Raw genomic sequence first — 51,919 nt, 5'->3', positions numbered from 1 at the left:
TTTTGTTTCGATTGAATATTGAGATATATTAATTTAAATATATCAAACTCAAAACTAGCTAATAATAATAATAATAATAATAATAATAATAATACATTAACTAGTTTGGATCCCTAGTAATTATTTTTATGAATTTGATTTTGTATTCATTCAATGGACCTTGTATTTTTAACAAGAATCAATTTGCTAAATTAAAACTTGGAAAATATAAGCTATGAGCATAGGATTTTGACTAACACTAAATTTATTTATTTTTATGTTAAAAAAAAAAGAGGACTCATCAAAGAGTCTTATGTCATATTCACCTACTCTCTTATAAAAACCCCTAAAATTTTAGACATGGGGAAAAAAAAAATAGAAAGAGGAGAATTTGTGAATCATTTGGTTTGATTACTTTATAATTTTTTCAAAATAATTTCGTGTTAAGTTTTTTTTTACCCGGTAAGTTTTAGACTTTGTTTGTTTTTGCGTTTTAAAAATGCTTTTAAAAAAATTTAATTTTTATTTAATTTTTTTATTTGTTTTAAATTAATATTTTTTAGTGTTTTCAGATCATTTTGATGTGCTGATGTCAAAAAATAATTTTTTTTTTAAATATATATATATATATATATATATATATATATATATCATTTTAATATATTTCCAAATAAAAAAATATTTTAAAAAACAACCGTAACTATATTCACAAACAAGCTGTCAGTGATTCCTGTCAGCAATTGTTGAGGATCAAATTTGCAAAATTATTCACATAGCGTTCGATTACACAATATGAGGTTTTGCTAAGAAAGTCCTTAAACTAAACACAATTTTACATAGAAGGACTCCATCATGTTATGTTGTGATTGAGATGGAAGTTTGTGGTAAACTATTAAGTTGTCGTTTTGGCTATAAGAAATGAAGGTTTTAGAATAAAAATAGAAGAATTGAAATGAAATTAATAGAAACCACTAATAGAAAGAGAATTTTAAAATTTTTAATATCTAGCAAAAATTTGAAAATAAATTATGATTAAAAAGATGATTTCATAAATAATAATAATAATAATAAAGTGATAAAAGTGATTGTGGTAAAATGCAGTAATAATGGTAATGATGATGATTTATTTAAAAAAATTAAATTACTAGGTTCTATCATATACAAGTTGACAAAACATTTTTTAGTTAATATATAGTTTATAGGGTGGTTTTACTATGTGACTCTAATCAATAAATCTTTGAATTACAAAAAATCTAAATTATAAGAAATTATTTGTTATTATTATTAATTCTAGCCTAATAAGTTAATTTTGAAATCTCTCAATTCAATTTTTTATCTAACTTGGATTTATAATTAAATATGTGAGAGTTTTCCTAATATAACTTTGTTGATTTGACAATTTTTTATATAGATTAACTCTAATCAACATGTCAAACCCATGATTCAAATTATAGGCTTTACTAATTTGAGTTAGTTTTTATTTTATTTTATTTTACCATATGATAGAAAATACAAAATCGATTTATCATTAATCAAATAATAAATGATAAAATTAAATAAAAATCTCATATTAAATGATGGAATTGAACAAAAAAAGAATAAAAAAGGTGAACAACCCAAAGGGTGGAATTTAAAAAAAAAAATCAAAGGATAAAAAAGAGTTAAAACAACATAAAGGCCCAATGATAACAATATCTATGAGCTTGTTATAAAAAACTCAAGCAAGTGACCCTGAGTCTTTTTTTTTTTTTTTATAAGGGATAAACTTCGTACCTTCATATATTCTTTTTTTTTTTAAATAATTATGAGAAATGACATGTTGTCTGTCACTTTGCAATAAACATTACCTGGCGTAACTCTCGGACTCACAACCTTAGTTTAACATGACACACCAACCACTCATGCTATAACACGACATTGGTATCTAAACAATTTAAAAAGCATATTAACATGTTTCATTATTTATATAAAAAATAAAACTAACTTTTTTATTTGTTTTAGTATAACTAGATCACTCAACCATGCTACATAGTAGGTCAGTTTATATTTTTTAACAAAAATAAATTCAAGCATTTATAACATGTTTTCTAGTGGGAAAAAAAATGAGATAATTACAAAAAACCTTTTCTAGTTTGATCATTTTCACTTTGCTTTTATATTTTTTAAAATTATACTTTACATCCTAGAATTTATATGTTAATAACATCTTACATCCTCAAGCTAGTGCGCTATAAAAATTATTAAAAAAAAATATACAATTATTTATAGGATTCTGATTATATTTAATTGAATGATTAAAGAGCCTTTGGTACTTCAAAATAACAAAATAATTATTCATGGTTCATAATAACAATAATGTTATCAAAACATGTTTTTAACAAAAATCATTCCTCTTTCAACACCATTTCTAGCCATAATTAACCCAAAATTTCCAGCAAACTTTTCATCTAAATTTTCGGTAAACAAACTCTAGAATTACCATTAAACACACTCTTTTTTTATTTAAGAAAATACACATCCAAAATTTAAGAAAAAACACATCTAAAATCCAAGAAAAAAAATCCAAAATTCTACATAAAAAACACATCCAAAATTAAACAAATTAAACAATATTTTTTTCAAATATTATTCTTAGGGTTCATAAGTTTAAACAAATTTTATTTTTAGGGTTTAGTTTTCATAAGAGGAGAATGTTTCAAAACATTCTTATGGGTAAATAGATCTATCCCACAAGTCTCCATGTAGTTTTTCAAACTTCTCATGTGTTATGGTGCTTCTAGAAGATCAAAATCATTTTCAACCTGTTTATTAAACTCATTAGCAAAGAACTTAACCAACCTCGATTCCATATTGTAACCTCTAAGTTTCTAGTCCCATTTGACATCCTTAACTTGGAAATAGATCAAATAGTAACAAGATTGCTAGCAATAATGAACAAGGCATCCATATGCACAATAAATTGTATATAATAAGGATGAAAATGAAAAAAATCCATACCTATGTTATGATATAATAAAGGTTACTATAAGATAATAACAACAAGCATCTAACACATGTTATGATTCATATCAAAATAAGTAACAACAACCTTAAACTATGAAGAATGATCACAATGCAACATTTTAATAATATATTTCTTTTTAGTATCAACTTTCCGGTTCCTTTTTTTTGGATATCCATGCCTAATTTGTATTGAAGATGGGACCATAAATACATTCAATGATGATGTTAACCTAGAGGAGGGTGTTGAAGATTCTAAGAAATATAGGATACTAAACTTTGCTGAGGATGTCAGCAATGTGATTGCTGGTGTCAACGTAAGTGTTAGTACTAGCAATCCTAGTAGTAGTTGTAAGAAAAAAGGCCCTCAACATTGTTGTTACCCATCTTTGGGTTCTCACACAAAAAATGAGAAAATACAATATATATATATATATATATATCAAAACATATACGGAAGAAATCCAAAAAATAATAGGAGCTATAAAAAGATGCTGAAATGCCCATAAAATGGCTAGAAATTGGTTGAGCAGATTTAAAAATTCAATAATTAAAATTTAATAGTATACTTTTTTTACTGATGAGAGTCCTATTAACAAGAAAAATTCAATTTTGGGGACTAAAAAATATAAATTGCATGTTGATTCTTAGAATCATGCAATTTTTTTTTTTTTTGCATATATTGTATTGATTTGTTTATTTATTTGCTACATGATTTATATACATAATATTATTTTTATTTGCATTTTATATGCATACCTAACATTCTGTTAAGTTTTGCTTTTGCTATATAACTGATTTTTAGTGCGTTAACTTTTTTTTTCAATTTTTTTTCCTTTTGTTTTTGTTGAATTTATATGATAGACACGTTAACACATCACTGTCATTGCAGATGGTGAACTGTTAATGCTATTGTCTTTTGTATTTTTTTTTCATTGCATGATTAAGTTGCTGCTGTTGTGGAGTTTTTGACTAGCAAAAATTATGAAGGTTGTGTGTTTGCTAGCAATTAAAATAATCAAATCAATTGATCTAGAATTTTTGACTACATTACAGGAAATCACTATGAACCCGAGATATATGCAACATTTTAAGGTAACATTGAGACTATCAGTGGTTGAATATATTTGGCGTTCCAATTTCATTACACATTTGGTAGTTAATTTACAATAACTAATTTATATATTTTTTTAGAATTGTATAGAGCAATTGATGACACACATATACGTGCTTGTGTGTCACAAGAAAATCAAATACCATTTTTTGAAAGAAAATGAGTATCAACACAGAACATCATGTCAACACGTAGTTTTGACATGCAATTTACTTTTGTTTGGGCTGGATGAGAAGGTAGCACACATGACACAAGAAGTTTTCTTGAGGCCATTGATAATCCAAATATCAATTTTTCTAAGTCACTAGAGGGTATTTTGGATTGAACTATAAGACTCGTACAAAGTTTAATTTAATTAATTTTTGGTCGTGTGGTTGAAAATAAATTAGTTTTTAAATTTGTTTTGTGAATGTAGGAAAGTATTATGTTGTTGACTCGAGTTATCCAAATGAATATAGATTTTTGGGTCCATACAGAGGTTAAAGATATTATCTTCTAGAAATTCATCTTCGAGGCCAGTTAAGAAGTTGAGAGGAGTTATTCAACCAGGTTCATTTCTTAGTTCGATGTGTAATAGAGCGAACTTTTAGGGTGTTGAAAAAAATGGAGAATTTTTGCAGAACATGCTAGTGTTTCCATATAAGATACATGTTCAAATTGTTGTTGCATCAATGACTATGTATAATTACATTAGAAGGAAGTTTGAACAAGATGTTGCTTTTAATGAGTTCGAACATCTTCCTAATTTTGTTCCTTAGGTTTTTTTAATGTGATGATGTTCCAAGATTACAAATATATGGAGGTAACAGGACTTTGCATATAGAATTGCTTCAAGTTTGATGGAAGAATTGTAGAATTTTTAAATTTACAAGTAATTAATCTTAAATATGTATTAATTCTTCAATGTCATGTATGGTAGAAGTTAATGTCATATTTAGTTATTTCATGTTCAACCACAATCTCAACCAAACACCAATCACATACTTTTGATGAAGAAGCAATATTAACCATAATTTTTACCAAACACACGATTCAAGTTTACCAACCACACAAAAAAGTTATTAAAAGAAAAAAAATTAACCACAACTACAAAAGCAACCACAATATCAAACATAATCTATGGGATCCATCTATACAATTTTTTTTCTAAAGCTTAATAACTCGAAATTATTCAAAATTTAAATCTAGTTTTTATTATTGTTATTATTTTTAATTTGAGGATCTCAAATTGTTTTTTTTTATTAAAAAAATAGGCTTTTTATTCGAGTTTTCATGTTATATCCGTTATAACATGTCATGGTACTAGATCATCATATATATGGTTAAAATTAACGAAAAGCTCTATTTTTTATCAAAAAAAATAACTCGAGGTATATTTTTTTGTTACAAAAAAATTCTATGGGCCAAGTTCGGTTTAACAGTTTTAAGTCATTTAACCTCAACAAATTATGCATGCTCCACAAAATCGAAGATAAGATCAACAAAATCAAAATACACATCAATAAAAAAATTAAACACATACAGAAAAGTTTTTACCTCAGTATTATATCCCGTATTGATCCTGAATATATATATATATATATATATATATATATATGATTAACAGGTGTTAACAATAGTAAAGCATGCATAATCCCTCTTGAAGAAGCAGCTGCAAGCAGGCAAGAAAACTATAGCATATAGGCATAGAGTTAAAAATAAAGAATATATGGATATAGTATTTAGTACAACCACAGTCCCCATAGCATGTTCTAGCAAATCTTCTAATTGTCGTAGAAGAAAGATTTTAGTGCAGATGTAGAATATCTATCCAGAAATTTTCGCAACTCAAATCATTCTCAATCATGTATGTCGCCACGCGCGAGCTTGTTCCAATCACAAGATCTTAGATCAAATAATTATATCAATATTATCTTATGTTAATTCGAGTCCACATTGTAGTAATATACTACTCATACTAGGCGCCAACGTACTTTTTTTCAGTCACCAAAAATCCCTGCAAGTGCAGGATCCATCCTTGAAATGATGAAATCTATTAACATCACGCACAACAAAATCTCTCTCTACAATCTTACTGATCAACTTGAAAGCCTCATGACAGTCACTGCAAATCCTCAAGTTCTTCATCACTCTAATGGTGACTCCTTTAGGTATGCTTATCAATCCAAAGGCCAAGGCCAATCTCTCACTGTGCAGGCCTACTATTTTCTCCTTGACCTCCTGCTCCACATCAACAAATACTAGCCCCGTACTCCCTCCAACACAACCCCTTTCCATCATTCTCCTCTCCAACTCCCTCAGCAGGCTAATGACCTCATCCCCTCTTTCACACGATAAGTCTCCAGCATAGAACACGTAAATTGAGTCCTTTATCTCAATCCAGCTGCACCCAGGTTCCTTGTGAATTCCAACGAGTTCCATTTCAGTACGAAGACTATGAGCATTTTCCCATTCCCCAGCCAATGTGTAAGTGTTTGATAATGTGACGTAAGCACCTGCAACTTGTTGATTATATTCAATCAGCCACTTACTTGCTTCAACAGCAATATCCACTCGCCCATGAAGCCTACTAGAAGAAAGAAGTGTGCCCCACAAAAGGGCCCCTTCGTTGGGGTTCACCCTAATAGATTTTGCTAATCTGTAAGCCTCATCTAGACGGCCAACTCGACTGAGCATGTCGACAACGCAAGTGTAATGCCTTACATCAGGCATCACTCCATGTTTCTCATGCATAGAATTCAGGAGTCCAAGGCCTTCATCAACGAGCCCTGAATGGCTGCATGCATGTAAAATCCCAACAAAGGTGACATCATTAGGCATGACTTTTCTATCAGTCATCTCTTCAAAGAGTTTGAGCGATAGCTTCCCAAGTCCATATTTTGCAGCACTCACAATCATTGAAGTATATGGGATGACCGAAGGATTTCGAATCCTCCTAAAAACCTTCTCTGAGTAAAGAAAACTCCCGCATTTGGCATACATGTCCACAAGCGCACTCGCAACCACATCATTCAACTCATACCCACCACGTATCACAGCCCCGTGCGTGACTTTCCCTGAAACCAGCCTCCCCAAGCTAGCACAAGCATTGATCACACTGGCCAACATAAAATGATTGGGACGTTCCATCATGTAACTACTGAACTCTCTAAAAACTTCAAGTGCTTCATAGCCTTTTCCATTCTGTGCATAACCAGCAATCATCGCGGTCCAAGAAACAACATTCCTACAACTCATCGAATCAAAAACCATCCTAGCTCCATCGACATCATTGCATTTCCCATACATATCAACCAACGAAGAACGCACCACAAGGTTGCCTTGAAGCCCCAGAATCTGAACATGGGCATGGACCATCTTGCCAGTTTTGAGATCAGCAAGAATTGAACACGAATTGATCACTGTCGCAAGGGTGAAACCATTGGGACTAGCTTCACTCTCGGACATCTTTGTATAGAGCCAGAGAGCAGATTGGGGTCGGCCCATGTTGACATAACCTGACATGAGCGAGGTCCATGAGACCACATTTGGTTCATGCATTTCATCGAACAGATGGTGTGCATACTGAATCCTTCGGAGTCTCAAGTACGAATTGAGCAGATGATTAGTGGTGATGGTATCATTTAAAAGGCCAGATTTGAACAGATTTGCATGTGTTGAGATTGCAAAAATGAAATCCTTACAGTTTTTAAGCTGTTGAATGATATGAACTGCTCTTGCTTGATGATAACATGGCATTTATTTAATGGTGCCTAATGCAATGCCGTCCCTCTTCCATACCTTTGCTCCCACGTATAATGCTGCTGCTGCTGGAGTTCTAACTCGTGGCTTTTAGAATTTTTTTTGTTGACGAGAACGACACCGTTCTGCCTTTTTTCCCCAAACTTTCTTAGGTCCATTCACTAGTTAGAGCAGCTTCAATTTTGAATAGTCAAATTGATAAAATAGTTTTTAAATAATCTAAATATATTGTTTTTTTTTATGTGCATTTTAATAATAAAAAACTATTTAAAAAAATTAATTATATTTTAATATGTTTTATATTAAACTAGTTATAATATAATTATATAACCAATGTAATTATTTTTTATATAATATAATCATGTTATTAATTATACATATACTTTTTTGTCTTCATAAAAGAATAGAATATGCTCCACTATAACATGTATTTCATATTATACGTGCTTACAACTATTATAGGAATAAAGAATGAATCCCTGCTTTTTTATTATATAGGTCCTGGAGATCATATCTAAGATCTCAAAATCTTAGAACAACTCCAATCCACGAGTTAAATGAAAAGGCAAATGTACTTTAGCTTTTATTTTCTCACTTTTTTCATTCCAACGGAGCACCTAAACAAATAACCATTTTGGCTATTTGTTTGCTTGGCAACTATTTCTACATTTCACTGTAGAAATGATCAAAATAATAACTGTTGGCTGATTAGTATTTAAAAGTGCATATTTATCAAGGTTTTATACCATCATTTTGCACTTAAAGTATCAATAACTCCTTAACTAAAGCATGTTTTATAATAACAAGTCTAATACTATAAAATGCCTTAATATATGATAAATGTTTATCTTAAATGCAGGCCTATAACATAAATCAAAGGATTGATTGATGAATTCAACTACTAAAATTTGTGAAGATAAAGAGAGGGTGAAACTTAGAAAAGAGATGTTGGTGCAGTCCAAACTAGAACACTATTCGATAATTGGATCATATCTCGAGTTCTAAATGTCCAAATGACCTCCATTTTTTACACAGATTCAGTAAGACATAGGCCTACAACTTTCATGTTTTCATCAAGATCTAAGAATGCCGTTTTCAAGTCCAAATTATAGCAACAACGGAGAAGTCCGAATCTGTCCTACAGCCCAAACACTGTTCAGTGTTTGGCCCATATCTGGAGCTCTAGAAGTCCAAATGACCTCCATTTTTTTTTTCTTGGAAAGCTGAATCAATTTCCTACAACTTCCATGTTTTCCAGTGGACCCAGTTTGGATGATAGCATTTTTGTTTTATTCAGACAAGATAGACCAATCGGTCAGAAGGCTGCAAATGAACAACTTAAACATAGACAAGGAAAAGATAAAGCTGGGGATGTAACTGTAACGAATCTCTTACAACAATTCAGGGATACTCTAGTTGAAATTGAGGATCAGAAGAAATAAGACAAGAAAATTATGTTAAAGCAACAAGCCATGATGATTCAACAAAGTCAAGAGAAACAAGAATTGGACAGGATTGAGAAAGAAAAACAAATTATGAAAATGGATATTTCTAATTTAGATCTAATTTCTGCAGCGTATTTTCAAAATAGAAAGTTAGAAATTATGCAAAAGAGGGGTTTTAATTTTTAATTAACTTTGATTGATTTATTGTAATGTAATGTATTTTTAATTAAATATTTAGAAAATTCTTGGTTATTTTAAATATATTGTTATGAAATTAATATCAATTCATAATACTTTTTTGAAGTTACTCTAACACTTAACAATAATAAGTAGGATTAATTAATTTAAAAGATAACAACCATAATGAAAAAAAAAACATAAAAAACTTGAAAATTATGATAACATAAGAAGTTCAAATCTAAAGATTCTACTTATTGCCATATTGTTCCCACAAATGTTCAATCAAATCTTCTTATAGTTGAGAGCTAATTGCTCTATCTCTAATTCGATTATGAGTTTGAAGAACATCATGTAGTTCTGGTATTTCACCATATGACATTGATTCAAAGGAATTGACTTCATGTTCATGGTCAAATCTAAGGTTCATTGCTCCTTCATCCTCAATAATCATATTATGTATTATTATGCAAGCTTTCATAATATATGCAAGCGTTTCTTCATCCCAGTATCGAATAGGTCCACGTACAATTGCAAAACAAGATTAGAGCACCCCAAATGCCCGCTCCACATCTTTTCTTGCAGACTCTTGCTTGCTTGCAAAATATTTTCTCTTTACTCCTAATAGTCTTGGGATTGTCTTAACAAAGGTTGACCAATTAGGATAAATCTCATATGCTAAATAGTATCCCATTGTATATTCATGCTCATTAATTGTATAATTAACAGGAGCAGTACGACTTTCAGCAGGTGCAGCAAAGATAGGTGATCGATCAAGAACATGAATATCATTTAATGATCCAGGCATTCCAAAAAAGGCATGCCATATTCAAAGATCTTGTGAAGCCACCGCCTCTAGAATTATAGTTGGTTCACGACAATGATCAGTATACATCTCATGCCATGCAATTGGGCATTTCTCCTATTTCCAATGCATACAGTCAATGCTCCCTAACATCCTTGAAAATCCACGCTGCTCTCCAATTGATAATAATCGACAAATATCAGCCTCGTTTGGTGCCCTTAGATACCAATCACCAAAAACTTCTATGATTGCTTTGACAAAAGCTCTAAGACTTTCTATCGTAGTGGTTTCTCCAATTCAAAGATATTCATCAGTAAGATATGTAGGAATACCATATGCAAGTATTTTGTGAGCTGCAGTTACCTTTTGAAGGTAAGATAAACCAAGAACACCAAGAGCATCTGTTCTTTGTTTGAAATATGGATTATGAGCTTCCACTGCATTTGCGATCCGAAGAAAAAGACGACGACTCATCCTAAATCTTCTTTGAAATTGACTTTCAGTGAATTTAGGATTTTCTGCAAGATAATCATTATATAACCTTAATGCACCTTCCTTTCTATTACGATTGACAATATTGTGACCAGGAATAGAGCCACAATACCCTGTTCTCCGCCCTTGATTATTCGATTCTTCTTTAGCAACCACAACAATAGCAACTTGAAAAGCAAACAAAGGAGTGTCATCATCAAAATCAAAAGCATCATAAAAATTAAAATTAAAATGATTCATGATGAATTTTAATGAAATATAACAAAGATTGGAGAGAAGAAAATGATGAGAAAAAATGTTAAGGTATATGAGAATATTTATAGATGGATTATTTTTTCGAATTGTAAAATCTTAGAATGTTGGCAGTAATTTTTTTTAAAATTTAAAATTTTGGCGGTTATTTTTTTAAAATTTAAAATGTTGGCGGTTATGTTAAGCAGTCATTTTTTTCAAAGTTTGAATTTGAATTTACTTTTAAAAAATTAAATTTTTAACAATAACATATAAAACTTAAAATTAAAAATATTCATATAAATAAATTTTAAATTTAATTTTAAATTATATCTTTTAACTTTCATATTACTTCATTAATTTTATATTACTTTTATAAATTACTCATATTAATTATATAATTAATAACATCATAATTATATTATATATATCATAATTATATTATATATAAAATATCTAAATTAGTTATATAATTATATTAAAATTAATTTAACATGAAATATATTAAAATATAATTGACTTTTCTAAATAGCTTTTTACTATTGGAATACACATAATCAAAAAAGCTATATTTACACTATTCAAAAAAGCCATTTTCTCCATTTGGCTCTTCATTATAGCATTTTTCATTGGAGATGCTCTTACCATTTGTGACTTTTGACTATATGATGAGGTGATGTATAAATTATCGCTACTTTATGAGTATATCCCATGGTCATGGAATGATTCGACTTAAAGGAATACTCTTAGAAAAGTGAGTTAATTCATATATAATTGATATGAATGCGAAAGAAAAGTAATTTTAGTTCTACACCTGTTACTTGTATTTATCGGCCGGGATTATATCACTTGAATAGATTTAATATGATTTAGAATACTTGTGATTGTAAGGATGGATTGAGTATGAAATTTTTGAGGGATTGAATTATATTTAGTCATGTGTAACTAAAAATGCTTAGGGGTATATTAGTACACTTCAAGAAATAATTAATTATGAGGTTGATGTCTCCTATATGACCTGTATTAGGTTTATATATTAGAGCTTCTTTCACTGTGTGCTTCAAGTCGTACATTCCATTTGACAAGTATGAAATTCTTGTGAAAGTTTGAAATATAATGTATTATATAAATTCAGTCCTTCATGGGCGAGTGGGAGATGTTGGTTTTTGGGTTGGACCTGGTTCGTCCATGAGAAATGAGCATGGTTCAAGTATTTAGAAGAGTTACTAAAGGAAATAACCGCTTCCTCTACTTATATAAATAAAGACATAACCCATATAAAAAGATACATTTTTTATTTGGTTAAAAGAACAAAGTTTTCTCTTTCTTTTCTCTCATCTTGGATTCTCTGCATTAACTTGATAAGATTTATAAAGATGTTTGTACCGTGGAATATCATTTTGGTTTTAGTAATTAAAATGACACTAAAGTAATTGATCTAAGGACAAGAAAGCAAATTCTCACAAATAAATTTTCCTTTCCAATCAACAAAGCGCATAGTTAGTCCATCATAGGTTCAGCATAGTGGACATTACATTAAACAATGTGCTCTCTCCTTCTAAAAATGCAGAGTTGTCTAACCTTGAAGCTACCAAGTAAAACAATCTTCCTTAGCTTTCACTAAAAATCTGACATATTTCCGAATCTTGTTTCAATGGCTCCAATTAAGGCTGGTTGGTCATTTTGATGATGTTCAAGAGCTTAGAAAGGACAGGCCAACAACATGACAGAAAGACCAGCACCAGCCACAGGTCTACCATCTCTCAGTACCATTCCCACCATTGATTTCAAGATAAATACAAAAGTGAAATGTTGGAGCTGACAAGAGCGTGCGAGGAGTGGGGATTTTTTTCAGGTACAAGTTGATATGTTTCTTCTTGCCCTTTTCTTTGTTAGTGCAGGATAAGATGAACGTGAAAGGGTGTCTTTAAGATGTTTTATCAGGTGATTAACCATGGGGATTGATCTGAGCTTGCTGGAGAGCACAGAGAACGTGGCCATGGATTTCTTCATGCTGCCTTCAGGGGAGAAGCAGAAGTATCCGATGTTGCCAGGGACTATTCAGGGATATGGGCAGGCCTTCGTGTTCTCTGAGGACCAAAAGCTGGACTGGGTCAATATGATTGCTCTTGGGCTTGAGCCCCCCTCTACTGAAATACAGAGGCATGACACTAAACATGAGAGCAGATGTTTTTGAAGAGATGAAGTTGAAAATTAAAAAATAAATCTAAAAAATATTATTTTGATTAAAAAATTCTTTGATAAAATCATCGTACATCACATTATCGGTTTGGATTGGGATCATAACATGAACCTTGTCAGCTTTTATTCTCACTGAGATTCTAGGCACTCTGACTTGCCAGGCAATGAAAAGCAAGCATTGGTTCAAAGAACATGCAATTCAAGTCCTTTATGGCCGTAGAAAGCTAGCTTACTGAGCCCTCTGTCTGTAGCGAATGCTCATTGTTCAGATTACTCAGGAATGGAGGGTGCAGTGCAGTTTATTCATCAGAAAAACAAACGGAAAAGCCTCTGGTAACTCTAGAATGGAAATGATGTTTCTTTCCGGGCACCAGAAAACGCAAGAGCAAGTAGTTGCTCCGGGCTCAATCACATCAGATAGAAGTGGAAGGATGTATATATGGAACAACAGCATTTCATAGTTCAGCAAGAAAAGATCCAGCAGAAAGTTTCTTATGCTAGCTAGAAGAAATTATCTACATCAGAAAAAGAGAGAAGAAGTCTTCCATGATGACATTTGACAACCAACTATGGAAGAGTAAAAGGGTGAAAGTTTCTTTTTTATCTTTTAATCACATTTAAAATATGAAAAAAATACTATTTTGATATTTTATTTTAACAAACGAAAAGGATTCAATGAACAAGGAAGACATCAATGAATTTTAGAAAAATATCTTAACAAAAGCTCTAGCCATAATTTTATAACTCCTTAATTGTCTATCATTACAAAGGTATTACAAATCTTTAAATATGTCTAAACCCTTGTGACCAAGGAAAATCAGCATTCTTAAATATATAGGAGAAATATAAATAAAATTCAAAATTGAGGCTAAAAATCCAAAATTAAATAGAAAAAATAAACTGATAAAAAACAACATTTTCTAAGCCTAATTTGAAGGACTTTTCTAACCTTGATTGGTTATAATGAGTCAAATTATTATAAAATTGGACCAGTAGAATCTCCTAGAAAAAATTGAGCTCATCCAATAAACAAATATACTTGTTTTTATAAAATAAATTACTCAGCATGACCAAGCCTTTTCATGAACTTTATATATATATATATATATATGTTAAGCTTTAATCGTATTAATCAAAACCTCATGCATCACCTCCTCTTTCTTTCTTTCTTTCAGGATCTCTTTTGCATTAGAGTGATCTCAGCAAAATGGGTCCAAAAGGCATGCGGAAATTCAGTAGCCGCAATAATGATTAGTAGAATGGTGAACGCAAGACTAGATGCCGAAAAGAAGAGAGAGTAGGGCACCGGCAATTCATGGATGGACGCGACTGCTTCCTCATGATTGCTTCTCGATTTGGGAAAGAAAGCAAAGAGAACCGTCGGTTTTGCTCCATTGATGCCATCCTTGGACGACCCTGTTGCAGCTTTTTGTCCAGATTCCAAATCTATGTTTGCTTCACGCACATTCATCGCCTCTCCTTGCAACACATCATCTGTGATGAATTTTCTTGTCTCACAAGCTCAACTTAACTGAGAAAAATCCCCATTCTCCTCTAGATAATTTCAAGCCTCGGACATCTGCCTGCAGGCTACAGCTCCGGCTCTCAGCTGAATGCTTATGGGGGTGACAGCAAGCTTGCTTCTTCATGCACTCTTCTGGCAAATTCGTCTTCTATGAAGGATCAAACAATCTCCCAAGCAGTCCAAGCATAACTGAGATTTAGAGCAAATGGTAAGTCGATCACTTTTCTGGGACATATTTGGCTGGTTTCGTGATTGCCCACCGAGGTCAGGAAGAAATTTGTCTTATGTTTGATCACATAAAACAAGTCTTTGCCATTTCAAATCAAACCAGTGAAAACGTCATTTCATTTCTCACCATGACATCAAAACCACAAACCTTTCACGTTATTATAACAGATCTTTGTTGAAAACAACTTCCATCTTTGCCATTAGAGCGTGCAAGATAGACTGCTTAAGACTGGTTGAACTAGAAAATCCTTTTTAGAAACTAGACTGGAGCGTGCACAACTCCAAACTGCTCCGAAGAGCCTACCATGTTGCTTCATGAAAACTCATTCTCTGATTGGATAAACTCTTGCTGAAGACCTCCAGGGCAGAACTGATGCAACACCAACCATAGATTCGCCCATCTACAGTTGAGTGCAATGGTTAAACGGATCCTTGCGCTCTTATGTTTGACAAAAACATGCCATTTCATGCTGGCTCAATCCAAAAATTGATTATAAAATTCAAAGACTTGCTGTTTATAAAGACCCAAAAACTAAATTTCTGAAGCTCTTTGTTATTTAAAAAACATCACAACAATCCGATGCTGTGAAGCTGTCCTATACTCTAGCAATCTGGTCTCCAATGAGATGTATGGTATAGAAATTGCATCATGGGCAGTAACCTTTGACAGAGAGACATCAACATGTAGTGGAATATGATGCTTATGGTTTGCTGCTCTAGTAAAATGATCTTTCGGATACCAATAGAAAAAATAAACCTTCAATAAAATGGGAAAAAGTTATGCCCCCGTCAATAAAATGACGTGACTTAAAGCAATTCCAAGTTTGATAAAAGTTTAAACAATCTAAAATTGTCGATAACCAACACATCCATCACATAAAATAATGGAAACTCAGAGTTGCTCTTACAGATAATATAAAGAAAAGCATAAAATGGCACAGGAAATGTTCACATTCAAAGACAAACCATTCACCTGATAGTTTCTAGATCTGCCATACAAAATGTCTCGTAAATAGAACTAAAATACATTTTTTCCCCTTCCATTGGAAAAGCAAAGCACAATTAACAAACAACCAAGTCATGCAGTGGACTCAATGTAACAGGGTAAAGCTACACGATGGTCCCATTGGCGCATTGGACCTCATTAGGGAAACAGTTACAATTCTCCAACATGGGATCACAATCTATAGAAGTTGTCCATACCTGGCTCTAGAGGCAAAATATACAAGTGTTCTGGCTCCTGCTTCCAATCAATCACCGAAGAGGCACTCATTAGTTGCATTTATACACACCCGTGCTACTTCAACCTTGTACAGTTGCTCTTTGGTGTGATTTGCAGCAACAAAAGTCACCACTTCATTATTAATGAATGATCAAGCATGCCGCTTTATGCCAAGTATCTGAACAAGTTCGGGTTTTCTTTGTCCCTTTCAAGATAATCTCGAGTAATCAGATCTTCAATCCGTTTTTTAATTGCCTTGAAATCAGGCTGCAAATCCACATTTCAATTTAACCATTAAGTTCAGAGGAATAAAAAGGAATACAGATCATGAAGAGTAAACTAAATGTCAATATAAACCTTGAACATGCGGCCCAACTGCTCAACACACTCCATAACCAATTGCTGGTGACCCAAAACTTTGCGACTCTTCATGATGCGCACAATTGAGGCATCAATAGCATACCTTCTATCCTTATCAACATCTTCAATTACTTTCTTCTTTTCATCTACAGGAGGCAGAGGAATCTGCAAGTTGAGCAGAGATGAAGGTTCATTAGCATTCACATAAAACAGAACAGGAACAAGACATTGTGGAAGCTCTCAGCACCTTGATCCTCCTCATTTTGTCAGTAAATTTGGAGTTGAATTCAAAGTGATCAGTAGGAGATATTATTTTTGTATTTGGCTCTTTGTTTAGAATCTTATACTTCGCGCATGACAACGAGTGGAGCAGTCTAACAACATCATCATCGGTCAAGTTCAATTGCGTCATGATCTCGGAATAACTTAATCTATCTGAGGAGTTAAAAAGTAACAGTGCAGATGCCTATTAAGGGGGGAAAAAAAACCAATATTAGAAATAAAGAAACTTATGGAGAACCTGCACTTCCACCCTGCAATCAGAATAAATAATAAGGAAATATGCAGCTAAATTCATTAACATAATACCTGGTAGGTTGTCACAATCAACTCCATGGTTTTTTGTTCAAATTTTCCGATAAGATTACAAGTACCCAAAGAATATATCCAGGTAAGTTTCCTGTGCTTTGTTTTTATTTGATAAAATTCCCTAAAAACTTCAACACACTTGACCTAAAGCAGCAGCAACAGAAAAAGGTGTGCATTAGTGACTTTGCGAAGATGCTAACCTTGGAAAACCACATATCAACCAAAATGCAATGAACAGTTAAACTAAGGCATAAATCAATGAGTATACCATCTCTGCTGGAAGGTTCAGATCAAAAGACTTGTAACTAGGCCAGAAGCCAGTTGTCAAAACAGTAACTGTCAAGTCAATCCCAGGATTTGCATTTGGGTTATTGCTTAGATACTCCTCAAAACTGGTTTGGTTTTCACGTGCTAATGTCAAATCCGTAACCTGGAAAACAAAATCCAATTAACAAGAAAGAAAAACAGTTTGCATCCCAATCTTACATGTATGCATAGCAATATAAACTTCTGACTAGAAGAGATTATTCAAGGCAACTGACCATCCCCTCCATCTTTGAGGTGAATTGCCCACCGCATTGCTGTTTCAGCTTTGTCAAAATGCTTCTCTCATGGTCGTCATTTGCACTCTTATCAAAAAGAAGCCGCCGAGCAAGCTTTTTCCTGCCAGAAACCATGCAGCAAAAATAATCCTGAGTTAAAAACTCTTTTATATAATGTCAATTAAAGAAGCTATACACCAGAAGATGACATTACTCACCTATAAAATTCAGCAAACAGGTCCTTGTCACTAATATAAGCAAGCAGCTTGACCACCTATGAATCAAGTAAATTCAATTATGAAGTTACATAATAACATGAGCAACACAACCAGGCAATAAAAGCACAACAGACCTTCTCCAGTGTTTCCTCAATGGCCTCATCACTCAGTTTCTCACTCCCACCTTTCTTAAGAATGTTATCGCAAAAGGTTGCTAGTAATTCTGCACTTGAACTTCCAGCAACACCCTTGTTGCAAAAGACCTCAAAAGCTTCCTTGAGGGCCTAAAAGAAGGACAAGATTCAGACACAAAAGACCAAGAAGGATATGTTTGACCTTAGAATGTCCGAAATAAATGTTCTGCACAAACCTTGTGGAAGAGAGTGTGGTTCTGGAAACAATCATTGACATATGCCAGATATTTGTCATGCAGCTCAATCACCTTCCTGACAAAAACCTGAAGGCCAATAAAATCAGCTTCAATCCATTTCAGCATTGCAGTCAACATTTGGATTTAGAATTGGAAATCTCACCTGTTCTTGCAAACCAACCACATCCTTTTTATCTGCCTGTTAAAAAAAATAGCAGAAAGCTGGCATGAGAATTACATGGAAAAAAAAAAAGATGAGCATTCCCAAAATACCATTCATGTTTGTGAGAGTAATGTGGCATGCAACCAATTTTGTAAAAAGCTCATTGATATTGCAAAATTTGTGTTCTGCTGTTTGAAAATGATCCGATAATCTTAACTTACCAAAACAGACCTGAACCACATGCTTGACTGATTTCTTAGCCTAAAATAAACTCATAAAGACCCTTTAACTCCCAGGTAGTAGGAACTAAAAAATAGCTGCATTAATCAACACCTGCTGTCTCGGAGGCAAGTAGGACAAATTCAGGCTATCTCTAAGTGAAGAATAAAATTTGTGTTGTTTTCAAGATAGAGCACAGACCATCACATTAACCTTAGGCAAGTTCAGAAACCATGATGCCAGGTTTTTAACCCGGAAGAATTCATCTATGGTGCACCAGAGAGCACTTGTCCTCAAAATTGCTTTGCATCAAAGTAGTTAGGTGAAAGGCAGTGGATACATGGTCTCCATGTTTACTAAGGGTAAAAAGGGATAGAAAGTGGCCTCAAACACTTGTGTCCCCAAAAAGATCCATAAAATTAACTGAGGGTCCCAGCAACAACAACTTTGATTAATCTATAAGCTTTGGGCTACCATCTTCAGGACTATTCAGCAATGTTCAATGGCAGAGATATTGTCTTCGGTCTGATAGATCATTCATTTCAGTTTTGATGGTCTGTCTTCCTACTTTCTGGCATATTGTAAAGAAAAGAAGAACCAGCAATGATTCAAGATTAGCACGCACTCATTCAAGGATAATATTCCAGGGTAATCAGATACCCAACAAGTATCCTAGGAACTATGGCTAGGGTATGTAATTAAAGATGCAGAGCAGAAGAAACTTTAGATCCTTAAAGCTTGCCAAGGTTATTTGGCTAGCCTTGCTCTTTTTCTAAAGAATGATATCATTGCTATGAATAGTGAGCAAAATATTTTGAAATTGACAATGTTTCTAATTCTTAGCAAAATACAATGGTGCAAAAGCAAGCACCAGTTTGTCTTGGAGGCTGATGAGTTAGGGCCAGTGGGTGGCAGGGTTGGATGATGTGATAGAATTGGATTCTGATATCAATAAGACTTTCACCAATTTTTGGAACTTGAATTTGCTTTTCTTTATAAATGCCACAGCAAAGTGTCATATTCGCATTAGAAAAGCCAGGACAGCTGATTTTCAAATTCAATTTAAAAGCAAAGCAGAGCAAAAAAGGGGTAGCTAATTATTGACAACTGCATTAGGCAAAACCAGCACATATTGTATGTCTTACCATCCTCATTATAACCATTATTATAGAAAAAAAATACTCACCGAATGAAATCTAAAGTTCACCTAAAATCACTAGACTACTAGTAAGAGATTTATGCAAGCTGTTCAAAGTTTATTTAAAGAGCATAACAAACAATCTTAGACACCAAACTGCACAGATTGTGTACTAAGAGAAAAACTGGATTTTTATCTCTAATTTTTATTGGGTGGGAGGGGCAATAAAATACAGATAAGAGAAGAATTTCACCAGAAGCCATATTAAGTAATTTGCAAATGTAAGAATAGTCATTAAAAGACCTACCTTCTTATTGCTTGCTGCATCTTCAGCCTGTTTGACCAAAGCTGTACCTTCAGCAGTGACATGCTGCATTATGAAACGGAAACCATCTTAGAGCAGAGGGAAAAAGAAAGGGAGGAAAAAAAAAAAAAGACAGGATCAACAAATGCTTATTTCAGATTGCCCAAGGAAAAGAAATATTAATGCACGCCTACCAACCTGCTTAAATATACCAGAAACAGGATCTAAGCCTCGAGGTATTTTAGAAAAGAGCCTGAACATTCTTGATAAATCCTCCACCTAAAACAGCATGAAACAAAGAAGAAAGCAGCAACTTTTAATTAATTTTGGAATTTCTCTAAGGAGAAAAACAGTTAAACAATTGTGTTCAGAATACCTTGTCATCTCTAAGCAAAGCATGGCATCCAGAGTGCTCTTTTTCAAGCAGTTGGGTGGCATATACAGACAACAACTCATGTTGAACTTTCTGCGGAGAAGAACATACATCTTCTAATACAGCAATAAGATTTAAAAAAGAATAAAAACAAGAGCAGCACTTTAAGTTGGGCCTAAAACCATGCAACACAGCTGCTTGCACCCCTGAACTGAAATCCCATTTTAGAAGGTTTTCTAGTATTTCGTGTGACAATACCATCACTAATAAGCAACTAACTACCAAAAACATAAATTCACAACATGCAATCAACTACAAACCTCGAGCAATTTTGGCTCACTACTGGAATGCAAGTAATGAGAAACCCTATCTTTCTCCCGTTTTAGACACTCCTCAGCCTGAAATCACCAACAAGATGCATAAGATACTATTTGCACAAGACCATTTCATTGGGGGGGGGGGGGGGTTTCTTTTTTACTCATTAACAGCATACATATCCTGTTTACCTTTAGCATGTAATCTGGACATGAATCATCAAGGATCCAGTTTGATGCCTTCCGAGAATAATAAGCAGCTGTATCTTTAAGCATTGCTGCTTCGAAGTCATTTTCATAGTAATCCATCTGTCCCATTCCAATTTCAACAAATATATCTAAAACATTCTTCAATAAAGCTCGGTCAATCTGCTCTCCTTCACGCTCTTGATCAATCTGATTAGGAAAATCATGCTAGCTAACTTGTCCATGGTTAAAAAAACAAAAGCAAACCATACATTTAGGAGAAACAATATGACCCTACCAGAGAAATTACAGCATCCCTCACTTTCCCATTCAGTTCCTGGTACACCTGGAGTCAAAAGACATGATCCATAAAGTTACATTATGATGTATCTTTTTGAAAGGGGATCATCAAGTTAGCAAACAGAATAAAATGTAGTTTCAATTGGGACAATGGCTCAAGAATCAATGGAAAGAAAAAATTTCCTTTGTCAACACAGAATACAGAAAAAAACATACAATAGCACTCAGCCATGACATACCAGATCACGGAAGCAAGTAAGTCCAACTTCATTAAGTGGTGGAAGTGACCTCCGGGCAATGAAATAGCGGTCAAGGTAATGGAAGAAACGAGAAAGCCACCTAACCATGACTTTATGGTTTGCCCACCTTTTAACTAGCTCTCTTAACATAAATTCATCATGCTTCTCCCTCAGCGATGGCAATACCTGAACCAGAAAAAAGATAATTAATTGGTGAAAGATTGAGAGGAACTCATTAGCAAAAACACAGCAGATTATTACATCTTTAATATAATCAAATGAAAAATAAGACCAATCCATTATACATCTACATGTATTGTGTTGACGTAAACAATAACCAGTGGTGGTAACGGAGGTTGAAAAGGTATTATCTTCGGGTAAAGGAAGGTTCCATCAACATTTTAGTAATCCATATGGAGGAATCTTAGGTTTGAAACAGAAGAAGACCAAAAGAATAGAAGGGGGACATCATTATGGTGTTCAAAATGTGCATAAGAAGATTTCTCACTCTCCCAACCTACCTACCTAATGTACATAACACATCATTATCCCCTTTTGAAAAGGGAGGTTATTTTGCTAGAGTATCAAGAGATGGAAATGCGTAATATGTGTTTTTGGAAAGGGATAGAAAGTTCAGATGACCTTCTCAAAGTAAGGGTATTACATCAACCTGGCTCACTTTTGAATCAAATCCAAAACTGATTCCCATGAACGCATGAGACCCACCCAACCCCACAACTAGCCAGGGGAATTGAATTTAAGATGCCTGATTTCTGAGCCACTGCCTCACCTGTGTTTTTCTAGTCCATGATCATGAAAAATATCACAGTTTCAAGAAGCAGTTATGTTTTCCAACCATGTCATTCAGCATGACATGACACAAAAGACACGGTTGATTCACCAATATAATTCAACTCCAGCAATAGGAGATGCTATCAATAATTGGTAGACTACACTAGCATTTAAAAATAAATATTTCCTTAAAAAACATCCATTAAAAACCATAAATAGCAACTTCTCAACCCCCAGGCCATATGGTATTTGACATCGAGCGAACAGAGTTTTCAAATCTGTAAAAACTAGACTTGTAGTTTCTTGGTCAAGAGGCAGACAACAGAAACAAGTTGACATTTCTTCTTGGTGAGAATTAAGTTTGATTCTAAACATGAAGAACAAATTTATGAACGGACATAATTCTGCAATTTTAATTATACGCTCCTCACCGTTGAAGTGATGTATTCTTCAAAAGACTCCCGGTATTTGTCGTATAGCTGCTGGGAATAATCATGAGGGGGCTTCTGCGTACACATGTTGTAAATGGTTCTGCAAACAAAATGAACGAACAACATCATCATCATCATCAAAAAAAAAAAAAAAAAAACCAAGTCAAAACACACGCTAATTCACACAGGTAAACATCAGCAAAAACAAAATGTAGCATAAAAGCGTTTACGTGTATAGCATCATGTAGTCCTCGGAGCTGAACTGCGGCTCTTGCAACCCTTCTAGGATGTTCTTCAGCTTAGTAATTCCCTTTTGCATAAACTCCCATCCTTGTTCAAGATCAATAGTCTTCCGCTCATTTATCGCCATACTTCCAAAACCTCAATTCCAAAATCCGAATACCAATACCTGCAGAATTACAACAAACAAATCATATATCTCATTTCACATCTTAACACAAAACCACAGTATATTCTACGAACAACAACGAAACATAAAACACTTAGCAAGCAATTAAATTCACCCAAGTTTATAAGCAAATAGTCAATATCCAGCCACAACAAGCTGGAAATCAATCTCATCAGGAATGAAAATAAAAACCCTAATTTTATTTTCAACAAACAAGAAATCCCACAAAAAAATTTCACAACCCCTGAACCAAAATGTCAGTAAAAAAATCCCCCTTTTGACGCAAAACCCTAATTCTCCAGAGCAAGACCAAAAACAAACTAACTATAAAACTAAAACCCAGTTCGATTCACGATCAGAGAAACTACCCTAACACTAAAAGTCTTAATTTTTCACACATTTCAAGCGAATCCTAAGAATTCCAAAATCAGAGCCTTCAAACATAAACTATCAACAAAATTGATTAGAGGGGAAAAAAGGCAATCCATTTAACGTACAGTAACGATCAAAGAAAAGAGATCGAGAGAATTAATCCCAAATCGATCGATTGAAAGAGAAGAAAAGGACCTGATTTTAATTTATTTTTTCAATTTTTTGAACGAAGTCATAGAAGAAAAAGAAAATCGTGGACAGAAGAGGAAGAGGGAGAGGTCGGATTCCGACAGGGCATTGATTCAAGGAAAGGTTGGTGAGAGAGATATATTATTATGTGTTGTGTGTGGTGGCCTTGTTTTGTTCCATTCAGTTCTTGGATCCTCCTATTTTCTTCTCTAATTATTCACTCAGACCTTGTTTGTTTGGCGGAGTTGATTATTTTCCAAAGAAATGCTTGGTAGTGTCATTTTAGATGAAAAAAATACCTTGTAGTTATATCATGAATTGAAAATTATTTACTAATGATTTACTTTTTAAGTTTATTAAAAGAATAAGTGTAATAAATAAATAAAAAATTAAAGATGGATGAAATTAAAAAGCATATATTTTATAAATTATTTCAAATAATAAAAAAAAAAAAAATAAAAAAACAAATTAAAAAAACTATTTTAAAAAATTTGAATTGATTAAAAAGGAAAGATAAAATAAAATAAAAAAAAATTGTCAATGTCATACCAAAAATTAATACTTAACATTCACCATCCATGGAGGGAGGTGTCGCTCAGATTATTATAATCAAATCAAAGAATGAAACCTTTAAATATAATACACAATCTTATGTATTGGTGTGTCTAATGCATGTGTAAATTACTTTTTATTTTTAAATTATATTTTATATTTATAGAAATACTAGATTTTTCTCTCAGTCAACTTGATTATTATGATAAAGCCCTTGAACCCTAATTTAACAAATTTTTATTTTAAAAATAATTTAGTTATCTTACTTTATTTTATTTTTTTTGTTAAAGATCTAAAAAGTGTTTTTTGTTTTCCGAAGTTGAAAGAAGGAAAATAATTTCTTTTAAAAAGACTTATGTTTTGTTTTAATTAAAAATTACTTTTTATTGATCAACTTTTTTAAAATAAAACAAACATAAAAAAATAAAAAATAATTTACAAAAGTGTTTTACATGAAACAAATGCTCAATTGGTAAGTATTACATCCAATGTGGCATAAGGTATGGTTAATGGATTGGTTAAATTAATCCAAAAAAATTAAAACATCATTTTTAAAAATAAAAATTATTGTTTTTAATCAAGTTGATTAAAACCCGAGTTAATCCATTAATTTAAACTAGGTCAACTCTTGAATATATTTTTTATGCAAGAAGGTTAGGTTTCAAGTCAACCAACATGAGTGATTCGATGAGTCCTTTTTTGAAGAAAAAAAAAAAGAGGTATGAGTTTGTTTGTGTGAAATTAAAGCCCACTTGTGTCAATGTGCTTTTGATTTTTGTGTGATAAAACAAGTTGTAAGATTAAGTTTTTATTTGATATTATAATAATAATTGTTTTCAACTTATTTATGGACTTGAAAATATATTAAAATATTTTTTTTATTTTTAAAAATTTATTTTTGATATTAGCATATTAAAATGATACAAGATATCAAAAAATAATTTTAAATAAAAAACTTAATTAAAAGAAAAACATTGTTTCCACTGTAAAAATAAGCATACCAACAAGACATGCAAGATAAAAAAAAAAAATTAAAAAACCAAATCAAACCAAACCAATCATTTATTTTCCTTTCTTGCTATTCTTTAAAGAAAGCAAAAATAGTCTCAAAATTCCACCAATTAAAATTTGTATTCACTCATGTTATTGATGTTTAATGGTCGAGATTTTTTACATATTTAGTAATTATGTTTTGTATATATGAATAATTTGCCGAAAGATGTGTGTTTTTTTAATATAGTTATTGTCAAACATATATATCTAAAAAATGAAACTAAAATGTATGTGTATTTGTGAAAATCATTCCAACTTATGTTATTTTTTTCTAAGATATAATTTTCTAATAACATTGATACCTTATGTTATTGCCAAAAGATGTGCTCTTGTTTCTTGTTTTTTTTTTTTTTTTAAATTCAAGTGTGTTTACTTTTATTTCTTGTATTTGATTATTTGAACTTTATTTTTTTTCATAATAAAATGGTTTCTTTATATATATATATATATATATATATATATATATATATATATATATATATATTGATATGATCGCGAAAATGACTCATAATATGTTGATGTCTAGGACAATCATGCTTGAACTTTCTCTCTTTATTCTATTTTGAGTGTTTTTTTTTATTATTATTATTAAGTTTGTGTGCTTTATTCTCAACTAAAAGAGTGTATGTAATTTTATCAATTGATTGTTTTTAATTTTTAAAATTGTCAAATAAATTCATCATATCACATAATTGTATTCTAAGAAAATTTTAAAAAATAAAAACAATAAATAATGATTTATTCACATTAAAAATATAAAAATAAAGGGATAATTTCCCAAAAACAAACGTGTGGTCTATGATTGACTTGCTAAGAAAATAAAAATTCAAAAGAAATAACAAAAACGCAGGATTTCAAAAGTGTGTGTGCAAACTTGGACAACTTCGTAAAGTACCTTCTCTCCAATCAATTATCTTTTTACAAGAAATGAAAAGGGATGCAAAGAAATGAAAAGGGATGCATGGACCTTGCCAATCACGCTAAAGCAGTTTTAAAGAGTTCTTTAATTTTTTTTTTCTTTTTAATGCAATTATGATCAACTTCCACCACAACATTGTTTAAAATATAAATTTTATTTATTTATTTTCTAATTAGTAATGCAATATTTATGTAAGAGTATTTTTCAATTAAAATAATATATATTTTTTAATATCAACATATCATAAATATTAAAAATTACTTAAAAAATCATTAATTCGATTTCTTTAAGATATTATTCATGATATATTTATGACCTGTTTTTTGCTGCATTTTAAAAATACTTCTGATAATTTTTTTTTAATTTTTATCTTTACTTTAAATTAATATTTTTTATGTTTTCAGATCATTTTGATGTACTGATATCAAAATAATTGTTTTTAAAAAAAAAACATTAGTGGAAATATATTAAAATAAGATATTTTTTAAAAAATTATTTTAATATATTTCCACTCAAAAAATATTTTTAAAATTAACTACTATTACACTCCCAAATACTTATTCCATGCATTGTCAATATTGCTTTGATCGAAAGTTCACTCGTGGAAAAAAGTAACAATTTTGCAATGATGTTCAATTTATCAAACAAACAAGGACTTTCTCAGGAGTAATGTTTGAGATAGGTAGAGAAATATTTCGGGTATATTTGGAAAAACAGTTGAAATCATGTTTTTTAAAATTTTAAATTTTTTTATGCTAAAAATTATTATTATTTTATTTTTTCAAATTGTTTTGATGTGATGATCTTAAAAATAATTTTTTTTAAAAATAAAACAATATCATTTTAATATATTTATAAACAAAAAATATTTTGAACTACAACCGTTATTACAACCCCAATCAACTAATAAATTGTGAAATATGGTTCTGTGCTATGAAAGATGATTAGTCTCTTTCCTCCATGGTATAATCATGATTAACTTTTTTCCATCTTATATTTATGAGTAATTCTATGTCCCATTTAAAAAGTTTGAAAACCATTCAAAAAGCTATGAAATTATTATATCCAAACAAATGAATTATCAATTTTTAGATTGAAAATTATTTATTGTTTGTTTAGTATTGCAATATAGAGTATTTTTTATAAAATTAATTTTCAAATAAAAATAAATTAAAATAATATATTTTTTAAAATTTTTATTTTGACATCAACATATCAAAACCATTAAATTTAAAAATAATCAATTTAATAATTTTTTAGATGAAAATTAGTTTGAAAAATTAGGTATTTATAAGTTTACATAACACAAGTAATATTGTTATGTGTCATATCAAAATTGTTAAAATAATTTTAAAAAATCAATTTATTAATTTTTTATTTAAAAAAAATAATATTAACATGTTATAATAAGTTTATATGACACATAAGAGTTGTGTGTGAATTAGGTATTAATATTGAATCTATGATCTCAAAACCATTGAAAAAATCTATATTCATTTCATAATAACATGACTAGGGATGCAAATTTAATTCGAACTGAATGGATATTGATCCAATCTGATCTGAATGAATGAGTATTCTTTAAAATAGTTATTAAAACAAAATTCATTGCTGAGTTGTATGCACAAACTAAGATGACTCTCAAAGTGACATCAACTTCGGATGCAAGCGGGGCATGAGAGCTCACTCCAAAGCTGAAACCACAAGTAACTCCACTACAAAAATCAAGTGGGGTGCATGGAATTTTCTTCAGCATTTAAGACGACTTTAACAATTCACCTATAGAAACTTTTCCATGTCAATCATTAAGCAAGGCTTCTAGTTTTGGCACCATGTTAGTGATGATGATCAAGACTACATCTTTGAAAGATTAAATGACTAACTTGACAAAATGTGTCAAGGGTCTTTCAACTTCACTCAAGGCAAAAGACTATGAGATATAAAAGTTGATGAATAAACTTGAAAGCATAAACGAAGGAGGCCAAACCTTGGTTACCAAGGCTTTTCAAGTAGATCAATTAGATGTCATTGAAGATTCTATAATTGGAGTTACAAGGAATATATGTTGTATTATTGATGGTATCTTCATCACGAATCAACTAAAAAAACTTATTAAGGAAACCATCACAAACCAAGTAGAAAGCTCAATTCAACCCTCATATTCTTATGCGAAGTTGTACACTCAGAGAATTGACCCACTAAGGATGCTTCTAAGCTAGCAACCACCAAAGTTTCAACAATTTGATGGCAAAGGAAATCCTAAACAATATATGACTCACTTTGTGGAGATTTGCAACAATGTTGAAACTGATAGTGATTTCATTATAAAACAGTTCATTCGTTCCTTAAAAGGTAATGCTTTCAACTAGTACGCTAACTTGGAGTTTGGCTCGATCGATAGTTGGGAGTAGTTGGAACGCGAGTTACCTAACTGCTTCTATAACACTCATTGTATGGATGGCATGATTGAACTCACCAATGTATGTCAGTGGAAGGAAGAGTTTGTCATTGACTACATTCATCGATGGAGAAACCTTAGCCTTAACTATAGAAATTGGCTCACCGAAACTTTTGCACCATACATGTGTATTCAAGGGATGCATTGGGGACTACACTATATTTTACAAGGCATCAAAATAAAGTCTTTTGAAGAATTGGCTACTCGAGCACACAACATGAAACTTAGCATTGCAATAGTTGAAAGTTTAATATTACCTATGTAAGAGCCCAAGATAAATAAGCTTAAAGGTCATAGATTCGAAAAGAACACTCTAAAGGTCAAGGGAAAGTAGTCTTTAATAGTTAACCCAGCTGTCGTAAAGGTACCAATTGGAGTTAAGAGAAATGATCGTGCAACACCAACTACTTTTCAAAAGCGTGAAAGAAAAAAGCCATTACTAAAGGAGCGACAAGAAAAGGTGTATCCATTCCCTGACTCAAACATATTTAGGAAGCTGAATGATCTATTTAAGACAAATCTCATTGAGTTGCTAAAGGTGAAGCATCCTAAAAAAACAAACCAAATGGACAATCTGAACTATTGCAAATACCATCACTTGATTAGTGATTCCGTAGAGAAGTGTTTTGTGTTGAAAGACAAGATCATGAGGCTACATGAGAATAGGGATATTGTTTTGGATGATGAAATAACAACCTTTAATATCACAATCATAGTCAATTTGGGCCTACATTAGTAGAAAAGGTGTATCCATTCCCTGACTCAAACATATTTAGGAAGCTGAATGATCTACTTAAGACAAATCTCATTGAGTTGCTAAAGGTGAAGCATCCTAAAGAAGCAAACCAAATGGACAATATGAACTATTGCAAATACCATCACTTGATCAGTGATTCTGTAGGGAAGTGTTTTGTGTTGAAAGACAAGATCATGAGACTACATGAGAATAGGGATATTGTTTTGGATGATGAAATAACAACCTTTAATATCATAATCATAGTCAATTTAGGCCTACATTAATCGCTCCTTACAATAAGTTTCAGCTCCTTTGAACCTATAAAACTTGGTGTCATTTTGTCTATGAGCTTCATTGTATCCTCAAGTCAAACTTCATGTATAACCCTTGCACTAAAGTTAGCAACTTGAAGCCTGATTCATCTAAACATTATGATGACAAATGATGGAATTTAGTCACATGTAAAAGAGGAAGGAAGAAGTGCATGCAGATGACAAAGCCAACTATAATAAGAATCTTGATGGTGAGGAAGCTAATTTATAAGTTGATATATTAAAATATTTGATGAAAGTCCATACCAGTTAGAAATGAGGTTTTTTCAGCTCAAAGCTTAAGAAAGCCCGTTATACTGAATGAGTACATGCCAATGGAGATAAGAAGGATGGGAAATATACTTGTTGCTTGCTATCATATTGATAAAGAGAAAACTCTTATTGAACCTGTTATAAAGGAGAGTCATGATGTTTGCACCACTGAGATATTTACTCTTATCAAGAGAGTCAAACTTGTCTCACAGTGTATACACCACGAAGATATCCTTCAACAATAAAGACTTGTTGCTTGGATCAAAACTCCAAAATCGACCTATTTTTCTTAAAGGTTATGCTAATAAAAAGATGGTGAATTGTATCTTGATGGATGATGGTTCGACAAAACGCTATAGGAAAGATAAGACTTGTGATACACATGGAAGATATGGAATCCAATGCACTTTTCCATGTCATAGATGCCAAAACTACTTACAATATGTTACTTGGAAGACGATGAATACATGAAAATGGTATTGTCTTTTTATCGCTCCATAAATATTTTAAATATTGTCAAGATGGACATATGAGAAAGATAGTGGCAGATACCAACTCCTTTACCATGTCGAAGCCCAATTCATTGACACAAAGTTTTATTTTAAATCAATTATAATGGAAGAACTATGATCCCCATCTGACCATCTAGAAGAGGGAAAAATTGTCTATAAAAGCTCAAAAAAGCATAAGTCATCTAGAAATGAAGGAGTGATGATGCGAACCTCGTGATCACGTGGTCACGCAACCTACAATCAAGATTGAGATCTGATCCCGGAAAGCCGAAATAGGTCTGATATGAGTGCGACACAATGGAAACCTGCCCCAAGGCACCAACACTATTGGAATGAGTAGAATGACGCCACGAAGCCAGTTAATCTTTGATAAGTTAGATTCAGTTCGTTCAAGAATTGAAGAATGCAAGAATCACTCTCACACGTTAAAACTGAAAAATTCAGAATAATAATCATCAAAGCTGCCGAAATTGTGGCTTACATGAGTTTAAATAGTTCTTGAAAAATTAACCCTAATGGACCTCTTATGTGGACTTATATGAAGTCCACTCAAAACTGGCCCAAAACCCTAAAATAAAAAGCCCATAACCTGATCCAAACAAGCCTTGGATCCTAGCTGAAAACAAACTATTAATTTAGCCCAAACATGAAAGAAAATAATAAAAATAAGTAACTTGTCATTAAATACTACCAGCCCTTTTTTCCTTGTGTAGCTAGGATGAATAAGGAATCCTTATAAGAAAAGGATTCTGAAACATTAATGAATCCTTGCCACACTAGGAGATTATATTGCAACTCATTAAAGATCTTTGTGGAACTAGGAAATTCCCAAAACCAGCTCCCACATCCTTGGAGGAAAAGAATCCTAATCAAATAGGAAGTCCACAAGTCAAATGGAAGTAAATAACAAAATCCGTACAGCTTCTGTTGACCAGTATTGGGGTGCCTTCCCGAACTCCGATTGACCTGCAATTTTAACCCAAGGTAGTAAGATATGTCTGGAGAGTCCACATAAAATATTAGCCCGATCCAACAGTAGGATCGAGAATTATGACTGTTGCCGTAAACCTGGACTGTTGCGCTTTTTACGCCAAAATCCGAATCTGACCTTACTTGGGTCGTATCACAGGGCTGAACCGTATCATTCCCTCCCTCTTCAAGAAGATTCGCCCTCGAATCTTGAATAGCATTAATGGTGACTTCAGTAGCCTCTTGTTTAAGCCTTCGGAATCCCCTTATTGCTAACACCTTTCTCCAACAACACTGTATAGAAGTAGTGACTGACAAGAATTTCAAATAAGCACGCCGTACTAACCACTTGCGTACATACTTTTGAATGATAACCATAGCGACTCTCCTTCATCTTTCATCCTTTTGGCGTTGTACCTCTTTTTCCCATGAAGCTTCAAGATCATAGAATAATCTTCTACACTTATCAACTTCTCGTTCTAGAACCCCCAAACCATGGCTTAGTATTTCGCATCGTTGATCTACAATCCTCCTCTGTTCCCTCTCCCTTAGTGAATACATGACACAGATAGGGGAAAAAAACAAGAAGACGACGACAAGAATAGAGTTTATAGCATGAAGAACATTGATTTAGACTCGAGAATACAAATCTGACTTTTGTTTGGACCAGAACTTATCGAAAAACAAACTAATGCGATGGTGATGATAGTATAATGGCAAGAACGAAATCAACAGAAACAAAACAAGTTTTGAAAGATAACACCAAACAGACCCGTTACGATAAAACAAGACCTAATTCGGGAAACCTAAAGAAACCGATATCCAAATGACCTCGAATTTAATTTGTATTATTACAATACTATGAAATCACCAAAAATCAATTTATAGGTCGTTCTCTTATTTCTAGGTACCCAAACTCCTTGTATGATCAGTTTGCGGCAGAATTGATCCTCCAATTAAAACCTCCAGAAGCCGGAATCAAAATATGCCCAAATTTAATATATGGTGCGATCTCATCCCCAATACACATAATATGAAGTTTCAACTGATTCTAAGATGTTTTTCTTATGGTTCACTAATAATAGTGTTTCTGCGGCAGAATTGAACCTCGAATTAAAACCTCAAGCAAACAATATCGAAATATGTCCAAATTTGATATATGATGCGATCTCACCCCAAATAGACTGAATATGAAGTTTAAATTGATTCCTAGGTGTTTTACCTAGGGTTCACTAAGACTAGTGTTTTTGCGGCAGAATTGAAACTCGAATTAAAACCTCAAGCAAATAATATAAGAATAAGCCCAACTTTGATTTATGATGCGATCCCACCCCCAATAGATTGAATATGAAGTTTAAATTGATTCCGAGGTGGTTTGCTTATGGTTCACTAAGATTTGTGTTTCTGCGGCAAAAATTGAATGATTCTTCAAATTTCAACTAATAACTCTTTTCTCTATTTCTTTCTTTGTTTTTTTTTTAATAAACTGATATGATTAGAGACAGTAATCGAATGAAATATAAACTTTTTTTTTTTTTGCTTAGATGACGCAGACTCGAAGAACAAGAAGATGGACACAAACACTGAAAAACTTAAAGGAACATTAAAGAAAAAAAAATAAAAATAACAGAAAGATATGACCTTGTTTCGGAGCCTAGCTCTAATACCAACTGATGCGAATCTCGTGATCACGTGGTCACGCAACCCACAATCAAGATTGAGATCTGATCTCGGAAAGCCGAAATAGGTCTGATATGAGTGCGACACAATGGAAACCTGCCCCAAGGCACCAACACTATTGGAATGAGTAGAATGACGCCACGAAGCCAGTTAATCTTCGATAAGTCAGATTCAGTTCGTTGTGTCAACATTAAGGGTTGGTCTTGGATACAAGTCTTCCACACCGCTGCATTTTCAGATTGGTAAAAAGGCCTCGCAATACGTAAGTGTGAAAGAAGTGAAAGATGAATAACAAAATCAGCCTACACCTCTTAGAACTTTAGTTTGGGATCGTCTTAGTGTGACTACAACTTGTGCTTTTGTTTTTGTCAGGATTGGAACCTAAAAGAATGGAAAAGCATAAAAACACATATTAGTCTTTGCAAGACTTGGACAATCCAAGTGAAAAGTTGACAAGCATGTACTTGATCATCAGCTAAATTTGATGGACGGTTTAAAGGATTTTCGAAACAAAATACCTTAATGCATGAAAAGACAATGTGAATGGGTGGTGAGTGCTAAAGGGACATTGAAAGGGAAAAAATATATGATAATGATCACAAACCCCTCTGATGAAGAAAAAAAAGATGAAATAATGTATCTCACTTTAAATCATATCACTATTGAAGAAGATGATAACAATGATCTTATCGTTAAAGAAGATGTCGAGGAAGCTTTGCCCTCCATTGAATAAAAAAATATGCCTACATTGGATGAGCTTAAAGAGATTAACTTAGGAACCGTTGAAAACCCATGCCCAACCTTCATCAATACAAACTTATCACCTGAAGAGGAAACAAATTATATGGAACTTTTGATGGAGTATCAAGATATCTTCACTTGGTCCTATGATGAAATGCCAAGTTTAGACTCAAAGGTTGTTGTCCATGAATTAGTAGTAAAAAATAGGGTTAGACTTGTAAAATAAACCTAGTGTCGCTATCCCCCTTAACTTATCTCATAGATTAAGGCTGAAGTCAATAAACTTATCCAAGTAGGTTTCATTCATAAGGTCAAATATACTACATGGATTTCAAATATCATGCTGGTAAAAAAGAAGAATGGTGAAATTCATGTTTGCGTGGATTTTTGAGACCTTAACAATGCTTGTCCCAAAGATGACTTTCCACTTCTAATCACTGAGATCATGGTCGACGCTACCATGAGCCATGAAAGATTAACCTTTATGTATGGTTCATTTGGCTATAATCAAATTCGAATGACACCCGTAAATAAGGATAAGACAACCTTTCAAACTCCGAAAAAGATATATTGCTATAAAATCATGCCTTTTGGCTTAAAGAATGTAAGTGCCACTTATCAAAGAGCGATGCAGAAGATTTTTGATGATATGCTTCACCAATATGTTAAATGCTACGTTGATGACCTCGTGGTAAAATCAAAAGAAAAAGAAAATCATTTGTAAGATCTTCATCTAGTATTTAAACGGTTATGTCAATTCCAACTAAAAATGATCCCATTAAAATGCGTATTTAGTGTGTCATCGAGCAAATTCCTAGGGTTTATAGTTTGACATTGAGGAATTGAGATTAATCAGTCTAAGATCGATGACATTTTAAAAATGTCGGAGCCAAAAAAATCCACAAGTTGAAGAGTCTCAAAGGAAAGTTAGCCTATATACATAGATTTTTTTCTAACTTAGCAAGTTGATGTCAACCATTCACCCATTTAATGAAAAAAGATGTCATTTTATTAGGATGAAGCTTACACTAATATCTTTAACAAGATTATAAAGTACTTATTGAATCCATCTGTCCAATAAACATCAGTACTAGAACACCCACATATCCTTTATATTGCGGCTCATATACATTTCTTGGGACTGTTGTTGGCATAACAAAATGATGAAGGCAAAGAAAGTGTTTTCTACTACCTTAGTAACATGATAAAATGGGGATTAACGAAATTATTCTCCAATAAAAAAGACATGTTTAGCATTAATGTTTGCGATAAAAAAGTTAGGACATTACCTCATTCAGTACGACTAATCTCTCGGGCCGACCCTCTCAAGTACATCATCTCAAGGCCAACACTATTAGAAAGATTGGGAAAATGGGCTTTATTGCTTTAAAACTATGAAATTGTCTACGTCTCACAAAAGACGATCAAGGGGTAAACACTAGCTGATTTCTTGTTGATCATCCTATTCCCAACGAATGAAAGTTCTCTAAAGACTTGCTTGATAAGGATGTTTTGTTTATTAAAATGTTAGAATCATGGAAAATATTCTTTAATGATACAATACAACAAAATAAAGTTGGAGTTGGGATAATATTCATCACACCGGAAGAAGAGATCTTACCTTTCTCTTTTTCACTTACCGAATGTTGTTCCAATAACATGGTTAGATATCAAGCCTTGATTCTTGGATTGGAAATGGCGATGAATATAATAATGTCTCACCTTAAAATTTTTGGGGATTCTCAATTAGTCATCAAATAACCCCTCACATTTTATGAAGTCAAGAAGCTAGAATTCATCCTATAGCACAAGCATGTGCTAAAATTGACATCACTTGATTGTGTCACTTTAGAACATGTACCACAAAAAAAAAAAAAAGAATAAGCAAGCTGATGCTTTAGCAAATCTGCTGTTAATATTAGCATCATGTAGTGAGGAAATAAAAATCCATAGATGTCAAAGATGAGTCGTTCCACCAATAACTCATGGTGTAAAAGAGAAAGAACAAGTAGGTGCAATTTCTAACTATGAGATTGAAAAAGAAGATTGATACCAACCGCTTATCAACTATTTAAGACATGTTAAGCTATCTAAAGACCTATGTCATAAGATAGAGGTGAGGCAAATAGCTTCTCGTTTCATATATTTCCAAGGCACTCTTTATTAACGCTATTTTGATGGAGTCTTTTTATGTTGTCTCAGAGATGAAGAAGCTACAAAAGCACTAGAAGAAACACATTCGAGGATCTGTGGAGCACACCAATTGGGTCGTAAACTTCATTTTCAAATTAAAAGAATGGGGTATTACTTGTCTACAAGGGTGAAAAACTGCGTAGACTATGCTAGAAAATGCCAAAGTTGTTAATTGCATTCTAATTTGATCTGCCAGCCACCCAAGCCTTTACACCTAATAATTGCTTCTTAGCCCTTTGATGCTTAGGGACTTGATGTGGTAGGACCATTTTTGAAAAGTTCTGGGATACATCTTAACATATTGGCTGCAACATATTACTTCTTAAAGTGGGCAAAAGTTGCAACATTAAAAGAGGTCAAGAAAGAGACAATTGTAAACTTCATTCAGAAAAATATCATTTATCGTTATGGGGTACCAAGATATATCATAACTGATAATAGAAAAGGAGTTCTATAATATAGCCATGAACGAGTTGTGTGCACAATTCAATTTCAAATAACTTAACTATTTTATGTATAATGCCTCGATTAATGGCTTGGAAGAAGCTTTTAATAAGACCTTATGCAATATTCTTAAGAAGGTGGTGGATCACTCAAAGAAGGATTGACATGGTAGAATTGGAGAAGCGTTATGGGCTTTTTGTACTACATTCTAAATATTGACTCAATTTACTCCATATTCCTTAGTGGGGTTAAAGATGTTCTTCCACTAGAATGTCAAATTCCATCTCTAAGAATTGCTATCCTAGGACTCTCCAATGAAGACAACGTTCATTTACACCTTGAAAAACTTGAAGCTTTAAATGAAAAGCGTTTTAAGACACAACAATGATTAGAATGTTATTTAAGCATGACTTTGCAGAGCTTCCAACAAAAAGATGTGATCGCGCTCATTCTAAGAAGGAGATCTTGTCTTGGCAGTACGACGCCTAATAATCATGTCAAAATGCATGGGCAACAAGTTCCTCTCCAAATGGGATGACCCTTATATGATTCAAGAAGTCTACACCAATAGAGCTTATAAAATTATCGATGAGAATGGATTAAGGATTAGGCTTATCATTGAAAAATTCTTAAAAAGATACTATGCTTGAAATCTGATATAGCTCTTGACTTGTACGAGCTAAAACTGTGAAAGGAAAAAAAACCACAAAAAAAAAAAGAACTATGCTATGACTTGATTCTTTGCCTATAAAGATACATAAGCAACTTGAAACTCATTCCAAGTACAGTTATATATAAAAAAAAGAAATTAAAAAAATCCTTCGAATTACGTTGTTATTTGATCCTTTAGCTATAAAGGTATGTAGGCAACTTAGAAATTATTTTGAGTACAATCACACCATCCTTTAAAGCTATTCGAACTTATATGATTGTTCGCAAGGAAAAAGAGGGATAAATAAACCTCAAAACATAATCATAACATGGAAATCCAAGTAGCAATATGCAAACAAAGGTAAAATATAGACTTTATTAATAGAAAGAAGAATTGATACTTGGCATTGTGATAAGGGTGACCAAGGTTACATGAATGATGCTTAATGACCCTAGTATCGGTAACTAAGGTTGTGTGTGAATGATACTTGACAACTGTGGTTACAATGTATATGATGTTGATAAGAAGAATGAAAGGGGTATGATACTTGACAACCATGGTTACAATGTATATGATGTTAATAAGAAGAATGAAAGGGGTCAATAAAAATGAAAGGTTGAGAAGACATTGATTAGCTATCCGGGTTTGGATAGCTAATGGAATCGATAAGATTCAATTGGTGTCGACATTCCTTAAATTGATTAGTCGATTCTAAGTAATTTGGTGGCTAATGATGTTAGTAAAGATTTCTAATATCGATATGGTTACTCCCAGTTAAGGGAAAAAGATAAGTTGATTAATTATTCTGGGTTAGGAATAATTAATGATATCAATGGGTCACAATGGTATTAGCAACCATTTCTGGTGTGATTAGCTACTCTAGGTAAAGAGGTTAATGATGTCAAGGATTCTTGACATTGACAACTTTGATGGTAAACCAGATATGAATAAGAATTGATTAACTATTTTGGGGTATGAATAGTTAGTGATATCAATCAGTTGTATTGATATCAGCTCTTAAATGTAATTGATTAGCCTAACTCGATATTGAGAGACTAATGATACTAACGAGATTCAATAATATCGGCAATTACCTACCAGAAAATGAGAGAGAAAGTATTGATTAGTTATTCCAAAAGAATAGGATAACCTAAGGATACCAAGAAAAGAATATATTGGTATCAAGTGAGAATTGATTCATAAAGAGATGGTGTTCGAAACCATTAAGTTGTGTTGAGATTTTCAAGATGAAATTATTCTTGACAAATGAGATAGGATATTAGATGGATATTCTTATAGATGGAAAATGTATATTGTAAAAAAGGTCTATGCATCAATTTATGTATCAAAAGAAATTTCATATAAATTATAACCTGCCATTGTTATTGTTTGTTACTACCTTTTTATATTTATATGTATACGTTAATTTTTATTTTCAGGTTTATCAGAGTCGCGTCAGGAGTGATCTTAGTTTAGTTACCTTTTGCTTTCAATTATGTAATTATTTGTAAATTAAGAGACCTATCTCCTAAAACTTGAAATGTAATATTAACCAGTATATTTGGATGCATGACTTTAATCTAATGTTTGTAATTTTAAGTACCTATTTAATCATGCATGTTTATAGTTGAAATCGAATCATTCACTTGAATAGCATTATATGATGTTATTATGCAAGATATAGTTTATATGATGATATGATGTAAGGAAATACAAATTTGCATAGCTAACATGAAAGAAAAGCCGTTAAATAAACTTTATCTTGAATATGAGGAGGGATATTAATCTCTTTAAGAGGATGAATGAAATTGCCAGAGCAAATACGAGACTTGTTAATTGAGCTAGATGGATAAGTAATCTTATTAGATTCATTAGACTTACCTATAATAAAGGCACCTTGAAGAGTCATTATATAATCACCATAAACAGTCTCTCATTCTTTATGAAAGGCAATAAATAAATACTTGCAGCTCTTTGAAAGAAAATAATTTCCTTTCTTATCAGCTTCATTAAGTTCATCAGCAAAAGGGATGACTTCATCATAAAAAGTCCTGAAAATTGGAAGGCCGCTACATGATTTCAATTCTCAAAGTGACATAGACTCTTTGCCATTAAGGGTAGATAACGTATTAGTAACAGGATTCCAATGGTTGTAGAAAGAAAGAAAAGGTAACATTCATCTGCCAGTCAAATGTTAAAAGGGATGCAAAAATGGTGTCTTGAATATGTGCCCTCTCAAGCATCGACTCGTAATATTTCAAAATATCTTCTGTCCATTCCCAAAACTTGGGAGTATACTCAAGCGCATCAGAGATTAGGATATAATCCTTGCAAGTAGCATCTCCATCACGTTTATGATAGTCTAATGGAGGCAGATCATCTGGAAATGTGGTTGAATGTGGAAAGGAAGATTAAAGTTGTAAAACTGATTGAGGCAAACCACCATGACCATAAAGTTCATAAGAAGTCTCAAATGACCATGACGTCAAATGCTCGATGCTTTTGAAAGATCACTTCTTAGAGAATGGATCAATGTTGGGTTCATAAATGCAAATGCTTGTTTGACGATACTTGTCCTCAATTACTAAGAACCTTTTAGAAGAAAAAGAAGAATTCTTGAAAGTCATCATCTAAAAAAGAAATATAGTGCGTAGTAGGTGCATATTTGAAAGAAGGGATATGGAACAAGATTACAAATCTCATGATATTTATATGTCCTAAAAAAAAGGGATAAGAACTTACCTTGATTAAGAACAAAAAAAGAGTAATGTTCTAACATTTGAAAGAAAGTTATGAATTGCTAAAATTAATGGTGTGTTAAAAAATAGCAACCGTGACTATTAAGAAACGACTCTTCAAGCATCAAGTCCGATGAAATATTATAGCTAGAGAATTTAGACCACTAAAGCAACTCATATGGAACAACAAGTCAAGCAGTTAACTTATATTTAAGTTTCAAACAATGTCAAAGAAAATTGAGTTACCATCGAACACATAGGATGCATAGTCATATTATTGAGAATATGATCCCGTCATTGAACATTAATAAGTCACAAAATTGCTTTTTAAGGACACACACACTTAGCAAAGAAAAAAAAAAACAAAAAAAAACCCATGCATACCAGTTAGGACTGGTAATGCTCTTTTAGAGCCCCCTCAGGGATCTTTTTCTTATCTAAAATAATAAATCTTTATTATTCTATAAGAGCAAAGTCGACAAAATACAAAAAAAGAAAGAAAAGGTTTTCGTTTCCTTTTAAAAAAAAGAATAAAAGGATTATTTTATTCTTTTCAAAAAATATTTTAATTAGAAATTATACCAAATTATATATTTAATAAAATTATATATTTGTACATGTGTACTTGTTTAATTTCAGGTGCTTAAAATTACATGTACAACTATTTATATAGACTTGAAACTCGATAAACAATATATAAATATCTAAATTTCTTAATCAATGAATATATTAAGTAGAATATGTATATAAAAAAAATCTGATTCGAGAATTCATTGCCATTATCTTATTTTTTTGAAAAAATATTTTAGATAAAAATTATAACCAATTATATATTTAATAAAATCATATATTTATAAACATATACTTGTTTAATTTCAAATACTTAAAATTTTGTTTACAAATATTCATATAGGCTCGAAACTCGATGAACTAAAATTTTTAATCAATGAATATATTAAGTAGAATATGTATGTAAAAAAATCTGATTCGAGAATAGCCATTCCCATCTCTAAATGAGACTACGGAGGCCTCACAAATCCACATCAAATAAACCTTGCTTATCTTTTCCGGGATAGATCAGCTAGAATTTTATCAAAGATGAATGCCAAATAAGTGGTAGCTTACAGAGCCAACACAACAGCAGAATCACTTGGAGTTGAAGAAGATAAAGGCTCAACACCATCCAAAAGGTTCCCAGCAGCAAATCAATTCAAAAACTTTAGAACAGCATTCCAACAGAAATCATCTCAGAAATGGACCAAGCAACCCAACAAACACACATGGATTCCTTCACAGTTGCATATGGGGAATAAAGCTCATGAAGAACAATAATGATTGAATCAGAAATTCAGTTCGCATCCAACATCAAGACACTAAGGGATAAACATGATACTACATAGAATCCAGCCACCAGTGAAGAACAGCAGTAAGCAAAGTCCAGCATATGTAATCCTGTAAAGAAAACAATGATACAGTGTACTATTATCACCCAGATGCGTCTATAAACAGATAGCTGAGCAGATGGAAGAACAGCTTCACTGCGAGTCTGCAACAAATGATCTAAAATATCATCCAGATCTTTATATCCACCTCAACAGATGATTTCTATTCACAGGTAAGTTTCTTAGCTGACTTGCTTATGATCTGCCAAGGGAAATTCATCAACTTGTTTCTTTCTTTCCAGTTCATTAGCATGTGCATTGAGCAATTCTTGTTCTACAACCTGCTTTCAGAATAGTTAACAAATGAGCAACTAAATTTATCAAAGAATACACAATCTCATACAAACTAAACGATGCTTTTCACTGGGAAACGCAGGTTGCACTGCAGGTGCAACTCGTTTCCTGAACCCTTAATCCGAATCGCTTTGTCATGGAACTAAAATAGCAGAGGCCACTTCGATATGGGAGAATTAAGAGCGAATGTTCACAGTTCAGGTCATCTTGAAGAATTTTTCAAAAAAGGCTGAGACTTTGAATCCTAGCATGCAACAATTTATCCCAAGAAGAAAAAAATTCATAAACCTGTCAATTGCTTCTCAAAAAGTATAAGCAACAAACCTCCAGTAACTTCTTTTGGTTTTTGGCCTGCAGGTAAGGAGAAACTGTGTTCTTCTCATGTGTCAAGCATTGGTTAACCTAAATTTCATTGAGAAAGACAGCATTAAATGAACCCTCCGAATTAGTACTGTAATTAGATACTTCAACTGAGAAATGGAAGCAACATTAATACCGCAAGCATATATTCATTATAAGATTTCTTTTGCATCCAATATGAAGCCTTTTGAGAGTAAAATGCAGCAGTGTCCTCGAGGATTGCTTCTTCAAGGTTTTGCTTATGCTGTTTTAATGAACCTACTCCATTCTCTGCATTGATGGCCAAAATACTTTTCACCAAGGCCTGATCGATCTGCTCACCCTCACGTTCCCGGTTGATCTGAATATCAAAAACTCTATGATTTCAGACATTACTACAAGTTCAAGGGGTTTTAGTGAACAGATCAACTATTTCAAAAGGGATTCTTCAAGTATATAGGCAGAGTCAATCATGATAATGAGTTACTGCCAACAAACAGTCTACTTCAATTATCATACAGAAACAATCTAGTGAAAGTATAATTTACCATCCACTAACAATATGAAGTATTTGGTAGCCAGTGGGGATATCAGGACAACAAGATGGAATCCAAAAAGGTTCTCGCATAGGGCTAATGAAACCGAACATTGGTAACTAGAAGTAATTAAGATTTCTAAGACAATCAGTTGTTCTTCTTATGTCGAACTAGTTATCTATAGAGTTAATGTTATTCACAAGAATTCGACATGAACGATATTTCTTGCTCATGCCCTGTGATCGGAGAAATGCTATGAATTTGGTTGAAAATCTAAACGTACCATGGCTTTCACAGCATCTTTTACTGGGCCAAATGTCTCAGCATACACCTGAACACAAAATCAAACTATACATCTGGGAAAAAAGTAACCAGTACCATGATTCAGCTTTGTGAAAAGATTAAGAATTTCCATTACTAACCAGGTTGTAAAAAGTGTTGTGGCTAGTTTGTTGAAGTGAAGGAAGTTTTCTCCTTGCAATAAAGTATCTGTCAAGATAGTGGAAAAATCTACAAAGCCAATAAGTCATGGTTTTGAGAATAGACCATCTCCTCACTATTTCTTGCAGCAAATCTTGGTCTTTCTTTCCATTTAAAGCTGGCAAAACCTGGAATCAATAAACAAGCAAAGAATCCAAATATGAGGAGATTTTATTATCACCGAGTGAAGTTTGTAAATCTGAGAAATGCCACTGACCTTAGAGGTTATGTACTCTTCAAATATCCTCTTATAATAGTCATACAACTCCCGAGAATATTCACCGAGTGGGTTGGGGGTACTGAGTTCATAAATAGTTCTGCTCAGCTTAGTTAACTCTACAAATTCCATGTAACCAGAAAGAAGATGAAAACAACAACAAAGGTAGCCTGTAGCCATGCATAATTTAACTGGATAAAACAAAACATTCACTTGTAATTGGGGTAAAGAGTTGCTATCTAAGACATTGCTCAGAAACAATTTGGCCAAAATGTAACACAACACAGAGATATCAATCATTAGTTTTTGTTGATAACCACCCAGCAGGTGGATCCATCATCATGACTAGCAAGTAAATATCCAAATCCGCTTGTAGAATCAACAGTGTTTTCAATGGTGAAGCTATGAACTGATAGAGAACGAAAAGGATACGTGTAGTATCGCATGTAGTCTTCGGATGAGAACCCTTGGACATTGTCAGTCCCTTCTGCAATCCCAATGGCTCTATCAACCGCCTCCTGTATCACTACCATTCCTTCTTCAAACCTTTCAGAGCTATTGACATTTGCAGTCGTCATGGACATGCTTATAGCTTCCGGCTATGGCTTTGAAAATGCAATTGAAAGACTGCAAGAAAGCGGTGTATCGGAGCAGTTCGACATTACATGTGTTCTTTCTCTTGGTGGAGTTAAGTTTTCTTCCTCAAAAGCGAAGACTTTGACTTTTCATAACGTCAGGGAAGGTTCTTTCATGGTCCCTTGCCTGGTAGGTGGTTCAATTTTTTCAACAGGAAGGCTTATTTTTCTTGACAAGGAATTTAATAAATGTTTATTAAAGTTGATATGAATAATAAGCATTTAAAATCAATTATAAAAACTTAATTTTGATTATCAATACACATTATCATTGAATAAAAAAATCATTATTCTTGTCCTGTAGATATTTTTTTGTTTTGTTTTATAGGTTTGACAAAGCTAACCTAAAACCACCAATCGAAGATAAGGCTAGATTCACTGAATGTGCTCCGATTTGCTCTTCGAAGATAAGGCTAGATTCACTTATTATTTTTATTTATTAATTAAGTGAGCACCGAGTGTGTAGCCTGTGTTTGATGATATAGTATCTGTTTTAAAAAATAGGTTTTAAGAAATTATTTTTATTTATGATTTTAAAAGATAGGTTTAAAAAATATATTTAGTTAAGAATATTGTTAAATACATTTTATGTAAAATAAAATAAAAAATTACCAAACGAGCATTATAATGTGTGATTTAATATTAGATTGAAATAGTTTATTGATATAGTACTATATTTTTCAGAAATTATAATTGTTTACATTCAAATATTTATTTTATCAAATAATATATACAAATATTTCTTTCATTATTAACAGTATTTTATTTGAAAATTTAATTTGATTGATAAATAGATACTCACTAATTATAATCTAGGGTTTGAATTTAGGGAGGTTACATAGAAAATATTTCTTTATGATGTTAAAAAATCCAAGAATATAAAATAAAAAAGTTATTTGATGTTTGAGATATAAGTAGATTAACACGTTAAAGTATTTAGATTTCTTCTCAATCAAAAGAAATTCAAATTTATTAAGAGGATTTTGAATACCTATAAGAAAACAATCCTAATTAGAAAAATTTAAAGATCCTCTGATGATAAAGTCAATATCTTTTAAAACATAAAGGTAGTAGAGAATTGGAAAATGCAAACCCTTTTTATGAAGCTTTTATAATGAATTTATAACCCATAAATTTTATCTTTGTGTATAAAGGAAGGCCTCTAATGTAATTACCCTGATATCATTTAATGAAGGATAAATATCCCTTATTTGATGTAAATATAATGGGTCCTTGGAGAACTTTTATACACTTAAAAAAGTGTATGAGAATTAGAGTTTAAGACGTCAAGTGTAGCTAAGCTTATAAAGACTAAGTTCTTCCCTGAGGTTAGACCTAAGGGAGGTCGGTCATTCTTTTGGACATGTCAAGGGAGGATGATCCTTATACTAGACTTAGCTGACTGTCAAACGTCTTCCATGCTAACTTGAACTTGACGCATTACCAAGTTTAAGCATCTAAGGTATGGCATGCGTGCTAGACCCATGCTATCTTGGGGTTGGCACACTACCAAGCCCAAGCATCTAGGGTTTAGCATGTGTGCTAGACCAACACTATCTTAAACTTAATGTACTACCAAGTCTAAATGTCTTGAGTGTGGCATGCATGCCAGACCTACACTACCTTGGATTTGGCGAACTACCAAGTTCAAGAGCTTTGGGCCCAGCATACTTATCAAACTCACACTATCTTGAGCTTGGTGCACTACCAAGTCCATGCGCCTTGGACTTGGCTGAATGCTAAGTCCAAACACCTTGTGTCTGGCAGGCATGCTAGACCCATGCTACCTTGGACTTGGCTGACTGCCAAGTCCAAGGGACTTGATGCCAGACCCATGCTACCTTGGACTTGGCTGATTGCCAAGTTCAAGCACCTTAGGTCTTAGGTCTGGTATACATGCCAGCCCACACTACTTTGGATTTGGTGCACTGCCAAGTCCAAGAGCCTTGGGTTTGACATATGTGGAGACCCACACTACCTTGAGCTTGGTGTAATCCTAAGCCTATGTGCCTTAGACTTGGTTGAATGTCAAGTCCAAATGCCTTGGGTCTGGCATTCGTGCTAGACCCATGCTACCTTTGACTTGGCTAATTGCTAAGTCCAAGTGCCTTGGGTCTGGCATATGTGCCAGACCCATGTTATCTTAGGCTTGGTGCACTGCCAAGCCTAAACGCCTTGGACTTGGTTGGATGCCAAGTCCAAACACCTTAGATTCAACATATGTGCTAGACTTGGGTCTGGTGTATTAATATGCCCAAGAACCTTGGACTTGGCTGGAAGCCAAGTCCAAATGCATTGGGTCTCGCATGTATGCCAGACCTATATGTTTTAAAAAACTAGAAAAAAATTAAATAAAAACTTAATAAAATTGACTCATCAATTTCCCCCATGTCTTTAATATGTGATTTCACATGTAAAGGCTTAAAAGAGGTTAAAGTGAAAACTTGACTAAAAAGCGTATCGTCCCCCCTTGAGATAAAGGCGGACGATGTTTGCATACCTGGTGGACACGGGATCATAATACTATATAAACGTCTGAATGGTATGGTTGTTGGCTTTGTTTTTCCTTCGACGACAATTCTTGATCTTCTTTTCATTTACTATCTTTCATTTCTTAGTCATTTCCCTGTACAACATTATGTTGGGATTGCTGCCCTTAGGGAGATTATGTCTTCCTTGGTGAACAAATGCATATAACACTAGAAAGCCCTTGGAGATTGGCTCATATAGCACTATGAAGACTACGTCCATCCCTCGAAGGTTGGATCATATAACATCGAGGAGACTATGTCTATCCCTTGGAGATTGACATATATAGCACTGAAAATATTCATATATGAAAAAGTACATTCCTATATATGATGTATAACACTAAAAATATTCATATATGAAAAAGTACATTCCTACGCATTATAATACATTTTTAAATGATTTGAATGCTAGGCGTAAGAGAGATTTTTACCTTCCATATCCTATAAATAGTATGTGTTGGCCTTGATCACTCTTTTAACTTTAAAAGGACCATCCCATTTCAAGGCTAGTTTGCCCTTGCCTCCTTTGTTATTCGTGGTCTCTAACTTCTTGAGTACTAAATCTCCATATTTGAACTTTCTATTCTTGACTTTGAGGTTGTGATATCGAGTGGGTCTGAGTCTATAGACTTCATTCCTAATTGCAGTTGTTCTACATGATTTTTCTAGAAAATCTATATTAATTCTAAGACCTTGTTCATTGCCTTTTGTGGTGTAGTAAACTACCCAATAATTTGGACACTTGATTTCAACTAGAGTCATAACTTATGTTCCATACGTGAGGAGAAATGGTGTTTTACCAGTAGATGTTTTTTAAGTCATTCTATAGGCCTATACAATTTCATTCAATAATTTTGCCCACTCCAACTTAGCGCCCCTTATCTGTTTCTTCAATCCATTCAGTAGAACTCTGTTAGTTAATTCAACTTGGCCATTTGTCTGAGGATGTAATTATGAGGAAAAATAATGATCAATATGAAATCTATAGCATTTTCTCATTTGCTGGTTGTCGAAGCAATATATAATGTTTTTTTTCAGAGGAAAGAGAGTACTTTGCTGGTGATTATTTTTGCTAAAGCTTCCACTTTAACCCATTCCACTTTGTCCTATTTTTTCATGTATTTCTTGCAAGACATAAGATCTCTTTTGTGGGGAAAGACATCTTAATAATGGGGCTGAAGGAGATCTTTTATACAACACATTATTAATCATGCAATACCCTGACGAACGTCCCGTTATTTGAATGGCTTCATATCTGTTTGAAGATAGCTCTCCTGTTTGTAAATAATTTTTTTATGGGGATTATCTAGTCATTCACCATGCCGATAGGAACAACTACTTAATCATCTGCACTAATACTCATCTTTTCCAAGATTTCTATCCAAATTTCAGTAAGGAGTTCCATTGGATTGGAATTGGCCAGTTTAGACAAGAGGTCTGCTCGCTGGTTATCTTTTTTTAGAATACAAGTGATTGAGATGGTTTGATGATCAATGTTAAAATAAAGTATAACTTTTTAAAGATACCACTGTATGTGAGGTTCTCTCGCCTCATTTGTTCCTTGGCATTGACTGACCACTAACTGGGAATCACTATGAGCTTGGAGAGGATAAGCTTTCAAGGACTTAACAAAGCATAGTCCAGCTATAAGAGCCTTATATACCACAACATTATTGGTGGCAGGAATTCAAAATGGATGCCATACTGTAACACATGTTCTTTGAAATTGATTAATATTACCCTAGCTCCACTTCCATTCATGTTAAAAGAACCATCTACATATAACTTCAAGACAATAAGTATTTGGGTTAATCCCATTGATGTTTTTGGCTTGACTGAGATTTCAGTTGTTGAAAGTGGATCAATCAAGGCATTTGTATACTCTATAAAGCAACATTCGACAGTGAAGTCTGCCAGGACCTGACTCTTTATTGTTGGACATGGCTTATATTGAAGTCCAAACTCTCCCAACTCTATTGCCTATTTAACTAGATGTCCAGATAATTCTGGTTTGTGAAGAATTTATCTTAGTGGTTGATTTGTCAATGCTACCATTTGGTGAGCTTAGAAGTATGATTTCAATTTCCTAGAGGCGTTTACAAGCGCAAGAGCTAGTTTCTCCACCTTTAAATATCTTATTTCTACATCATGAAGAGTTTAATTGGAGTAATACACGGGTCATTGTATACCTTCATCTTCCCTTACTAAGGCTGAGCTCACTGCTATTTTGGACACTCCCAGATAGAGAAATAAATCTTCTTTCTCTTTTAATTGAGACAAAATCTGAGGGGATGATAAACAAATCTTGAGTTCTTTAAAGGCCCTTTGACAATCCTTGGTCCACTTGAAGTTTTCTATATTTCTCAGTGTTTTAAATAATGGAAGAGTTTGTTCTCCCAAACATGAAATGAATCTATTAAGGGTGGCCAATCTCCCTATAAGGCATTGTACTTCCTTCACATTTCACGGGGGCTTCATGTCTAAGATGACTTAGAGTTTTTTTATGGATTGGGCTTGCTTCCCCTAGAGCTTACTAACAAACTGAGAAACTTTCCTTCTCTAATGGCAAAAACACATTTGGAAGGGTTGAGCTTGATCTGGTATTGACTTAAGATTGCAAACACTTCTTTGAGGTCTAAGAGATGTTGTTCAAAAGTCATGCTCTTTATAAGCATGTCATCAATGTATCCCTCTATAATCCATACCAATTAATTTTTGAAAATTTGATTATTAGTTTGTTGATATGTTGCCCCTGCATTCTTCAATCCAAATGACATGGCTTTATAACAATAAATGTCGAATTTAGTTATAAAGGTTGTTTTCTCCTCATCATCAGGATGCATGTGGATTTGATGATACCCTAAGTAGGCATCTAAAGAGCTAAAAAATTCAAAACCAGTTGTAGAGTCTACCAAACAATCGATTCTTGAAAGTGGGTAACTATCTTTTGGCAAACTTTGTTTAAATTAGTGAAGTCCACACACATCCTTCATTTTCAATTACTTTTTTTTACCATGACCATGTTTGCTAACTAGGTTGGGTATAACACTTCCTTGATAAAGCTAATAGCCAAAAGTTTGTCTACCTCTTGAGTTATAGCCATTTGTATGTCTCCCCCAAAGCTCTTTTTCTTTTAGCAAATCAGGTGTGCAATTGGATCCACTCTTAATTGGTGGGTGGCTATTTTTGGACTAATACCTAGCATTTTTTATGAGTCTGTTGTGAAATTTAGCTTCTAGAATGTTTGTCTACTTCTTGAGTTATAGCCATCTGTCTATCTCCCCCAAAGCTCCTCTTTTTCCAGCGGATCGGGTATGCAACTGGATCCACTCTTAACTGGTGGGCGGTTATTTTTGGACTGATACTTGGTATTTTTTATGACTCTGTTGTGAAATTTAGCTTCTGGACTTGTAAGAGCTCTGTCAGTGATTGCTATTGTGTTGGTGTTAAAGTGGATCTCTTTTTAATGGTTGCTTTCTCTTCTCCTTCTAAACAAACATCTTTCAATGTTTTAACAATCTTAGTTTTGACTTCTAGATTCTTATTTAAAGTCATTTCTTGATCAGATATCAATACTTTCTTGCCTTTCAAATAAGTAAACACACATTGCTTTGAGATCGTATGATCTCCCCGGGCTGTGGCTACTCCCTGCTAAGTTAGGAACTTTGAAGTTAAGTACCGAGTACTAATGATGGCATTGATTTGATGTAGAAGGAGTCTTCCTAAAATGACATTGTAAGCTAACACTATATCAATCACCATGAAACTAACATGGGCTTGACGCACTGCCAAGTCCAAGCGTCTTGGGTCCAGCATGCATGCTAAACCCACATTACCTTAGGCTTGGCGCATTGCCAAGTCCAAGTGTCTTAGGCATGGCATGCATGCCAGACCCATGCTAACTAGGGCTTGGCCCACTACTAGGTCTAAGCGTCTTAGGTCTGGTATGCGTGCTAAATCCATGCTACCAACGCTATCTTGGGTTTGACACATTACCAAATCCAAGCGTCTTGGGTCCGGTATGCATGCCAGACTTATGTTATCTTAGGCTTGGAGCACTACCAAGTCTAAGCGTCCTAGGTTCGATATGCTTGTTAGACCCATGCTATCTTGGACTTGGCTTACTGGCAAGTCTAGGTTCCTTGGATCAAGCATGCGTGCCAGACCCATTCTAAGGGCCTTGGACTTGGCTGAATGCTAAGTCCAAACACCTTGGGTCTGGCATGCGTTCAGACCCACGTTATCTCGAACTTGGCTGACTGCTAAGTCCAAGTGCCTTGAGTCTGACAAGTGTGCCAGACCCACGCTATCTTGGGCTTGACGCACTACCAAATTCAAACACCTTGTGTCCAGTATGTGTGCTAGACCCAAGCTATCTTGGGTTCGGCATACTGCCAAGCCCAAACACCTTGGACTTGGCTTTCAACCAAGTCTATATGTCTTGGGTCTGACATATATGGCAGACCCATGTGTTTTACAAAACTAGACAAAAATTAAATATAAACTTAATAAAATTGACTCATCATTTCTCATAAATGCATTTGTTTTAGTGTGGATAGCTTGCTTAATATTCGATAAGAAATGCATTGGTAGAACATGAAAATATCATAAAATTTTTTCATATAAAATGATAAAAGGTTTGGGTTTTAGTAGGAAAGTTGGTTTATCGTTAAAAAAACAATTAACATGATTAAGGAACAATAAAGAATATATAAATTATTACAAATTCCTCATGAATTACATCAACAAAATTGTTATAAAATTCTTCTAATAATGCCACTCCTATACCACAACCTATATAAGAAAAACTATAAAATGCATGGACTGGATTCATATATAGCAGATAAAGATCACGTAACGTATTGGATTCTTTTATTTTTTTACCGTTTATCCTTGAAATGAACATGTAATGTGCAAATTCTTTTTCCCTTAAAAAAAAAAAACAACTCTAAAAAAAAAGAAAAATTAATCTATAAAAGTTATCAAAGAAATTATACTCAAATGTTTTTGGCTTTGTAAATGATGCAGATCCCATGAATATAAAGATCTAAGAATCTACAAACAAGATTAACACAATCCTGAAAAGCTAAAAATCAAGTTTGATAGAATTATAACACTATAATTGCTTGAACTAAAACACCAATACTATTGAAATGAAGCCCCAATCATGAACTCGAAGTATAAGGAAGATAGCCACAAAATCAGTTTTGCTTTGATAGGTTCAATGGTTATTTGTTTAAACAAAGAGAAAAACATGTTGCTTTAAACAAAACACCAATTTTATTCAATAATTCATGGCTACCAAGCAAAAATATAATATGTAAAACATCATGAACAATACTGGAAAAATAATAATAAAGTTTTAAATAAAATAGAAAAAAGAATCATAAATTAAGTAGAAAACTAATACAAAATTTACCTAGTAGCTTCTAAACTTCATCACAAGGCCTTCCCAATGTCCAATTGATATGAAATTTCAACTCAATATAAAACAAGGCCTTTGAAATATTCTCATAAAATTTCAATCTAATTCAATGATTGAATTA

The 51,919-nt window shown here is 33.1% G+C and overlaps 3 protein-coding genes, 1 long non-coding RNA gene and 1 pseudogene across 5 annotated transcripts; 1 reads left to right on the top strand and 4 right to left on the bottom strand.

The window, feature by feature from the left end:
* Positions 1–5,719: 5,719 nt before the first annotated feature.
* Positions 5,720–8,000, bottom strand: LOC118039453 (pentatricopeptide repeat-containing protein At4g15720). The gene has a single exon (XM_035046153.2). It carries the CDS (start codon positions 7,829–7,831, stop codon positions 6,077–6,079), a length of 1,755 nt encoding a protein of 584 aa, XP_034902044.1. The 5' UTR covers positions 7,832–8,000; the 3' UTR covers positions 5,720–6,076.
* Positions 8,001–9,751: 1,751 nt separating this feature from the next.
* Positions 9,752–12,757, bottom strand: LOC140955878 (uncharacterized; annotated as a pseudogene).
* Positions 12,758–15,789: 3,032 nt separating this feature from the next.
* LOC118039451 (cullin-1) lies at positions 15,790–23,934 on the bottom strand. Of its 2 annotated transcripts, none has more exons than XM_035046152.2 (20): positions 23,605–23,934; positions 22,929–23,107; positions 22,699–22,798; positions 21,476–21,661; positions 21,235–21,282; positions 20,943–21,146; positions 20,757–20,834; positions 20,440–20,529; positions 20,262–20,342; positions 20,067–20,129; positions 18,403–18,438; positions 18,240–18,326; positions 18,004–18,153; positions 17,870–17,925; positions 17,652–17,772; positions 17,378–17,539; positions 17,110–17,253; positions 16,769–16,987; positions 16,519–16,686; positions 15,790–16,428 (listed from the first exon to the last, which is right to left on the bottom strand). In XM_035046152.2, the coding sequence occupies exons 2-20, from the start codon at positions 23,066–23,068 to the stop codon at positions 16,327–16,329; spliced, it is 2,235 nt and encodes a 744-aa protein (XP_034902043.1). In that variant the 5' UTR covers positions 23,069–23,107; positions 23,605–23,934; the 3' UTR covers positions 15,790–16,326. The 2 variants fall into 2 exon arrangements, with proteins under 2 accessions (XP_034902043.1, XP_034902042.1); XM_035046151.2 differs by having other exon boundaries at positions 23,675–23,934.
* A 17,268-nt stretch (positions 23,935–41,202) lies between these two features.
* On the bottom strand, positions 41,203–44,015 carry LOC118039450 (cullin-1). The gene is made up of 7 exons (XM_035046150.2): positions 43,640–44,015; positions 43,208–43,307; positions 42,933–43,118; positions 42,794–42,841; positions 42,132–42,335; positions 41,960–42,037; positions 41,203–41,622 (listed from the first exon to the last, which is right to left on the bottom strand). Exons 1-7 carry the CDS (start codon positions 43,789–43,791, stop codon positions 41,524–41,526), a joined length of 867 nt encoding a protein of 288 aa, XP_034902041.1. The 5' UTR covers positions 43,792–44,015; the 3' UTR covers positions 41,203–41,523.
* Positions 41,378–42,171, top strand: LOC140955836 (uncharacterized). The gene is made up of 2 exons (XR_012170447.1): positions 41,378–41,514; positions 41,993–42,171. It is a non-coding gene; the product is annotated as an uncharacterized lncRNA (long non-coding RNA).
* Positions 44,016–51,919: the final 7,904 nt, after the last annotated feature.

This window comes from Populus alba, chromosome 8 (genome assembly GCF_005239225.2).
Source record: "Populus alba chromosome 8, ASM523922v2, whole genome shotgun sequence".
Taxonomy (NCBI): Eukaryota; Viridiplantae; Streptophyta; class Magnoliopsida; order Malpighiales; family Salicaceae; genus Populus; species Populus alba.
Note: the sequence above shows the minus strand (reverse complement) of the source record. Positions and strands in the feature narration are given on the sequence as shown.

Excerpts from the sequence above, each read along its gene's own strand:
- LOC118039453 (XM_035046153.2), bottom strand. The coding sequence starts at position 7,831 with ATGCCATGTTATCATCAAGCAAGAGCAGTTCATATCATTCAACAGCTT.
- LOC118039451 (XM_035046152.2), bottom strand. The coding sequence starts at position 23,068 with ATGGCGATAAATGAGCGGAAGACTATTGATCTTGAACAAGGATGGGAG. Across the intron at positions 20,530-20,756 it reads GTGAGCCAAAATTGCTCGAG|AAAGTTCAACATGAGTTGTT; the intron begins GTTTGTAGTTGA and ends TCTTCTCCGCAG. Across the intron at positions 18,439-20,066 it reads ATGCAGCAAGCAATAAGAAG|GCAGATAAAAAGGATGTGGT; the intron begins GTAGGTCTTTTA and ends TTTTTTTAACAG.
- LOC118039450 (XM_035046150.2), bottom strand. The coding sequence starts at position 43,791 with ATGTCCATGACGACTGCAAATGTCAATAGCTCTGAAAGGTTTGAAGAA. Across the intron at positions 43,308-43,639 it reads GACTACATGCGATACTACAC|AACTATTTATGAACTCAGTA; the intron begins GTATCCTTTTCG and ends TAAGCTGAGCAG. Across the intron at positions 42,038-42,131 it reads ATAATGAATATATGCTTGCG|GTTAACCAATGCTTGACACA; the intron begins GTATTAATGTTG and ends AATGAAATTTAG.